This window comes from Xiphophorus maculatus, chromosome 10 (assembly GCF_002775205.1).
Source record: "Xiphophorus maculatus strain JP 163 A chromosome 10, X_maculatus-5.0-male, whole genome shotgun sequence".
Classification (NCBI taxonomy): Eukaryota; Metazoa; Chordata; class Actinopteri; order Cyprinodontiformes; family Poeciliidae; genus Xiphophorus; species Xiphophorus maculatus.
The window spans coordinates 155,920-226,270 of record NC_036452.1 but is presented as its reverse complement, the minus strand read 5'-3'; the positions used below and the strand labels follow the sequence as shown (position 1 = coordinate 226,270).

General features: G+C 39.3%; 2 protein-coding genes across 6 annotated transcripts; one reads left to right on the top strand and one right to left on the bottom strand.

Moving 5' to 3' along the window:
* Window positions 1-21,121: 21,121 nt before the first annotated feature.
* LOC102224275 (adhesion G protein-coupled receptor A1-like) lies at window positions 21,122-49,825 on the bottom strand. 5 transcript variants are annotated; one of them, XM_023340363.1, is made up of 7 exons: window positions 49,580-49,825; window positions 48,988-49,339; window positions 36,195-36,322; window positions 24,991-25,114; window positions 24,214-24,365; window positions 23,497-23,592; window positions 21,122-23,402 (listed from the first exon to the last, which is right to left on the bottom strand). In XM_023340363.1, the coding sequence occupies exons 2-7, from the start codon at window positions 48,988-48,990 to the stop codon at window positions 21,908-21,910; spliced, it is 1,998 nt and encodes a 665-aa protein (XP_023196131.1). In that variant the 5' UTR covers window positions 48,991-49,339; window positions 49,580-49,825; the 3' UTR covers window positions 21,122-21,907. The 5 variants fall into 5 exon arrangements, with proteins under 5 accessions (XP_023196131.1, XP_023196132.1, XP_005812707.1 ...); XM_023340364.1 differs by having other exon boundaries at window positions 48,988-49,322; XM_005812650.3 differs by having other exon boundaries at window positions 48,988-49,276.
* Window positions 49,826-50,212: 387 nt separating this feature from the next.
* On the top strand, window positions 50,213-66,796 carry cabcoco1 (ciliary associated calcium binding coiled-coil 1). The gene is made up of 9 exons (XM_023340367.1): window positions 50,213-50,239; window positions 50,330-50,418; window positions 52,726-52,895; window positions 53,029-53,173; window positions 59,574-59,646; window positions 59,719-59,795; window positions 66,130-66,266; window positions 66,374-66,479; window positions 66,576-66,796. The coding sequence occupies exons 1-7, from the start codon at window positions 50,225-50,227 to the stop codon at window positions 66,137-66,139; spliced, it is 579 nt and encodes a 192-aa protein (XP_023196135.1). The 5' UTR covers window positions 50,213-50,224; the 3' UTR covers window positions 66,140-66,266; window positions 66,374-66,479; window positions 66,576-66,796.
* The last annotated feature ends 3,555 nt before the right edge of the window (window positions 66,797-70,351 follow it).

Genomic DNA, 70,351 nt, shown 5'->3' with positions numbered 1-70,351 from the left:
TGACTCCATCTAAACTTAATATTTGCAAAAAATTAGCTAATTTAATTAATATTTATATTTATATTCATGTTTGTTGCATTTATTCTCTTTAATCAAGACATTGACATCCAAAAAAGATTTTTTCCATTCAATTTATGACAAAAGCTACCTATCGAAAACATCAAAGGCTTAAGATATTTGGAGTGGACTCATAAGCAACCATTTTAACTTGGGGTGGGGGAAAAACAATAACCCATTAAATAAATGTATCTTTTGAAAATATAAAGTGTTCAGAAAGGCCATAACTTGGTTTCTAAGGTTTCTTGTTTGCTTTACTCAATATCTAAAAACATTCTGAATCTCGAGTATACTCGGAGGGATGTTTCACAAAATAACGAGTTAAACTAGGATTTTTTAGACATCCTGGCTTAAATTAAGTCCTAATTTGGTTTCACAAAACTGGTAACACATAAGTTACCATGGAGATTTATTCTGTGCAGCTGGTCTGCTCCAGATCAGGCCAACAGCCAGACTTAGTTAATCATGGAGCCTTATCTGTTCAGGCAGTAGTCACACTGATCAGGAACCAATGAGTTTTGTCCGTAATTCCGTTTTCTTATCTCTCTATTTTGGTCTTTTTTATCACCCTCCATTAAAATACCACTAATTCATTTTGGCATTCAGACAAGTACTATTATTATTTTAACATTATAATATACAAAATCCATCCATCCATCCATTCTTTTCCGCTTATCCGGGTTCGGGTCGCAGCTTCAGAAGGGAGGCCCAGACTTCCCTCTCCCCGGCTACTTCTTCCAGCTCTTCTGGAGGAATCCCAAGGCGTTCCCAGGCCAGCCAAGAGACATAGTCCCTCCAGCGTGTCCTGGGTCTTCCCTGGGGCCTCCTCCCGGTGGGACGTGCCCGGAACACCTCACCAGGGAGGCATCCAGGAGGCACCAGATGCCCGAGCCACCTCAACTGGCTCCTCTCGATGTGAAGGAGCAGCGGCTCTACTCTGAGTCCTTCAGAGTAGTACCTGAATATTTATAAGGAGAATAAATACTTCTGGAAGACACAGGGACTTCACTCTGACAGGATTTCTATTGAAATGCCCTCGTGATAAAAACAAATACTAAAATCAGACTATAAATACACCATATACTCAATAAGAGCACACAATAAATTACTCCAGCTGCCATCATATAGACAGACATGAGTCAATAAGATTAGAGAGGCTGTGTGTCGCTCAATACGGCATAATAAAGGCTGGCAGGGAGAGCCCAGACACCCTGCGGAGAAAACCCATTTCGGCCGCTTGTACAAGATAATATAATAATAATATACAAAATACCATTGCTAAGTACTGTTTTTACGGACTCCTGCTTGATTGTGTTTCTGAGGACTGCTGTTCTAGTTTGACAGAATGGCCTTTAACAGACCATTGCAGTGTATCATGCATTGCATTAACGTGTTCTAGAGAGCTGTGCTCAGTTCTACCACATCCAAAGATGGACAGGTGACATAGCACAAGTCGACAGGGAGAAACACCAACAGATAAAGCCACTCTTTTATTATGAACAGCTCACAACTGAGAACAATGACATTTAAATTATTGGAAAACTTCAGGTTTGATTATTTTTTACTGCACAACAAAGTACTATATTTATTTTGTTAAACCAAATACTGAATTTGGTCAAAGGTTAAATTCAGTTTAAATTGGTGGGTAAAGATGAGATTAAAAAACTAATTTCTTGACAGTGTCTGAAAAAGCAGCTGAAAATACCCAGGAAGCAGCATCTAGGAATGAGAAAGACAAATTAAACCTTTGTGGGCTCACAAGTACAACAAATCAGTCATTCATGAATTGGGAACCTGTATTAAATCAGGTGGAACCCATGTCTTTGCAACCAAAGATGATGCCTGCTGAAACATTCCACAAGAGGGCAGCACAAGAAAACAAATCATTGCCTTAATACTTTAGTAAACTTAATAAAATGCGTAACTTAAATTTAGAATCTCAAATCCTTTTTATATAATACCATCAATCCTGGTGTTACTATAATTACATTCTTCAGATTCTCCAGATTCTTCCAAAAACCTTACATGAAATAATATGGTTACCTATTTAAAATTTAAATAATTCAACACAATTTTTTAAATGCCACATGACACTTACAGTTCTTTTAACTTATTTTATTTAACTTATATTGGTAAAAAAAAATAATGGGAAAACTACAAAGTGTGTAGTTTGATTGCAACTGGCATATTTAATAAAATAAAAATAAAATAATAAAATATTCAAATTTTAACATACATTTTCTAAGCAGTAAGGATTTTTGTATACTTTTACTGTATACTGTGTATACAGTATACACTGGAGTATTCCAGAGCTTTTACACCTTTGAAGTATTTTCTACAGCTTCATTTTATTGTGATACCAGAACTGTTTCACTTAAATAAAGCATTTAATTTCCTGAGATATAATCAATGACATGAGGCAGTGACATTCAAAATGTTTACATGTTCTATCAGTGACAAGCAGGTCACACGTGAATCTGGTCTCCTCACCCTCCTAAAACAAGCACACCCTCCCTACCCATTGATCCCATTTGGGAACAAACCAAAGCGATAAAAATTGGAATCTATAATCATCACCACTGCTTAAGGGGGAGCAGAGAGGGCTATGATGGGGGCAGGGCTTTTCAGGAGGGTATTAAGACTCTGCATGTTCCCCTCCCCTCCCCTCAGATGATTAGTAATGAGCAATTAATATATGGAGATAGTGCAGATAGATATGCACAAAATAATTAGCAAAGGATTGGATATAGAATAAAAATTTAGCATATGTAAATATGAATAACTGCAAAACAAGAAAAACAATAAATTAACACAAGATTATTTGATGGATAAAGAAATGATAACAAAAACAGACCAAGAGTAGTGATGTTTTTCTGATATGCAGGCAGGTGCAAGCGGGAGGCCATTCAAGCAAGAATACAGGATCTGCAGGCTTCTGTGGTGCTTTGAAATAGGTCATGTTCACATCAGGGACGTCTGCATAATTTTTCTGACTTCTCTGCAGCTGAAATGGTTCAGGCCAGTGGCCCATGGCTGTATGTGGGGGATGGGAAAGGAGAGCCTCTGCATTAAGACTTAACAAAATCAGAGATGCTGAGACACAAACATAGGAGTCAACTGGAGGCTTTAGCTAAAAAGGTACACTGCTGTGTTTTTTTTCTTTTTACATTTTTCTTTCTGAATCTTACAAACAATTCAGGATAAATTTTAAAGTGTTTGCTCATGACTCACCTTAAAGGGCCAGTTAAACCATCATCTGGCAGTTGATACATAAACCACAGACACCTTGGAGTGAATTGCTGTATCCAATCATGCATTGTTGGTTCACTAGTTTATTATTTTTGTCTTGTTTTTTTTTAATCTCAGTCAAGCACAGCTCATTTTCATTACAGCAGTCAGGGTCAAACGTCTACAGCAGGGTGGCCCAGTCCAGTTCTCAGAGTTATTATCCTGTAACTTTACACACTTGGATCAAATGAATGGCTCATTAGCAAGGTTCTGCAGAGCTGAGTTATTGCTAGAGAGGGAAGTAAACTTTTATTTACAATTAAAACATAGGCTGGCCTGCCAGCCTATATTTGTACTGCAATTGCATAAAAAATGTTGACTCTAGTATTTTTCACTAGGGGTGCACCAATTTATCGGCCAGCAATTTATTGGTGCCAATTTCCTTAATTTTAGGAGATTGTGATTGATTTTTAGACCTTTGCTGAGGTTGACAAGATCGACTTCACATGTAATTATCGGTCAACCACTGTCCTCTCTCTGGGAGGTCGGATTGACCCATCAGGTCAGGTCTGCATGTTTGCAGTTAACAATAGTGACCCCACTGTTGCCAACTCAGCAACTTTCTTGCTATTTTTTGCATCATTTGAGACAAAAAAAAAATCGGTATCTGCCAAAATTGGAATCGGCAGGTCAGGCTTTTTAAAGATCGGTAATCAGCAATTGGCCAAAACAAACCCTGTGTACTTAGGAATAAATCAAAGGATTACTTGTACAAACAAGTTGAACTCTCTTTTTGAGGACAACCTCAAAAAGAGAGTTCAACTTCCGGTTCTGCATATTGTAACTCTGAAATATTAAAAGACTGAAACAGAACTACTTATTCCTTAATTTTAAAAAAGATTGTTTCATCAGTGTTAGGTAAATTGTATTATTAGTAATTATCAAATATTTGTTGTATCATGTAGCTTTTGTAGTTACATTTAGATAATGTTTCTGTATGTTATTTAATTCTGATTCTTTCCTAAGGCTTCCTTGAGAGAGAGAGGTGATAGATATTCTCAGCAGGACTCCCTGGGAAATGGAGGTGTTAATTGCTCCCAGCAGAGTTTTACAAGCCTGACAATAAACTCTGCTCTGTGCTTCTTTGTGCTACAAAGCCGTTGCTTTGAAGCTATACAACGTGTCCGATTCAACGCCGTGCTTGGAGCAAAAGGGATCTAGAGTATAGATAACATGTGTCTAGATTAGTGAATGTCATTAGCGCTGCAACTATGTGCCCCTCCACCCTTTTAGAGTTGCAGCGCCCCGTGTGGCAGGGTTCCTAAAGAGGAACAGACAGATGTGTTTCAGAGCGGTTGAAGATTTGTAACTGAAAGCACATCTCTGTCTGCTCTCCTCGCGAGAAACAAAGAATCTAACTCTCTTGTCTTTCCTGTGTTTGTTTAATAGGTATTTAGACCTGACAATCAGTCCTAACCTTTTTTTTTTTTTCTCTGATCATGTCAGCCATCTCCTTCATTCTAGCCTTCCTATAAAGTGTCAGTGTCGTTTGTCCATTCGTTGCCTCCAGTTGCTACAGGTGCTGAGCCCTGGCTTTCTGCTCTGCTGTTCTGCCTGGTTGTTGGACTTTTTGTGGACTAATCTCTACAATAAACCTTCATTTTCATTTGAACCTGAGTCTACAGCGTTTGCCTCACCGCCTTCCACACCGCACTTCATGACAGCTTCGTTTCAATCTGAAGAGAGTCAGATGGAGAGAAACAGTGATTGAAATAGTTTATTGACATGAATGATTTAAAGTTATGAAGTTAAATTTGTTTCACAATTATTTAAGAAAAAAAATCTAAAAAAAATAATTGTAAAACCTTTTGAATTGGAACAAATTTTTTTGTTTCAAATAAAAACACTTACCTCAATTAAAAAAAACTGTGGTCAAAACCTTTTGAATTGTAATGATATTTTTACACAAAAAAAAATTTTGTTTACAAAAACTATTTTTTAAAACTAAAATCACTATTTTTTTGGAGACCTACAAGCTGAAACTTAAGGATGGGGTAGTTAAGGATAATAAAATGGTGATAAAAGAGGATGGCAGAATGGAAATTGAGAAGATCAGCTAATAGAATGATGTGAAGTGATAATAGTAGATGGAGGCCAGCTGTTGGGGATGATGCGGCGATGCGAAGCTGATAGGTGAAGGGAAAGGCTAGCTATTTGGGGATGTTGCGATGACGTGAAACAATGCAATGCTGGAAGTGAAAGGCTCGCTATGAGAGGGAGAACTGAGGTGTTAGAAGACTGCTGCTAAAGGGCAGCTGGTGGATGAAAGCCGGTTGATTAAGGCAGGAACTAATGGGGTAGATGGTTAAAGGATGAGGAGCGTGAGCAGAGGTCAATCTGCTCATGCTCCAGAAAAAAGGAAACATACAGTTTTTAGAAAAAGGCTTCACTCAGTGCCTACTTAGGCACTGAGTAAAGCTGCAAGCATGGAGAAGAGATCCGGATGAAAATATGAAGAGAATGTTGAAGAAGACCACCAACAAAGCTGTTGAAGTGACGCTGAGGGAATTCCCTGAATGACTATGGAAGTGGCAGGATATTCCTTCAGCTCATATCCTGAAGGAATGAGCTGAAAAATGTTGGGGCAGAATGGACCATCAATGATGGTGAATGTGCTTTCTGATTTAAATGCTTAAGAGATAAACTGTAGAAATCTAAAGGAAACTTAAGAGCTGAACTGCTAGGTTTCTGGATGGAAAAAGATTCCTTGCAGGCTAAAAGGTAAGGGGTGCTGGACAAAAGAACTTTGAAGCAGACTGAATAGACTGAGATGGAGAGCAGAGTGAAGCTAAAGGGAATGTGAAAGTTTTCATAAGGACGAACTGAATAAGGCAATATCTCTGATTCCTTTGCAAGGTGACTGAACGTGATCTGAAAAAGAGACTGCATGATTGATATCAAAATAGATATCAGATGGAACAGATTTCATAAAATGCTGAGGACTCGAGCTGCTGAAATGGAGGTTGACGCTGAACCAGCTGCCTTGGAGATCCACCAAAAAAGGGCCATGCCAATAGGTTGAATTAGCAGGGAAAATCAAAACAGGAGATGATGCCATCCTAGACTCCCAGTGTTGTGTTATTAAAAAGAGTGCGCTGAGTCAAACTGTATCATTGTTATTGGTTTATTCAGGATCACCAAACATCCAGCATGGGCTTCATTATAACAATCAGCGTCACCTGTTAGAAGAAGCGTCACAATCAGCGTCACCTGAGCCTGACGCTCTTTTATGATGTCATCACAGGTGGCCATTTGTAGTTTTTAACCATGCGTAACATTAACACCACACCCAGCAGTTAGATCAGGGGTGGGCACTCCTGGTCCTCGAGGGCCGGTGTCCTGCAACTTTTAGATGCATCTCTACTTCAACACACCTGAGTCAAATAATGAGGTCGTTAACAGGACTCTGGAGAACTTGACTGCACTTAGGAGGAGATTCAGCTGTTGGATTCAGGTGTGTTGGACCAGGGAGACATCTAAGAGTTGCAGGACACCGGCCCTCGAGGACCAGGAGTGCCCACCCCTGAGTTAGATGGTGCAGGCTCCAACCCCATATGGGAGTTGAGCAACCAGTATTAGGAGGTTGGCAGTAGTAAAACTTGATGCGTTAGATTTATTTTAACTTAGGGATTTTGAGTTTTTAATTATGTAAAGTGTAGCACTATTTGATGTTTATAATGTAGCAGTACTTAATGCACTGAAGGACTAGATAGCTTCTGACATCAGAAAACTAAATTCGTCTGCTGGAGCTGTCGTCAGAAATCAATAAAACAATACAAGAGAGTAACTGTTTTCAATACTATGTATTTTTTTAAAGAAGAAAATTAAACAAACACAAAACATACATGGAAACCAAAATACAATAAATATATACACAATACTGCAGTTGATGTTCTAATGTGCACAGAGTCCTTCACTTTTCCCCGCTTGGTCAACACAGTGTCTGACCGACACACATTTAAAAGTCCATAGTTTGTTTATCCAGAAACTTTAAGGGAAAATGTCCAAGCGCAATTCAGCTCTGATGGAAAGGGTGAATAATGGGTAGTGGGTCTGTGTAATGAGAAGGAGAGGAAAGTTCATGGACCATCAAACTCCTACCAGACCAGTATGGAGTGAAATTCAGTTCTCCTGGCTCCAGCCAGATCTTAGAAGCTCACCATCCTTTAACCCCAAAAAGGGGAAATCATCTGGCCTGTATTAAAATAAACAGGACCAGTCAATTACCGGCCTGCTAGTTAACTAGACTCGTTTCCGTTGTACACATAAATAAATGCAATTATACATAAATAAATGCAATTATATCTACAATCAATTATTTAAGACAAAGATATTTAACATTTATCAAATCATCTTAAACACATTTAAAAGTTAGATTGTGTGTTTGATGATCACACAATTTGGCTATCACCATCAATATGTCAAACAAACAAAACATTCATGTTCACTACTCACCAATTCCTTTTAAAGATCAGTGCATGGCAGCTTCATGGCTCCAAGCTCACTGGATATTCAGATCTACATGGTTTATATTGTGAGTTTTTTAAACAAAGTGCATACAAACAAAGAAAGAACTAGTGATGTGACGTGATGTGCCGAGGCTTCGAGGCGTGTGTCGAGTAATGGAGGGGGCGTTTCCGTAAAGCGCGTATCGAGGCTTGCTTCATTTAGGGGAGGAGCCGAAAACGATGACGTCCGAAGCCTCGCTGCCTGGCTGTATCACGTGACTGCTTCGGGAAGTGGCTCAGATGTTGGCGCGGGGTTTGACAGCTTTAGAAACCCCACAGGCTCCATTCAAAATGTGGGTTGTTGTAGGCGAGTTGCGGTCAGTTGAGAGAGTGGATAGAGTTTTGATAGTTTGGATAGCAGCGTTTGGATAATGGTTATTTAGTTTGAGACAGTTAGTTTGGTGTGTTTGGAGAGTTTAGGATAGATAGATAGATAGATAGATAGATAGATAGATAGATAGATAGATAGATAGATAGATAGATAGATAGATAGATAGATAGATAGATAGATAGATAGATAGATAGATAGATAGATAGATAGATAGATAGATAGATAGATAGATAGATAGATAGATAGATAGATAGATAGATAGATAGATAGATAGATAGATAGATAGGAGATTTAGGAGCACGAGGACAGGATAGGAGAAGGATGGAGCCGGCGAGAAAGAGGAGGATTTCCCCTCCTCTTTCGATTTCGAATTGATAAGCCCTAACAAGGTAAGGTGAACTGAACATTTGCAGATGCATTACGTTTGCTTATGAGGAACTGTATTTTTCACTGTTTCTTATTTTCTGTAAAGGTGAGGTGTTTATTGTGCTCCAAGGAGTTGGGGTACAATAATAACACCTCATCCATGTAGTGTCAAAAAAGAGAAATCGTTTGAAACCAAAAACTGTGGAGAAATTGTTGTTTCTTAATAAAAATGCATGAAATCATCCAAGTTACACAAGCATTAGCCTATTCACCACCCCCTCCCTAGTTCCACAAGCACTTTCACTGTCCTCTGCCTGATTAAGTCCATGCCATTTTTCTAGAGTCACAGAAAAACTTTATTACACAACATGCCATATCACATGACACTACTATTTTGGGAATAATTACACACAGAGGATACATTCAAACAATATTTTATTATACACATATGTGTATACATAATTTATGTAGACAAATGATTTCGTCCTACACCTTTTGTGAAGTCATTCCCAAGAGCCATAATAGACAAAAATTCAATGCATCACACGTGTTAAGATACAGCTGGCTGTGATTATACACCTGGCCAGTAGGTGGTTTCGTGTGCACATGAAGCCTCAAGAAATGAACCCTTTCTCGAACCATTTGGCTCAAGTGGTTCAATGCCTCATGAGGCTTCATCTCACCATCACTAGAAAGAACCAATTGTTTGACAGCACAAACCTGCAGCTCCTTTGTCTCCAGCTCTCCCTCTCACAGCTGATTGGGAAAGCTGGAGCAGGCCTGAAAAACCTACTTCAGGTGCAGTGATTGGCTGATTGCACTGTGTGACTGACTGTCACTCTAACTAAGTAGCTAAGTAGCAAAGGTGGGACTAAGGCAGTTTTTACCCTGGGTTACAAAAGCTTTTTAAACTTGTTGCTGAAACGTGTCACACAAACAAACTTGACATGGACCCAGGTAATGATGTGGAGGTTTAGTTCTCCAAATGAGGGCTGTGTGCTTCAGGACAGATTGCAAGTGCTAATTGTTTGTTGAGGACAAACCCACAGGAATGACTAGTAGGTGCCTTATGACAATTGGCCCAGAAGGACTGGAACAAACACCTTTAATCATGGGACCTGGTTTAGCAAGAGAATCAACCTAGAAATGGTTGATTTTTGCATAAATTTTTGAAATTTGCATAATAAGAATGCAAATTTCAGTTTGCTTGTTGGCAGAGAATCAAGTAAAGCTTCTGAGACCAAGAAAATACTCAAAAGCTTGACTTAGATCTTTACCTAAGAAAAAGTGAACACTTTGTTAAAGATCTGACGAAACAGCACCTGCCAAACCACCGAGGTCGTCTGGCTTGCTCTGTACTGCATCTCCAGAATAAAACATAAAGCATTAATCAGTCTCGACATACTATGCATCATGAATCTGGAAAAATTCCTATAAGTGAAACGCCAAAACACGTACTCTTTTAAATTTAAGTTTAACCACCTTCTGCCTTTGATTAGTGGTGAACAGAACACTGATCAACAAATTTAATTTGTATCAATGATTGGATGATGGCCTCTTGACAAAATGAGAATTTATCACTTGTTTAACAATTGGTGAAAGCACTTGAACTGACTTGTTACCAAGATGTGCGACAGAGGGATTATCAGTCGACTTCAAGTTCCATCTCAGCCACTCTATGCGCTTGTCGCCTTCAAAACAGAGACAAGAATACGTTATTCTATTTATGATGAAATAATTTAAGACTCGTAGTCAGCGCAGAACACCTCTCTTCAGCCGTTGATCTGACTATCAGTGCTACCTCGTCAGATTTTCCTACCGTACACGGATAGATAGCTCTGTGGATTTCAGAGATCCAGACGCAAACACAGTTTAATCTGAAGATTTTGGAGGATGTGTGAATAGGTCTGTCACGATGAAAAATTTTACTGTATGATAAATTGTTCCAGAAGTTCTCAACAAACGATAGTATTGTTCTTTTGAGACCATTTTTTAAGTAATATAATGGTAATGACAAAATAATAATGCAAGAACACATTCTCAAAGGTCATTAAACTTTAAATTCTAATTAACATTTAAGACTAGAACTGGAAGACATTTTTAATCTATAAAAAAGTAAAGAAAACTAATAAAATGAATTTTGAAGTCTGTAAACAAAATTGCCTTTCAAAATAAGGGCTAGTTAAAATCAAAGTACCAAACTGAAGACTTTTATCATTCAGAAAGAGAGAAAAAAAAGAGATAAACGATAAATCAGGCCAATGGAAATGATTGAATTTGTTTTCATTTATCATCCCATTAATTGATTTATTGATTATTGTGATAGGCCTATGTGTGAACATTAGACTCACACTGTGCTGAGTGTGACACTAAAAATACACGGACTTAGCTACGAACAGCTAAAGTAGCATAGCTCACATAAACATTAGCTCCCGCTAACAGAAAAATATGAGGAGGGCAGAATATCAAAATACCAGACATAAAAAACGTAATCTGAAATTATTTATAATCGGAGAGCAAAGCCTGCATTAGCTTCTACTTACTTCAGAGGGCAGACCACCGGGACGCTCCGTCTTGCTTTTTGGTTTCCCTGCCTATTTTTCCGGCCAGCAAACCATTCCGCCACCCACTGGTCATTTATCAGATGACGTAGTCTCCTGTACCACTCAAAATAGCACAATATGTCTATAAATAATTTTGGGATATTATAAGGAAGTACCATTTTCCACCGAACTAATATATTTGCCACTTCAGCACAAGCACAGTGGTACACGTTTAGAGGATAAAAACACTAGACTCAGAGCAAAAACAGATGACCCAGCTTTCTACTAGCATGTAAACGCACCATCTACACATAAATCTGGGAGCTCCCAAAGCATGAAATGAGTCTGAAAAATACGTGTGCACTCGTAACAGGATCTGTGCGTAAATGTAGTTGTGTGTGTGTGTATCTGGCGACTCGTGCATACTTTTTCAATATTTGTAGGCATATGAGAAGGAGTTTTTTTTTTTTACGGTTTACAAATCATGTTTCAGACACAACTATCCAAAGTTACACACAAAGATGCTTACACGAGTCACAAATCCAGTATTGCACACCCACAGATATTTTTACACATGCACAAATACTTTTACACACGCACAGATATTTTGAGACTATTTTCACTCCATACATCTGAAGTTGTATTTGTCTTGGAAAGCAGTAGCCGTGAAATTAATCCATTGCAGGAGTCCAACATATTTCAGACTCCAAAACGAGTAAATATCTCTTCCTGGAGCATAGTGATGAGCTTCTGTGTCTTGCTGTCTGTTACAGGCAGTGTTGTATAAAGTACTGAAATCTCAGAGTCAAGTAAAAGTATAAGTACCTCTCCAAAATATGACTTTGGTAAAAGTCCAAGTCACTGACTGAAATGTTACTTGAGTTAAAGTCTTAAAGTATCTGAAACTTCTTGTACTTAAGTATGGAAATTACTGTAAAAATGGATGTACTCAAGTAATGTAATGAAAAGTACAAGTAAAAAGTAAAACAAAGCAAATGCAGTTTGAATGACATTTTTTATATTTTGGTAAACTTGTCAAATACACTTAAAATAATGTACACAACCAAGTGCAGGCAAAATTAAACCTGCTAATAGATATACCTGCAGGCATCATTTAGTTAAGAAAGTTAGGTGCTTTACCTATAGCACAAGGTTAACTTAACCTGCTTTACAACTGAACCAGCTTCTTAGTATACCCTCCAGGACAGAAAATACAAAGTTTTTGTAAGCCTTAAGTTTTCCCTTCAAGTAAGGTCAGTGCTGAAAATGAGAAAAATAAATAGTACAGAAAATGCGGCCAACATGAAGAAAAAGAGCTGTTACGATTACTTCACAAATCAGTGAATCAGTCAATGCTACAGTCAGTAGGTGGTGCACACAACTGGTCATTATGCAAAAGAGAAAAAGAATTGGGAGGGAAATGCAGCTTATTGGCATCTGTAAACCTGGTTTTGAACTTGCATGCCTTTCCTATATTCGTTAAATTCAGTCTAAATTGCTATTGCTATGGCTTCTGTCCCTTGAACAGAGGAGTCTAGGTAGCCTGCTTCAACATTAAGCCTCAGCTAAATACACCACGTGTGGAACTGAAACAATGCCAAACAAAGTTCATTTATGGTCAACGTTTCACAATACAGTAGTGTCTAGTGACCAAGCTATAGTTACTGAAACAGGAGGATTATAACCATTTCATAAGACGTTACCTCGATGTGTTTCTTCAAGTTGGACGGGGAGTTTTTGTAAGATAGAATTTCCACATCTTCGGGCAGGAATAACATAAACTGCATGCGGTACGACGAATCTTTAACACCCACGAAAGAGTATATTGTGTTTAAATAAGGCCATGGGCTCTCATCACCAGCTGGTAGTTCCCCTGGAGCCGTGTCTGACGTAGTTGAAGTCGTTGTGGTCTCCGTCTCCTCCTCCATGTGGCTGCTGCTGATTGCGAGACTTGCTTTGTGTTTAATGGGAGAAGCGAAACAGGTGTATCCTATTGGTGGTGATGAACAAGCCCAGGCAAGTAGGCTACCGACTTTGTTCGGTAGCCTGCTTGCTACTTGCTAATCAGTAGGTGGGGTCAAAACACTTGCGTTTCTCTCTCTCGCTTTTTTGTAACGAGTAACTAAACCACACATTGAAAATGTATCGGAGTAAAAGTACGCAATTAAGTTCGGAAATATAGTGAAGTAAAAGTGAAAGTCATCAAAAATTTTCATACTCGAGGAAAGTATGAAGTACTCCAAAATATACTTAAGTAAAATAGTGAAGTATTTTTACTTCGTTACTATACAACACTGGTTACAGGTAACATTTCCACCCACTTTGTGAAGTAGTCGATCACCACAAAAAGGAAGACATTTCCTTTTTTTACTGCGCGGAAAAGGTCAAGTCCACCCCAAGTTTTGCCCAGGGTTCAGTCAGAGGTGCTGGTTGCAGAAAACCAGCTGGAGCTTGATTGTCTGGTTTGTAATTCTGACAAACTGCACAGTTCTTTACATGAGTCCACACATCCTTACGGACTGACAGCCACCATGCTACCTCCAACAGCTTGAGGAGTGTCTTTAGCCTGCCCAGATGTCCACTCAATGGAAGTACTGGAGAAATTGAGGAACTAAAGACTTGGGAACCACTAGCTGATATTTCATGCCATCTTTTAGTGGGGTTTTTCTATACCAGAGATTGTGAACATTGATCCTGTCAGGTCTCTGGTATCTCAGATTCTGAACCATCTCCATTAGGTCTGAGTCTTTTTCCTGAGCTTCCTTGATTTCTGCTAATGATAGTGGTAAGCCTAACAAGGCTTTAGCAGAATTCAGGGCTACATGTGCTGGTCCAGCCGGGTCAGTAGGCATCGCTTGGGACAGCGCATCAGGCACTACATTGTGCATTCTTATTCTATATTGTACTTCAAAATTGAAATCTTGCAACCTCAGCACCCAGCGTGTTAACCTAGAACTGGTTCTGGGGCAATTGAATGCCCACGTTAGGGCAGCATGGTCGGTGTAAATGGCAAACTTTGTGCCCTGTACAAAGTGTCTCCACTTTTCTACTGCCCAAACAACTGCCAAGCATTCCTTCTCAGAGGTGGAGCAGTTCTGCTCTGCTGCCTTCAATGATTTTGAAGCAAAAGCAATAACTTTTTCTCCATCAGGGGTTGGTTGGACCAGGACGGCCCCCAGACCAACGTTACTGGCATTTGTATGAATTTCGAAAGGTAACTCGAAATCTGGCTGTCCCAGTATGGGTGATTCCACCAAAGCTTTCTTCAGTGTCATGAAAGCACGTTGGCAGTCCACTGTCCACTCTCACCTTGCATCTTTTTTGAGCAGTTGATAAAGAAGTGTAGCTATTTCTGCTAAATGTGAGATGAACTTGTGGTACCAGCCAACTATCCCAAGGAATCTCTGAAGAGTTTTCTGGTTAGTTGGAGGTGGGTAAACTGTAATGGCATGGGTTTTTTCTGGATCCACTTGAACACCTTCTGGGATACAATGTGTCCCAGAAACTTGCCATCTGCCAATATCCAGACTTCAAATCCAAGGTGCTGAAAATGTTTGAGTCAATGACTCCAACAACTCATGGATGATGGGCATGGGATAAGCATCCTGAAGAGTTTTGGTGTTCAAAGTTTTGTAGTCCACACAAAATCGAAAAGATTTGTCTGGCTTAGGAACAAGGACAACCAGAGAAACCCCATGAAGACTGTGCTGGCTCTATAATATAATCTTTGAGCATTGCATTAATCTGTTCTTTTATTATTTGCCACTTGAAAGGAGACACCCGGTAAGCTCTTCAGCAAATGGGTATTTCTTTTAAGACAGCTGTTAAAGCTCCCAATAATTCAGCATCAGACAGGGGCCTTACTGTTAGAAATGTCTCACACTGATCAATGAAATTTAAGACATCAGAATCTTCTCCTGCACCCTCAAATGTCAGGGACTCCATGTGCACAGGGAGCTTGGAATAAACTACAGGTGTTCTGCTTGACGAAGGAACTGTCAGGTGGGAGGTTGATGCCCGGAGGCCTACTGTCCCACTGTTTGTTGATGGCATGTCTAGAACCATTCCTGGAGGGATGTAGGCAGTAGTTTGTTCCATCCTTTGAGGTTGTGAAGGTTCAAGGCTTCCTTGTGGTACTCCTTGTACAGGCAGGGCTAAAAGTGGAGATGATGTTTCAGGGAAAGTATGCCTCATGGTAGAAGAGAGATGATCAGATGGCACGGGGAGACTTGGTCTGACACTATCAAAGGAATGAATAGCTGTAGAGAGTCTAGTGCGCTTCAACCTCTCTATTTCAGCCTTCCACTTCTCATCTCGTCGCAGCAAACAGTCCACTACCTTAGCTTCAAATTCCTTAAAGGCTGTGTTCATGCATTGCTCCAGGGCCTCAACATTTCTATCAATATATGTTGTTTTGCTCCCTATTCAAAGCACTGTCTACAGACGCCCGGAAATCTTCTTCCAATGAGGTAATCCTAACCCCCATTTTAGTTAAATCATTCCTAATACCATAATGTCTTCCTCGTCATCCTCTATTTCTTCAACTTCATTATCCAATACATAAAGGGAGCTAATCAGAGAAGTTATTTCACCTACAGGATTTCTCCTTGTAACCCAGACTTCTCCCCCTCTGTTGCTAATTGCCTCTCCCTGATCTACAAGAAGACCTGCTCCACTTTCTTCCTCATTCTGATCAGTATCTCTTTCATCAGTGATCAGTATCACAAGCATGTTGTGATTGAGAAGTTATGTTATCCATCTTGAAAAGAAAAAAACACTCAAAACAAATAAATTCCAATCTACAACAGGATTCTCTTTAACTGTATCATCTAATGTAGCACAATACCTGAAATTATATTATCCTAGTTCCCATACTGGCCACCATTTTGTAAAATTTAGCTTGACTTAAAGTGGAACTCACAATATACTCAAGGGGGATCTGTCATAGGAATCAAGTAAAATATATTACACCATTAATTTGATAAGAAAATAAATATCCAACCACTCAATAAAAAATGTGTTGATTTTTAGCAACAATGATTTATTTTTTAAAAATCACAATACTAAGAAATAATAATAGTTATTCTGATAAATAGATCAATAACCAAAAATACCTCAAAAAATAATTATAGATTAAATTTAAATCACTCAGTTTATATCAGCAAAAAACCTAAATAATTAAATGTCCAACATTTCCCGGTCTTTCTTAAAGAGAATAATGTCCGCAAAGGAGTTCCATATCTTCAAAAAACAAAACAAAGTCCTGGAAGTATTTCTCTCCGTTTTAATCCAAAGTCCCGATCCAAAATGAAAAATCCAAAACGTCAACCCCCGCCCCTCAAAAATAAAAAGTAAAGTCCTGATCTCACCGGGAGGATCTTTCTTCCCCCTTAGTGGCGTCCTCTTGCACCTACAGGGTGCAAGCTCCAAACTTTGATTGTTTGGTCGCTTTTCTTTGATTTTTAACTTGTTTTAACCATTCAATCAAGTCAAATCTCCCGCTGCACAGATCTGACAGTGTGAGTCTTCCTCTCCGGTTGCGCCGCGCGCGCGCCGACGCACACACTCTGTTGTGTATGATATACTAGGTCAAATAAAATACTGTTCAAGCAGATAACTGGAAGTAGCACATGGCAACGTTTATTCAAACCGGAGGACTTCTTCTTCTTCTTCTTTCCAGGTTGTTTCAGCTCACCTCTCTTGTGCACAGCAAGAGCGCCACCAATGGCGAATTGTTAACATAACCAGACCAAAAGTGTCTAACAATTGTAATCCTGGAGGTTCCATCATTTCCTTGTCTGGAACACCACACACCCCTTTTTATTCACTAATTTCAACCACACCTAAAACCAGCATGATTCTGCCCAAAATCAATTTTAAACAGTGGAGATTTGGAATAATTTTAACAATGAAATAACAGCAACTGTTCCAAAAAACAGTTTGATACATTTACTCTTAAATGTATTTATTCAGGGAAAAAAAACAAACATAGTGGTTATGTTACATACGATCAGATCTACAGCCAGCCGCAGATCGGTGGCTTTATGACTTGCATCGATCTGGTACAAGTATTTAAAAGGAAAAACATATTTTCCTTTTAAATATATTCATATATAAACATTTATGTCACTTTATACTATAGTTTCTGTCCTCCACTGAACTAAAAGTTACACAGTTTAACACAGCAGACATCTTATTTAGAAGGTGGCTGACATACAGCTAACCTTAATTTCATTTTAAAACATTCAAACAGAAGAACAATAAAATAAAGGCACCAAACACTTACGGAACAATTCCAGCAATCAACAACTGTTACATCCTTCATTCATCTGTGTGATTTAACATTGTAAATCAGCTTATCCCTATAATCGCGTAAGCTATTAAACATGCTAACAACTAGCCATAACCGTTTGGCTTTAGACACTAAACTATCTCATTTGATTTACTCACCTTTTGTTCTTCCATTAGTGCAATGGAAGCCTCGGGGACTCTGGCACGTAAAAAGTCACTTAAATCAGACATCTTAAATCAGTACATTAGCTGTCCGCCACAACTGGCATCTGTGGTTCTGAAGCTGTTTGCTTGCTGGCACCCATCAGCCAGAATTCTGACTTTTTCCCTCTGATTTCAGAGATTTTTTTTTTCTGGGGCACTGAAAAAAAAATTCTGACGTTTTTCTGAGAAAATGTGAGAATTATTTTTTCAGTGGCCCTACTCTTCTTCAGTAAAACAGGGCCTAAGTTGCCATATGTTCTGAAAAGAAGGGGAGAACAGCCTTGTGCAGTATGTCACAGTAAATATTTATTTTTAGTGCAGACAACATAGTGCTCAAATAGCTATTCCCTTTATTTTTAAGGATGTAGATCTTGTACTTTTAAAAATTCATAACAGAGTTTAAAAAAAACAAACAAAAGCAAATCCATATGAATATGGTTTCATATTCAGTCACAACCTGTCAGATGACTTCTGAGCATTGTCTAGGAAGACATGTTATACTTTTGGAACACTGGGACTAAACATTACATGTACACAGTCATCAACATCACTGCTCACTGTGATTTAATGACTACAACTATGATGACATCACACTAGATGGGTGAAAATGTTTAACCTAAAATATTTCACAGTGTTATAACAGTATTATAGTGTGTGTAGGCATTAGCTATAGAAACTTGTAAGGATGACAAATTGATTCAGAACAAAAAGTATGTGATTTTGCTTTCTATACAAGGTGCCACTCAACATTATTTTCTTTCAGAAGCTTTTTCATATCTGTTGCATTTAATCAGATGATCTAAGACCAGAAAACATGCAGGGCAGTGAACTCCAAGGACTTAAATTTAATAAATAATGTTTTGGTCAAATTCACTTTGACAGACAGGTTAATATTTTTGTGCTTTAAATAATGCCAACTTCATACTAGATTTCTTTTCTTGTAATTCTCAATAAAAAAATGTTATCAAATATTTCCAGCACTGGTCACATGTATGTTGACCTGTAATACCACACAAATTTAAGTCCATGAAAACAGTGCTTGGCAGAACGCCACAACTTCTAGTTGGTTAAATGAGAATAAGGATGAGACAGATTCACAGAAACACGCTTAACTTAATTATGCATAGCTTTAGAAAACATGCATCTTGAAGAGCTCTTTAAAGTGTTGCTGATGATATTCTAAAACCTGAGTAAAAGTTTGCATTATGCTACAAACTGCAGTTTCTCAATGAGAATATGTTTTGTGTAGTTTGTCATCACAGTGAAAACTGGCACATCATTTTGGCACTATAAAAACATTGTGCTTATAGCACATTGCACTTTTTAAATATCTCACCAGGGTCCTATAGTGCACACTAGTGCAATAATTATCAAACTCTAAATTCAGTTTAACTTAACTTGGTAGCATAAATAAAGTATCACTGAAGAAAAAATATGTATAAACTTCATAAATACAACTTTATCAATAAACTTAAAAACATCTGTTAGGGTGTCTCCAGAGTAATAAGCACATGTTACACAAACACACCACATCTGTGTCTAATAATTCATGCACTGTTGCACACATAAACCTCACACATAGTCTATCATATATTTCAATATATGTTGTATATGAGTCATCAATAATTTTTTAAATAATTGTGTTATAGTCAGATGAAATCCCAAAAGAACAGATACAGTCTTGAAATGTTTAAATGTCAGAATTTAAAGGTGTAAACTTTAGAGATGCTGGATCCTGAAAATCAAGATCATCAGGTTCTTTGAAATCTTTTCGGAATCTGAAAGGGCACACTCAAAAGCTGTCAAAACTTTTAATTATTAGCAATATAATGGGTTTAATATTGTGCGTTTTGAAATCTATTTATTTATCTATTTTTTAAAAAAGTTTTAAAATACTAATACATTTATCATTTTGTTTCTATTACCCATTTAGAAGACGAATATGTGCCCTTGCTTTTACTTCCTGGCTGATTTCTTTAGATGTTGATTCAGTATTTCCACATAAGGTTCTCTCCTCATGATGTCATCTATTTCATGAAGTGCACCAGTTCCACCCGCAGCACAATAGCCCAATACCATGATGATGCCACCCCCAAACTTCAAAGGTAAAATGGTACAAGTACCCCTGTTCTTCCTCCAAATGTAACAACGGGCATTATGGACAAACAGCTTAACTTTAGTTTCACCAGGCTCTAGTCATATTTTGTACCTAGGACATGTGTCCAGAAATGATGATTGTTGTCTCTGTGTGCATCTGCAAACAAATCTGACTTTTTATGTTTGTTTTGATGTAAAAGCTGCTTCTTTGCTGAATGGTCAGAACAGGGCATGTTTCACTGGGGATAATGACCGTTTGAAAAGATACAGCAGCATCTTTAGCTTTTACTCTGGGGTCTCTCTGCACATTTATATATTTATCTCTGGGACACAGAACCCGTTATCTTCCTGTACAATGTGATGGTTGCACATTCCCAACATGTCTATACATCCGTATAATTATTTGAACAGATGAATGCTGCACTTAAGCACCTTTATAGTGCCCACAATCAAGTGGGGTGGGCAACATGTACTAAGAATTTTATGACAATATTTTGTAGTACTACGATGATAACGATAAAAATAATGGTTAAAAACTACTCATCACTTCTGTTTTAGGTGACTGCATGGCACAACATTCATAACACCACAAACATAAATGCTACTCTAGAAAAACATTCCTGTTTGAAATAAATTTCTTAAAGAAGTGTGATTTGTATCACTAAACTGCATTTAGAGACTTAGTATAATCATTTTCAAAGTTATTGATAGTTATTGATATTGTTGTGGAAAAACAAGAGGTAAAATGTTAAAAATAACATTTAATAATTTCTTTTTAATGTTTACTGAAATTTATGGTGACGATAAATCAAAATTCTTAAAATGACAAAAACAAATTTACAATAAATGATAAATGATACGATGAATGACCACACCCCACAATCAAGTAACTGTTACCTTCAGTTGTTATAAAAGTGCTGTATGTATGCAACATGACTTGAAATTTGAATTCATAACTTAGCTTCTTGAAATTGGGCCTCTGTCTCATTGAGAAACTCCCGCTCTTTCTGATACCCCGCCGTCATCACAACAATGGTTCTATATTATGCCGTTAACAAACGTTCTTAGGAGCATAGGACTGAGATGTAGTTTATAATAAGCTCAGCAGATTCACAGTTCCACCTGGTGTTCACTAATTGCTACTGCCGCTAGTCTGGAGGAGCTGAATGGGGGAGGCTAGGAGGAGAGGTGCTCAGTGAGGTGGAAGTTCAGCTGGAGACTGCAGTTCCAAGGAAGAGCTTTATGGAAAAAGGTGGTGTTTGGCTAGAGCAGGCATTTAGACACCACAGAATGGTTGCCACAGTTGTCAAATATGTTTCAAATATACATGAAAGAATTAAAGCAGCACTCCAGGTTTGTTTATCATAATATAATGACATGATATCCATCCATCCATTATCCAACACATTTATTCCCAGTGCGGTCGCCAGGGGTGTTGGTGTCCATCTCCCACGATCAACGGGCGAGAGGTGGGGCCACCCTGGACAGGTCACCAGTCCATCACAGGAATAACATGATACAAAGCTAAAACGAGACAATTTTACATAATACATTGTCATTTCTACAGAGCCAAAGGCAGGAAAGAAAATTTTCAAAATTCTTTTGCATTAGCACCCATACCCAGAGTATGTATCTTAGACACTGAGCAGTTCGAGGGAGATCCCTGCTATTCTGGTTGGGAGGGGTTTGATTCTTTGAGACAATTGTATCTAAAAAGAGTTATTGGAAGCTTTTTCATGCATATGAAGTCAAGAGGCCAAGTCCTCTTTTCAAGAAAATCAGGGGCTCTAGTCATATTTTGTACCTGGTCTGTGTTCCTATGCCAAGTTCAGTGAGTGCTGGTATCTTAATTTTTCTAGATACAAACATTTTAGATTAATATAAAACAATTTATAGAAATTAACATGAAACATCTAAGTAGAATTGATGTGGTTTAAACTCTTGGCCCCTTTCTTTTCACTCACATTTCTAATTAAAGAACCACTATGCCCGTGAATATTCATGAAATATTCCTTGCAGATTTAAAGCATTATGTGGATTCACCTGTAGTTAAACTAAGTTGATAATCAAATATAACTAAAAAATATTTATTTCACAACTTAATGTAGTCCTAAATTATGTAAGGACTCATTGAGGTTATTTTAGGGTACAGCATAAAAACCAAACCACATACAAGTCATCTATAAAGACAGAGTTATTGGAAGGCTAAACTGACATCCCATCTAAACTGTGGTTTCATTCTTCCAAGGGCCAGTCCGAATATTTCCTGTAGCATCTGAGCCAAACAGGCCATCTTCTTGCAAACTTCTGTTTCGACCAATGACTCCTCGGCGGCTAACTTTGGAATGCTGTCGAGGCAGAGTATTCCTTGGAAAGCCTCTCTGCTCTATGTCCAAAGAATGGATCTCTGTGTCTTCATCTTCTGTCTTTAATGTGCAGCTGTATGTTTTGGGGTCTTGCTCACATTGCAAGGCAAATGAATCAAGTTTTTCACAGCAGGTTGCATTAGCAGAGGGAGTAGCTGAACCATACATATGCCACTGGCAAGAATGGACCCCTTGAGAAGGCAGGAGGAGGCTGTGATAGGAAGTTATGCTGTCATGCATGTTGTGAACATGGCCGTGACAGGAAGTCACTGGGTCTTGTATACTCTGGCAGGAGATTTGGCGTTGAAAGGTGTGGCAGGGAGCCATCTGCTTATCCAAGTGGGGACTAGGACAAAGAAGCTGATGATCTGGAAGTGGGCTGTTGGAAACTAACGGTGTTCCTTCTAGATGCTGTGCAGGCTGAGAGCTGTCCCTGTGGGAGCTGTGCACACTTCCATCCATACTCAGTGAAGCCATATTTGAGCGGTAGTCTTGGAGGCATGGTCGTGGGCGGTTGAAGGAGCGTGACTTTGCTCTCTCAGTAAGGCATCTCTGTAGGGGAAGAGTTGGCCGAGGGAGCTCATCTGGAAGTGAATGAGGACGTGGTGAGAACTCTGGCTCAATGAGAGATGGGATAGGGGATGCTGGACTCATTACAGCCACACAACATGGACCTGTGTTACTTGGAGTTGGGCTTTGAGGAGGAGGTGGTGTCATTTTGTCTGAAGAACCCTGTAAGAGGTGCGATGAAAGCAGTGGTTGCTTGCCTGAACACGGAGAGCTCAAGTGGCAGTGTGGTTGATGGAGTTGTTGCATCTGACTCTGTCCATCAGTATTTACATTTTCTATCTTTGATTTAGATGGGCAACAAACCCACCAACGATTCCACACATCATCCCGTTTGGCACAATGCTGGATGAGAAGGAAGAGGCCCAGAGTGACACAAAAAGCCCCATAGAGGCAGCTGAAAATCATATCCAGAAAATGTCCCTGTGATACGGCCAATGCTCCTAAAGCCCAGGTTGCCAGGAACAAAAACAGTGTGAAGATGGTGGCGCGTAGTTGGGATTTAAAAGAGTGTTCATTAGCCAGTACAGATGCACCAGTAGAAAATGGCAGACAGTCTCCAGCAGACACTGAAGCTCCACCACTGCCACTTTGAGAATGATGGTTTGACTCACTGGACGACAACATCTGCTGATCCTCTCTTAGAAGGCGCAGTTCATACTTTCTCTCTGGGTGGCGCTTCAGCTGGATGTAGGTAATCAACAAGTACAAAGACATGACTAAGACCAGAAGACCTACTGGTGCATAAAAGCCTCCCAGACTAGGTTCCCATGCCATCCAGCAGCTGAAAATGATAAACGGTTACTTAAAACTATTTGTTAACCTCGCAAAGAGAAACGTAAAAATGAATGAAATGAATATATTGAATCTATACTTACTATAATGCTCCGTCTCTGCTGCCATAGTTATCCATGCCAAACACAGCCGTAATGACTACAACTATCAGAGGTACTCCATCGCTCACAAGATAAAATCTGAGAAAAAAAGTGAAAAAGTTATTAAATAAGTGTGTTGATGCAGGGCAGTCAGCATATAGACCTGGTCTTTTTGACACTTACTGGATGAAAACGCTTAGGAAGCTACTTAGGAAAAGCTTAAGAAACAGTAATCATTGTTCCTCCTGATTCACAATAATGATACCACCATTGTGGTACCAATATTGTGAAATTTATTTTGTCCTGTTTTAGATACAACTGTAACTAGGGCTGTTCAAATATAATATGAACTTGACCAATATTAGAGGTCCTTTGTCAACTGAAAAAAAATTACAGTTAAACCACATAAAGTGCTGAGAAATTAATTATGTTCAAAAAAATTTAAATTACACCAAATTGAGAGTTGGACTAACTTGACAAAAATGAATGACTGTGATCCTATAAAGAAACATGTTGATTCACCACAAAAATAGGCTTTTCTGATCTACCTTGAGTTCCTCTCACATTCTCATGCCACAGTGAGATTAGCTAGTTTTTGATTAAGTATATAGAAACATATGGATCTGGTGAAAGATTCAGAGGCTTTAAGACAATAGTCACCATCCTTTGAAACCCTCTCAAGAGTTGTCAGTCTTTTATTATTTGAAAATAAAATTCTACCTCAGGATGTTTGGTTTGGAACCTTTCTGGACTGGACCACTCCTGCCCTGGGCGTGAAGTGGCTCTTTGCACACATCTTTACAAATGTTTCTTGCAGTAAATGCCAGCCACATCATGGTGGATAATGAAGCATAATGGAGTACAATGCCGACCTATCACACCAAAGAAGGAAAAATTACATATTATAGTAATAATCTCATTCACAGGAGACATTTGCTCTCATTGAGAAGTGACAATGCTTTTCTGGAGATGAAACTTGGAACTCTAGTCCAGCCTTGATTGTCACATTTTCAGTTGGTTTAAATCATTTTAAGGACTGCCCAGACTGTAGATACAAACAAGTTTAGGTAAGTAGATATTTTCTTGTAGTAATTTTCTGACATGTCACTTTTACTGCATACATTCCCTTCACTTTTTCAAAGTGAAAATGGTAAAGGAAAAGGGGCCCGGATCATCATGGATTTCTAATTAAAAATCTCTTGACACCCTGATCAACTTAAAGGAATCAAGGAGGGTGCTGTACTGCACATCTAATACTAACAATCTACGATTAGTATTAGACTTGAAAACATTGCTTTTCTTAACAGTTAGTTGACAGTTAAAAATTTGACTTTTTCTTTTTTCAGAGGGATCTCTATAATGGTGCTTGTTGTTTAATTAACGACCGGCTCCAAGCTGCCAAGCAATGTACAGAAAGGGTCATAATTACTGTGCACCACAAAAATATATAATTGAAAAATATTAGCTCCGCAAAAGAGCAGAAGATGGCACACTTACAATCTGACAAACCAAAGGAAAGTGGATCTGATTGATGCCTCCAGCAAACACCCCAAATGTCAGGCCTGTGTGAAAGAGGAAATTGAGGAGGGTGTGCCAGCCCTTCCTGCTGATGCGGATGACACTGGAAACAGTGAATAGAGAAAGTAAATATGTAGTTAGACTGCAGTCTACATACCTATAATCTACATCTGATTTAACAGCAGAGGCGTTTAGACCCGAGCACAGTAATTTGGTTGAATTGTAGCTGCAATTTATCATCTGATTTTTACTATTACTAATTCTAAAGAGGCTGAACAAAACATGTATGCAGCTGATACTTCAGATATTGAACATGTCAACATTTTTCTCAGTAGATTTATTTCTAGAAATTCTATTGACAACTAATTTACCCCAGATGTAAGAAACAACTTATGTAATGCACACATACAAAGAAATCCAAGTAGTAAAGCAGTCCACAAAAGTTTGTGTGTAATGAAGTAACATACAAGCATTGAACATCAAGAAACCATTTGAAATGGGTCAGTATTTGGAGAGAATCCACATTTGCAGCAAGGACCAATATCAGCTAATTTAACTATACCTGAAAAAAGAGTGGGCATTCTCTCTGGAGATGAACAACTCTCCAAATACAGCACCATCTTTATTGTGGGAAACAGGAAAAGCAGTATCGAGAGGTAAAATAATAGCATATTAATCACACAAGAAAAAAAACAACAAATAGAAATTTAGAAAAACAAATAACTTATTTAACTAACTCTTACAATACAAGTCCAGATGATCAAATTAAGGAGGAACTAACTCATTTAAAACATCAATGGGAAAAAAATTATCCATAAAAAACATTTGCTATTCAACAACTAAAATATAAGTATACACAGCAAATTCAAGAGTGTTACTTTTTCAAAGTTTGAATATGTAGAGTTGTTTTTTTTTACACTGTAGAGTTCATTAGCAATTAGAAATATGCCCGGGTCCCTCTTGAAAATGAGATCTAGATCTCAATGGGGTTTACCTGGTTAAATAAAGGAAAGAAAGAAAAAACAGTTCCGGTGTTGGGACAGCATCACCTATTGGTGTCAGTTATTTTGGCAGTGTTGGTGCAGAGTTTTATAGTAAACTCACCAACTCTCACAGTATGTATTTGTGATTGAGTCCTCACGGTTCGCATTTTACGTAGCGTGCGTAAGCACGTCGGGTGTGTCTGTTGCGACGTACTATGAATGCGCATGCTTCAAACAAGCAGACAGCAGGGAAGACGAGGAGTCAACTTCGGAGGACTTTGAGTGGCGCAGGAAAAAACAAAACATAGAAATATGTCGGATTTGGAAAAGGCGGATTTGGGCATAAACTGGTATGTGAATGGTTCGGTTGGAAATGGAGATAGAAAATGAGGAAGACATGGATTTTGAAGGGTTTACGCCAGTGGGGAGAGGAAGAGGGAGAGGACGTGGAAGAAATAAGATAGATGAAGGAAAGGAAATTGGTGATATTCAAGGTAGTAAACGAGAACTAGAAGAAAGTAGTTCAGAAGAAGAAAGGATAGTTAGGAGGAAAGTTGTGATGGAGGAATTTAAAATAATATTAAAACTGAAGAACGACGAAGAACAGGATAACATCAGCCCCATTGTGGTGTCAAGAGAAATAATAAAGAAAATTGGAGATGTTGAAATGGTAACGATTTTGAGGGAAACCTATTGGTAGTTTGTAAAAATGAAGAACAAAAGAATACAGCTTTAAATGTGGATAATATCTGTAAAAAAAATTGTGTTGAAGAAAAAAAATCATGGGAGAAAATAAAAAAAATTAGAGGAGTAATTTATGGGATCCCTCTAGATGAGGATCTTGATAAAATTAGAAGTATTATAGGTGCAAAAGTGAATAACTTGAAAAGATTGTCAAAAACAATAAATGGTGAAAAGGTAGGAAGTTTGTCAATCCTCATTGAATTTGAAGGAAAAAAGTTGCCACAAAACATCAAAATAGGTTATCTCAATTTTAAGGTCAGACCTAATATCCCTCCACCACTTTGTTGTTTTAAATGTCAAAGGTCACAAAGGACACATAGCAGCAGTTTGTAAAGGGAAGCAGAGATGTATAAAATGTGGTGAGGATCACAGATTAGAAGAATGTAAAGAAGAAGTAAAAGAAAAATATTGTAACTGTGGAGGGCAACATAGAGTTACGTATGGAGGATGTGAAGTAAGGAAGAAGGCCAAAGAAATCATACAGATTAAAATGCCTAAAAACATAAGCTATGCAGAAGGAGTTAAAAATGTGAAGGAACAGAAAACAAGACAGATTGAACAAACAGCGAGTCAAATTCCACAGCAAAGCAAAGTACAGTCAGAAGAAAATGTTATAATATCAGTAGAAAAACTAGGATTATTGGTAGCATATGTTATCAATTGCACTGACCAAGTCAAGCATAAAACTGAGAAGATTAAAATAATAGTGAGAGGAGCTGAAAAGGTTTTGGGGTTTAAAGAGAGATCATGGGAGAACATAAACAAAAAGGTGGGAGACCAGGACCATCAGGTGAAAGTAGTTCATGTTAATATTACAATGGAATGCAAAAAGTTTAATTGCTAACGGACAGGAACTTCAAGGTTATATTGATAGTCTTGAAGAACAAACAGAAATTATTTGTGTTCAGGAAACATGGTTAAAAACATTAGATTTTGTGATCAAATGATATGATGGTGTAAGAAGAGATCGACAGGAAGGAGGTGGAGGAGGACGTGGAATATTTATAAAACAAGGGATACAATATCAGATATTAGGGGACGGGAAAGAACTTGAATATATAGTAATTGAGATATGGGAACAAGAAGGTAAATTTAAAATAATAAATTTTTATAATCAATGTAAAAGTAGGATTAAATTTAAATAATAATAATATAAAAGTCAATAGAAAACTGAATTTTAATAAGGCAGACTGGATTAAATTTAGATACTTGAGTCAAATAAACTTAGGAAAAGTAGATATGAGAATGGATATAAGTGATGTAAATTTAAAGATTTGTAAGGTAATCATGGAAGTAGCAGATAATTCTATAAAGAAAGCAGGGTGTAAAAATTATAAGAAAATGGTACAATGGTGGACAAATGAATGTAAAGAATCAATAAAGTTAAGAATAAAGCACTTAAGGTATTAAAAGGTAATCCAATTTATAAGAATTTAATTGAACTGTAAAAGAAAGCAAGCAATGGTAAGGAGAATTATTAAGAATGCAAAAAGAGAATATTGGAGAAATTTCTGTAGCACAATAGGGAAAGAAACAAAAATAGAAAAAATTTGGAAAATAGTTAAAAGAATGAATGGCATAAAGAGAGAGCTTGAATATCCTATATTAAAAGTAGATAATACAAATATAATAAGAGATGAAGATAAAGTTGAAATATTGGCAAGAACATTTAGTAAAATTCACAGTTCAAATAATATTAGTGAAGAGGGAAGAAAAGGAAGAGAAAATACAAAACTTAATTAAAGCTGCAAGCAGCCTCGGGCGGCCCTCGCAGCAAGCGCCGCTCCGGCCTATTGGCCACCGCGGGGGTTCCAGCCACCGCAGAAGCTCTCGCACGTTTTCCAGAGCCGCAGCCCGCTCGCCACCGCAGAATCTCTGCCGCAGTTTCCAGCACCGCCGCCCGCCAGCCACCGCAGAAGCTGTCGCGCATTTTCCCCGTCCGTCCACCGGGCGACACGCGTGAATGCGTTCGGCGGCGCTCCCAGACGACTGTCAAAAAATCTGGTGCAGATCGGTCGATGCATCGAGGAGACAGAGCCGATGTATTAATTTAGGGGGCGCAGTGGAGTCAAATTACATCTCAAACCCGCTGGGCTCTTTAGAGGTGAACAAAGGTCATACATATCCAGTTTGGTGCCAATCGGATGATCCATGTGTGAATTAGAGCCAAACGTATGAATATGGCGAGGGACTGATATTCGCCATTTGGCCACACCCGCACGGTTCAGCCAGCAGCGAGCATTGACAGAGTTTATCATCCGAATCATCTTGATTAGGTCTAAAGAGCCATAAACAGAGCTTTCCAAGCCCCCTGTTCTGAGGGGGCGGGGCTTAGATGACGTCATAATATGATGACGTATGATCGACGGGCATCCCACCAGGATCACTCAGGCCAAGTTTGATGCAGCTCGGTCAAAATATGTGGAATGTAGAGGCAAACGTATACGAATGGCGTTGCCGTCATTGAAAACTCTTGGCACTTTAAAGCAAGCGAGACCAACTTCCTATCTGTCATCCAACACAGAATCACCTTGATTAGGTCAAGAGAGCCATAAATGGAGCTTTCCAAGGAAAAAAACGGCACTTCCTGTTCTGAGGGAGCGGGGCTTAGATGACGTCATAATATGATGACGTAGGATCGACGGGCATCCCACCAGTATCACTCAGGCCAAGTTTGGTGCAGCTCGGTCGAAACGTGGAATCTAGAAGCAAACGTATGGCATCGGCGTTACAAGTCACTTTGCCACGCCGCCACACCCAGCTGCTTCATCACAGCCGGTCAGGGCTTGAATCCACAACACACCAACATGTCTTCTGTCTCTGGACACAGTTTCATGTTGATTAGGTCAAAGGGCTAAGATAGCGACCGTTCACAGTAAAACATGACACTTCCTGTTCTCAGGGGGCGTGGCCTAAGCGATGTCATAATTTCACCACAGGGTCTTTTAGGACAGTGGTTCTCAAACTTTTTTCAGTGATGTACCCCCTTAAAAATATATTTTTAGTCAAGTACCCCCTGACACGGGCAAAACATTTTTGGAATAAAAAAGAGGTACAGTGCCTTCTTTTTCACTTTATCTGTACTTTCAGCAGCATTGCTGCTACGCTTTAGCCACGTCTCCATAGTTACAGTGTAATCATGATAACGACAGGTCATTGACGAGTGCCCTGGGTCCATGGGTCAAACTAACTTGGTGGGGGGGGGTCCGTTTTATTTTAAAGGATATTGAAACTAAATACTGAATATAAAATTCAGTGTATGAACACACATTTATATTTTATCGAACTTTTTACAAAATAATTTTTCCCAAGACTTATTATGAGGAGCCTACTGATTTTTTAAAGATATTTTGAAAAGCTTCACGTACCCCCTGCAGTACCTCCACGTACCCCCAGGGGTACGCGTACCCCCATTTGAGAACCACTGTTTTAGGACACCTAATGATGATCAATAACTGAAGGTTTGGTGTCTCTGTGAGTTTCTGTGCAGGATATATAAGAGTTTCGTGTTTCATGGCGAGTAGGTGAACTTTGACCCCTGGTAACCCCCTTCAGCAAGCTCATACAGTCACCAATTTGATAACTTTAAATCAGACATGCCTTATGATCAGACTGACCGAGTTTGAAGCCGATCAATCGAAATTCCTAGGAGGAGTTCGATCAAATGCAAAGGCTGTAAACGTCAAAATCGAGGTCCAAAATGGACCTTCAATACAAAATGGCCGACTTCCTGTTGGGTTTCGACCATGGCTCTAATAGACTTTTTTGTACGTCCTGACAAGATACACATATGTACCAAGTTTCGTAATTCTAGGATAAAGCATGGCTTGGGGCTGTTCATTTAATATACTCTAGGGGGCCCTATAGAGAAATTAGGCCACGCCCACCAAATTTTGTTATGAATTCCTGTCGGTGGGTGGATAAGGATCCATCCTAGTGAGTTTGGAGCAGCTGGGCCTGAAATTGTGAAATTCAGAGCCAAACATATGGCAACGGCGTTACAGGTCACTTCGCCGCGCCGCCACACCCACCTGCTATGTCAAAGCAGGTCGGGGTTGGAATACTCAACACACCAACATGTCTCCTGTCTCTGGACACAGTTTCATGTTGATTAGGTCAAAGGGCTAAGATAGCGACCGTTCACAGTAAAACATTACACTTCCTGTTCTCAGGGGGCGTGGCCTAAGTGATGTCATCATTTGACCATTGTGTATTGTAGGCCACCTGATGACGATCAAACACTGAAAGTTTGGTCCCTCTATGTGTTTTTGTATAGGAAATATAAGAGTTTCGTGTTTCATGGCGAGTAGGTGAACTTTGACCCCTGCTAACCCCCCTTCAACATGCTCCAAAACTCACCAATTTGATAACTTTAAATCAAACATGCCTTATGATCAGACTGACCAAGTTTGAAGCTGATCAATCGAAATCCCTAGGAGGAGTTCGATCAAATACGAAGGCTGTAAACGTCAAAATCGAGGTCAAAAATGGACTTTCAATACAAAATGGCCGACTTCCTGTGATAGTTGGCTTATAACATTAAATGTAAGTTCTGAGTCTTTTGGTGAGCTCTACAAGTGTACCAAATTTCATGTCTCTACGATAAAGTACGTTCATACCATTGTGTCAACAGAAAATTGCTAGTTGCCGGCGTTGAGCAATTTTTTTTGCGATTTTTGCAACAACCTTAAAATTCTAAATTTTTAAATTTTCTAGTCGCGACCGCCAAGTTTGGTGAGTTTTTGAATATGATAAAGTCCCCAAAAAGGCGCCTCTTTGGGGGGGCAGAATCGTAATAAGAAACAGTACAGATACAATAGGCCTTCGCAGCGCTTTGCTGCTCGGGCCTAAATATAAAGAGATATTAGAGAGTGTTGAAGAAACAAATAATTTGCTAGATGTTGAGTTTACAAAAGCTGAATTGAATTATGCACTCAGGAAGACAAAAAATACAACACCAGGTAAAGATCAAATTTGGTATAGAATGATAAAACAACTTACCATTCTATACCAAAGTGAAAAATAGAAAGACATAATATTGCAATTATATAATCAAATTTGGGAGGAGGGAAAATCACCTTTGAACTGGAAGGAATCAATTATAGTACCAATAGCTAAACCAGGAAAAGACAACTCAAACCCAGAAAACTACAGACTATTGCCAAACAGGTGATCAACTCAAAACCACTTGTACCTTTTTACTCTCTCTCTCTGTAGTTTAAGCACACCTGTTACCGTGGCAATCGCCTGCGCCTCGGAAGACGAGCAAATATTACGTTTAAAAACATAGCATTCAGTCCATTACGATATCAAGTTTCCAGGCGTGATATTTATTTCTCGATTATTAATCAGCGCTTCCCTGAACACAGCGATGGTTGATTGACTAGCTGTACTTGGTGCTAGAGTGGCTAACATGAGTAACAGTTTAGTCCAAAGCCTTTTCTGCTCAAATAAAATTTTTAGTGTATGTCAGATACAGTACACATTGCATATTGATCTGTTTAGCTAACGTAAGACTGTGTAGCAGACAGGCTTCAAGGTGTAGAAGTTGTATCAGTTCTGCCATTATGCTGTACTTAGCTAACGGGAAGCATATGTTTGTGAGATGGCCACACACGTGACCACGTAGAATGGGCATCAGTTAATCAAAAGCGGCCCCTATGGTAGGCTAAGGTCCGTTGTAACGCAACGACACCTTAAGAGTGCCAGTCATAGTCAATATAATGCAATGAAAGCCTTTATCCATTTCAATGTAGACATAAATGCAGAAAATTTTAATGGAGGCTGCCTTTCAGGTTTTATTAGGGATGGGCAAACATGGCATAGCTGCAGCCCCACCACCTCACCCAGAGACTGTTAAAACCCTTAACGTTTTTTTTCTTGCTTTTTCGGAGGTGACAATGCTCTAAGCATAACCAGCTCATTGTTTAAGTAATGTTTAACTTTTTTTTCCCAGATATTTGTGATGGTGCTCTCTAAAGTCCAATATGCATTGATCAATATGCTACATCAAGATCAATGGAGCCTCATGTTCAACATTTCTGAGACAAGGTAATGTTTTTTGGTTCATTCAATTTGACTTGCTGTATTACTATGTATTTAAGCATTTTAATCATTTTCAAAAATGTATGTATGTTTACAGCCAAAGAGAAGCTTAACATCTCTGAAGAACAAATGTATATCTTGTGAATGAAACTGGGTTGGAGGTTGAAGACATCAGTGACATTCTGGAGGAGAAAACCAACTTTGTCTGGAACTTCACAAATGCTTTTTCTTGCAAAGGTGATAGTAGGAACATAAAATTAGGTTCATAATATTTAATATAGCTACAACTTTTGAGGCACAGAAAGTTCAAAAGTTGTTTTTCTTTTTTATGCTTCAATAACATCATAGACAAAATTATTCTGTTATTGTAGGCACAAATTATTTAATGGTGGTCCACTGCCTCTTTGTATTGCGAGTTTCTCCTTAGAATCTGCAAGAGTCTTCATGCGCAGACACTTTCTCATCACGTACATGAATAACAGTGAGCTGTTATTCATGTCCTCTAAATGGTGATGACACCTTGATGACGTCCCCAAGAAGAGATTCAAGTGATAACATTTTCTTGCAGTCCAAAGAGGTGATATTTTCACTATATTTATGTAAAATTACTTTTACATGCAATTATGTGGGAATAGTTTCTGAATGAAGTTTGGTCATTCAACTTGTAGTTTAATAAAGATTTTTTTTGGATTACTGTTGCTGTTTGTGTACCTCCTGGCTCCACCACCCAGTGGGAAGAAGAGCATTGTGAAGATCTGTTTGAGAAACTCTGAGCCATGTTGTTTCACAAAGTAAGTCGACCCAACCTTTAGTAAAGTGGTATTACTGTGAAGTTGAAAAGCTATTATCTGATTTAATTTTGTTCCACTGAAAAATTTCTTTGTCATGCCGCAGCCTTCAAGAGATGACGAGCTCAGTCCAGGGGAGGCAGCCCTACTACGTTTTAGCGGTTGGAGTATCACGCCATCAATAACTACTACATAGCTGTGGATTGTCAACTCATTCCCTGCAAGGCTAAGTCTTAAATTTCAGCTTATGACAAACTCTTCATAGAACAGTATGTGCACTAATGCCCCCAAAACAGATTGCCATGACATACCACTGGGAGTTGAGTTTTAACTGCATTGATTATGGAAATGTAAAGACGTGAGAAAGTGAGTAAACAAATGAGGACATTGTGGCAGAAAACATGCACGCTGACATGAATTGTGACATTGATGTGGTATCTTGGGTTGCATGTGATGGCATAGCATATTTTCCTGGTCTCATTGTGGGTTCCAAGTTTGAAGATGGAATGTTAATATTTTGTCAAATAGGTGACATTATTGTTTTTGCTGGGAATTATTTTCTTGGTATCAAACAGTTTGAAACTCTTGGATTTGGCTAACATTTTCACTCCTACTATGTGGTGAAGGAAAATTAGTTTGATGGTTCTATGCTGAGTGTTGACCAGTTGCATTTTTCTAACCTTTTGACCTTAAGACAACATACAGTTTTGAGAGGAATAACGTGTAATACTGCTGAAGTGTACCATTTTGAAGCGTCTTTTTTACATTTTCACATTTTGTTAATTGGGGTTGTCTTTGTTTATAATTGCTAATGACCATGGTGCAGCCCAGTGCTAGAAGTTTAGACAATTCTGATATTTAAAATGGGATGTTTATATTAAGGATGTCCTTTAATTTGCTTCAGTTACTGTTACTTATAATGCTGCAAACTAAAATAAAGTATACTTGGATTTTCTGTTTGCTCATTCATATGTAATTATTTTTAATGTAAGAGTTAATGTATCTTTGTAAGAGAGCATTTAGAGCTATAATACACAATGATACAAGTGTCAAAAATCAACTCTTTAATGCTAGAATTAACTCTGTTTTGGTGATGGATAAATTCTCTTTTCCATGGCACATTGTGATCCGTATAGTTTAAACTCTGACACAGTTTATTTTTTGCTCTATCAGTCTTGAAAGAGTCTAATTGTATTGGTAAAAGAGTTCATTTATACTCCTAAATTGTTAGAATTGCACATTATTCTGGTGTTATTTTTTTACTCCAATGTCCAGTGTTCTTTCAACACTGGGGATTTGGATCCAAATGATCACCAAGTTTGGTGTAAACTTTACTCTTAAAGTGTAACATATACACTTCATAATTAGCTGTGTAGTAATAAGGTTGGTCAATACTTAGCAAATCAGCTTAAGCATAAGAGAGAAAAATCCACCATTCCAGCCATTTTAAATTGAGCAAGACCCTCAAGAAATTAATAATGTATTTTAATCTTTTTATATTCGGTTATATACACCAGATAATAATCCAAAAGATAATCAAATAGAATCCTTCTTAAAAGAGATGGGTCTTCCTCATTTATTTAATGATTAATACACTAGAGCTTAAACTCTCACCAGCTGAACTTCAAAACACACTTCTTAAAATGCCCAACAACAAATCACCTGGACCTGATGGATTTCCTGCTGAGTTCTACAAACAATTCTGGTCCATGTTATCACCACTTTTCTATAAGGTAATAAATGAAATGAAATCTAATTCTTCCATACCACCAGTTATGAACACAGCTGGCATAACATTACTCTTGAAACCCAATAAGGAACCGATGTACCCTTCAAGCTTCTTACTTAAAGAAATCCGTGTTTCTTTCAGTAATAGATTTAAAAATTATCACTAAAGCACTTGCATCAAGAACAGAAAAAATCATCCCAACATTAATTCATCCAAATCCAAACTGGCTTTATCAAAAACAGAAACCTAATTGATAGTACCCGCAGATTATCTAACTTTAATACCTCCCACCAAAATAAAGCAAAAACTGTGAGTTTCTTTGGATGCAGAGAAAGCTTTTGATAAAGTCAACTGGAAATTCTTGCTCAAGGTATTGGAAAAATTTGGATTTGGAGAGTTGTTCATTGGGTGGATAAAAACACTGTACACTGCACCAAGAGGTTGCTGCACATTTGTACCTGTCGGCCACTGTACTAATCAGTCCATTTGTCATCTTAACTCCTTCTGTTTATCTACCTTCCTGACTCATTACTGTTCACTGGTTGCTTCCATTGACTCAGTTTTACTCTGTTCTGCTCTTTTCTTGTTCCTGGTTTCAAGTATTGTACTTTTTGCCTTTTGTTCAATATATAGTGGCTCATAAGACTATTCCATTCTCCTGTTTGCATTTTGGTCTTATTCTGAACACACCAAACATGAAAGTTTGAACTTGTTGATTGTTATAAAGTCTCCTCCTGGGAGGAAGGACCTACAGTAATGCACCCAACTAAATGGAAATAATTCTTAACTTTGAGATGGGATTTAACATGCAGTTTGAAGGTTCAAATTAAGCTAATGTTTCTGATAATGCAAACAGCTCATTTGGGTAAAAAAAAGTCCTAGACAGACTCTTACCTGTGGTGTACAATGTAAGTCACGATGGAGACAAGTAAACACAGCAGCATGACGGCAGTACAGGCATACACCACAGGATGTAGATATTCCCTAGGGTATGGAGGGAAGGACAGCACTCTCTTTAGATCCTGGTAAATATACAAAAAAAAATCACACTTGAAATTAGTTAATTATTTTCAAAATGTTTGGAGGACAGGCGCACATAAGAGATCTGTTTATGTTAAATTTAAAGTTCTAGTTACTAACATCTAACTCTGAAATAAACAGTTTGAAAAGTTATAACCAGTTAAACAACGATACTGCACTGATGTGTATATCAAGGGGTTTCTTCTAATTTATTTACATTAGAACTTAACAGGCCTTATTATAACAACAACCTAACAGTGGCAGCATAGTTGACCTAAGACATACTACTCATTACGCAAATGTCGAATCAAGTAATCACACGGCAGCAACTCAGTGCATTTAGGCACGTAGACATGGCCAAGACCATCTGCTGCAGTTCAAACTGAGCATCAGAATGAGGAAGAAAGGTGATTTAAGTGACTTTAAATGTGGCCTGGTTGTTGGTACCAGATGGACTGGTCTGAGTATTTCAGAAAGTGCTGATCTACTGGGATTTTCACACACAACCATCTATAGGGTTTAACAGAGAATGGATGGAAAAAGAGAAAATATCAAGTGAGCGGCAGTTCTGTGGTCGCAAATGCCTTTTTGATGCCAGAGGTCAGAGGAGAATGACCTGATTAGATCTTTTAAAACAGCAACAGTAATTCAAATAACCACTTGTTACAACTGAGGTATGCAGAAGAGCATCTCTGAATGCACAACACGTGAAACCTTGAGGCGGATGGGCTACAGCAGCAGAAGACCACACCGGGTACCACTCCTGTCAGCTAAGAACAGGAAACTGAGGCTACAATTCACACAGGCTCACCAAAATTAGACAATAGATGATTGGTAAAACGTTGCCTAGTCTGATACCTCTCGATTTCTGCTGCGACTTTCCGATGGTAGAGTCAGAATTTGGCGTCAACAACATGAAAGCATGGATCCATCCTGTCTTGTATCAACAGTTCAGGCTGGTGGTGGTGGTGCAATGGTGTGGGGGATTTTTTCCTGGTACACTTTGGGCCAGGAAAGTGTGCCAGGAAACTTTCCTGGCCCAAAGTATCAATTGAGCATTGTGTCAACGCCACAGCCTGCCTTGGTATTGTTGCTGACCATATCATCCCTTTATGACCACAGTGTGCCCATCTTCTGATGGCTACTTCCAGTTATAAAGCGTAAATTATCTCAGACTTGTTTCTTGAACACGAGAATGAGTTCACTGAACTCAAATGGCCTCTACAGTCCCCAGATCTCAATCCAATAGAGCACCTTTGGAATGTGGTGGAACATAGATGTGCAACTGACAAATCTCCAGCAAGTGCATAATTCTGTCATGTCAATATGGACCAGACTTTCTGAGAAATGTTTCCAGTACCTTGTTGAATCTATGCCATGGAGAATTAAGGCAGTTTTGAAGGCAAAAGGGGACCAACCGTGTACTAGCAAGGTGTAAAATGGCCGGTGAGTGTATGAAACAAATTTGTGGCATGTAGAAATATCCTCTTCAACATTGTGATCTACATATGTACATGTTGGTCCTTACCAATTGCATCCTATCCCTATTCATAAATATTATAATAATATAATATTATATATTGATAAAGGTTATCCACGAACATTTAGTGTAAACAACTCCTGGCTGTAGGAAAAGGCAGTGCTTTGCAATCCTCATGCCAGTACAAAAAGGAAGCAACCAGAGCAAAGTACCTTTTGTGTTGTCACAAAGTGGTCAATTTTGGCTAACAAAGTTAACCAAGCTTATTGACTTAGTTATGGAGACGGAGGTTTCAAGAAACAGACTCCTTCACATTATCAGGTTCCAGCAGCTGTGCTCTCTTATTCCTTCAGACTTTTTCCACAGTTTGTGTGATCTGGCTCAGGCAGCAGCAGTTCTGTTCCGCTGCAAGTGTTTCCACACACCTGCAGCTTGTTGCCACCTCATCTACCTAAGGACTACCTTAGGACCTGGAAGCTAGCACGTCGGCCCCTGAGTGTTAACCAGTGTTGGTAAAACTCCACCCCCTCTGATTTCTAAGTGTCTCCTAAGTCTCTCGCCTTTTTTTCACCCGTGTTATTTCCTCGTGCATGTTATTTGAACTGATCCTTGTATCCGGATGTCCCCTTAATCCATTCAGATCCATTCCACTCCTATTCTGGTCAAGACTCTACGGCTGACCTTCTCCAGTCCACCTACTGCTGCATATCCTACCCGCCCTTCCACTAGTGATGGCCAAATGAAGCATCATGAAGCAATGAAGTTTTCAAGCCCTTTGCTTTGCCCAAAGGTTTATTAATTGATGCTTCATTCATTACTCGCTAGTGGCATCTGCTGCTGAAACTGCAACAACCTTGTCACTCAGAACCTACTTCAAAAGATTTGTATATGCAATATTGTCATAATGCTTTGTCAAACCCATGTTTAGTAACAGGAGAGTCAAATTAATCCTATTTAACTGTCATCTATTTTTAGTTATTAAAATGATTTGTAGCCAAACTAATCCTGGTATATGTTGACTGTCAGTAGTGTTTCCGTTTGTTGTAGACTGATTTGATAACAAAGACATTTGCTGTTTTAGTGTCTTAGGAGTACAGTGCTTGTTGGGACAGACAGTATTATTTGTGTTTTGATTTGCTTCCTGAAAAACTAAAATTCTTCAAGATTTTCTTTTTCTCAGATGTCTGGTTGGCTCTGATCACTCATATTTAGTTCCGTGCAGAATTTTACTCTTCCAACAGCTTTAAGCCTGTTTCTGCTGTGCAAGACTAATAATATAATATATTAATAGTGGAAATTTCCAGAGGGTGAGTATTTGTGGAGGTTAGAGGGGTCAATTGTTTTTAAGAAACTTCTTGTGAGCGGTCATCTCAAAGTATTCCCAAATATCAGAGTTTTTACTCCTGCTGACTTCATTTCAATCAAGTTTATTTTTATGACACATTTCAGCAACAATGCAGTTCAAAGTGCTTTATATCATAAAAACACAGAAATATAGTCTAAAAATACCATGCAGTCAACAGCTGAGGAAAAAGGTAACAAACGTTACATTTTGATACCATCATCAAAATTATCAAAACATATAAAATATGTCTGTAAATGTACCTTTTTTTCAGCCACTGCTGCTCAACCCAATTACCTACAACAACCCATGAAGCAGCACGGCTCATCGTGCTTTTATTTTGAAAACCGACACACAAATTGAAACAGTCATGTGTCCCATGTAATGTGATCAGGGCCGCCCAAGACTCCATGGGGCCCTAAACAGAGTTTGGTTTTGGGGTCCTCTAGTTCTGCTAATAATGTGGACTGGATGCAATCCACATTATTTGATCATAGCTGCACACCTGCTAAAATGATTGCATCTCTGACAGTGATGTTTACATTATATCCTTTATGCCCGTACAATATAGGATACATTTATTGGCCCATTTTTGGGCACTAATTTCCTTAACTTTGAGGGATTGGTGATCGGCCAACACTTGCATGTGAAACCAATCGTATCCACCAATCTTATCTACCTCAGAAAAGGTTTAAAAAGTAGCCACTGTCCTCTTCTGCTCTGCTGTGAGAGAGGTTTGACTGATAGACCGGACCACCAGCTCAGGTCTTCATGTTTGCAGTTAACAATAGTGGCTCCACTGTTGCAAACTCAGCGACTTTTTTGCTATATTTAGCAACATTTCAGACAAAAATTGGTGTCAGCCAAAATCAAAATTGGCATGTCAGGCTTTTAAAACATTGGTAATAGGCGATCAGCCAGAAAACTGCAATCGATGCACCCCAACTTAAGATGCAATACATACATACAAAGTTAAATTTCTCTTAGGTGTAATTACAATAGTTAAAAATTATATTTATACCAGGCGTCTTTCTCACCTCAGAATGTGGACCAGTAGTGGGCTAAGTCTATGCCTTCAAACAATTTTAATTTGAGAAGTTTCACATAGCTTATAAGTTGTTGTAAAAATAATGTTTGTTTTAGATACATAAATTATCATGCTCAGCAGCAAACTAATACTTATCACCAACTATAGCTTAGAGCAGCTCATTGATATATTAATGCAGTAGCCATGTAGCCTGATGTAAAAACATTTTGCTAGACATTATCAAACATTGAGAAGTTTTAATTATTGTTATCAAACGTTATCAAACACGCCAACCAGGAGAATGGACTCATTTAAAGTTAAGACTCAGTTTCACACAAATACAAACATTGTAGCATAAATGTTTAGTTGTTGAACTGGACTATGGAGGACCAAAACTGACATAATAAAAATAAAAATAAAAGCATAAATATATAGTTTTTCCTTGTCCTTAAATGGTCCTCCATACTGGACAAGGTCGCTATCAAGATAAGTTTCTATTAGCAGCTCCACACATCTTTCTGATAAATATCACGCTACCAAGACACATTAAAACATACCTTGATCTTGGCTTTTTTTTTCCTATTCTTCCTCTTTCTTTTCTCTCTCCCTGAAAGGTTCAGTCCTTTTTTGCAATATTGTTTTTATAACTTATCTTAAACTGGTGCTTTCACGGTTTGAATGCACATTGCAGGGCAGCTCATATTACCGTGCAGTGAGGTACCTACCGCGGCCACTAAAATCAATTAATTTTTTTTATTTTTTCCTTTTTGTCTATATAACACATACATTGTCAGATGTATATTATTGTAAAAAAAAAAATCACAACTTGTAATGAAGCTGTGTGTTTGTGTTAATATAATGCCATGGAAATCATTACTAAAAAAAAAAAGTAGTGGAACTTTTTTTTTCCTCTTATGGGCCAGGGCCATAAGCAGCCGCTTAGTTTGCTTATGCATTGAGCTGGCCCTGAATGCGAGGCATTGTTTGTTGTCAGCCACGTGGTTTTCAGCAAGACACAAGCATTGAAGCGGGGCTTCATCTGACACACCCCCTTTTTTACTTGGTACACGCCTCGAAGACTGGCTTCAGATGGCCCATCTCTACCTCCCACAACACCATCACACGGCTGATCATACCGGTTCCCGCCTAGAGGCCAGGAGGATTCCTGGACTGAATCCTCCACCCCATCATAAACATTCACTCCGTTCATCTCAACTGTAAGAACATCATATCCTAAGGCTTTCTCGTTATCACGATCACCGCTTGCCTGTCTCCCTCTGCTTTCCAGAACTGCCACTTGTCCTCTGCTGAACCAGTGGACCACCCCCCTCCCTGAGAGCTCTGCTGAGCCATTTCCACCACTGAGCGCATCTCTTTGTAATTCTCAATTTATTAAAGATCCTTAAATTCTGCTTCTTCTAATAGTGTTTTGCATGTGAGTCCAACATATCCTCAAAACCAACATGACACACAAAGTGATGTGCATGTCCAGAAAAGGTGTAGCTTTCCCTCAGTGGGAAAAAGACAATAATGCTTGCTCAAAGGATAGTTGTATGCTGGTGGCATTGTCTTAATCGTGTCAACTCACTTTTCCTCTGTGTTCCAAGCCTGAGTGTTTTATAGATCCTATTATCTCTCCCTTTCATCCACATCTTTGAATGAAAATGGGGCCTCTCATCTTGCTCCACTGAATAAACCATCAATTAGGCTAAGCATGACTGCTTAAATGCTTCTCAGATTCCATAAAATGCAGCATACACACTCATACATACATATACTAAAGCAAGGAGTTGACACACATAATAGCAGAGATCTGAGGGAGGAACTTAATTTTCCTCAGCTGACTGACCTGTATGGAGTAACTTTGTAAGACAATCCAATTAAACGTATGGCTGATACCTGTGCTGTGACGAATAAACCCAGCTTTTAGAAAATTAAGGCCTTCCACCAACTGAAACTCAAGCTCTATGAAATTTTTCCTGACAGTAGGAGACATTTCAGAGAAATTTCCCTCTTTTTATATTGCTGGGATATAAACACCTAACATTCAGAGTTCTGCTGTTAAGGTTTTAGGAACCATTTAATTCAAGTCTAGTTGATGAAGAATTGCAAGCTTGTCATTTGTAAATTGGATTTCTATTCTACATTAAAACAATGGAAGATGAAACAAAAGTGTACAATGTGGGTTTCAGAGAAATTTCAATTAAAAAAACAGATATTTAAAATAAAAAATTTAATTCACACAGTCCACCTTTTACTTAAAATTATTTTATTATGTTTGCCTTTTGTAAGACTATTTAGTTAGTGTTAAGTATTGTCAATGATGTCATCCAACAACATCAACACATAATAGCCTAGACATGTTTTCAAATTTTCTGTCAAATACAAAAACACAATGGAACACCTATTGTTCCCTAACAACACTTCATAGAACAACACAAGGCTTTTAAAACAGTTATGCTAATTAAATGAAGTGTGTTAAAGTTCAGGAACATCAGAGCAGGTGGTCCAGGTTGAAGCTAAGGTCATTCCCAGGCTGGAGAAAGGCAGTGTTCTAACATTTACATCCTTAAAACTCTTTCTTTCTTTCTGTCTTTCTTTCTGAGTCAGAATTCTATGAGTTGGCCAGTCATCTACTATAGTCCGGTCCAGCTGGTCCTGATTTTTTAAATAAATCCAGTCTGCTCAGGGAATATATGAAGATTCATCTTTTCAAGCCTTGTGGACAACATTTTGTAAGTGATTTTGAGATCTTAACTAGAACTGCAAGCAGTTATAATGGGTTTCTTGCCCAACCCAGGAGGTCCTCCCTATGCACCGCCCCACCCACCACGGGTTTTAATATGTGTTTTAATCTGGAATCAAACCTGCAGCCTTCCAATTCAGAGTCCATCACATTACCCAGCAAGCTATGTCACTGTGCTTACTCATGTTGGCAGTGAAACCAAATTCAAAATGAATTAATTGATCCCACAAGAATATGAAGTGAAACACATGGCTCAACCCAGAATTGAACATGGAGCTTTCCAATTCAGAGTCCATTGCATTCATCAATGAGCTATATTGTTTAATGCACTCACATACACAGTCAAACAGAAATAGGGGATTGGCTGGCATTTGATTTAGTGATGAGGAAAAAGTGAGTGGCACTTCACTCCTGCCGGCAGTACCCAGTCGTGCAAGGCATAGGCTTTGGAGATCAAATCCACAACCCAGTATGCAAGTCGCTGCTTAGAAAGTGCCTGACCTTTCCGTGAACCAGCATAGCAAACAAAAAGGGTATACACGGAAGGATGCCGTGACATTGATATATGCCTCAAAGGCACAAACAGGGCACAGTGGTTCAGAGGAGCATCCGGTGTCAAACAGGGCAAGACGGAGCGGCTGGGTACTGCCAGTGACACCTTAGGAATAAATGCTACATCAGGCCACAGTGTAACACCTGAAACATAAGGATTCCACCGGCAGCAGGGCTCAGCTATCGAGAGAGCCTGCAATTCCCCCACACGCTTTGTGGAAACCATCGCCAAAAGGAACGCCGTCTTCAGTGAGAGCCATTTGAGGTCCGCCAATGCCAGGGGTTCAAATGGGAGGGACTGAAGTGCCTCAAGCACCAGAGAAAGTTCCCACACCGGTGCCACAGTGCAGTTGGGTGGGTGCAAATGCCAAGCACCTCTCAAAAACAGTACAATGTCTTTGTCTCGGCCACTGAACAACCATTCAGCCCAACTTGCCAACAGGAAATGGCAGCCACATAAACTTTTAAGGTAGATGGAGACCGTCCCCAATTCAGTAATGCCTGCAGGAAGGTCAGTATGTCAGAGATTGAACACTGCACCGGGTCCTGCCCTTTATTATGGCACCAGATCGCAAAGACCGCCCACTTGTTATCATAGACAGCTTGCGAGGACGGCGCCCGTGCATTAGCCATTGTATGCCCTACTGACCCAGTGTATCTTGAAAAAGTGTACCCCGGCCTTTCAGGGGCCAAATCCAGAGCTGGAGCCAGTCCGGTTTGGGGTGCAAAATCCAACCCCCCATCTGGGAAAGAAGATCCCTCCTGGAGGGGAAGATGCATTGGCGAGCCGGAAGGGGGTCACCAGCAGAACCCTGTGCCCCTCCTGACAAACCCTCAGGAGAGGCTGAAAACGTAGGCTGAATGGTGGAAAGGCATAAAGGAGGGTCCGGGGCCAGTCGTGTGCCAACGCATCGTGGCCCAGAGGGTTGCTGCCGTCCAAGGAGAACCAAAGGAGACAGTGAAATGCATCCCTTGAGGCAAAGAGGTCCACGTCCGCCCTGCCAAAGACCTTCCAGATGCACTCCACTACCTCTTGGTGAAGCTTCCACTCTCCAGGAAGCAGCTTCTGACGAGATAGAAAATCTGATGGCATGCTCTGTGGCCCCGGGATGCAGGCTGCTCTGAGGCTGTCCAAGTATGGAGCTTCCAGGTCAGAAGCCATTGAGTCAAGAACAAAAGTTTCCTTGACCTGGTCCCCCCCTGGTGGTTGATGTGAAAAACCACAGTGGTGTTGTCTGACCTCACCAGCACATGCTTCCAATTCAAGTCAGGAATAAAGCTCCAAAGAGTCAGAAGCACAGCCTGTAATTCCAGGACATTGATGTGTTCCCTGCTCTGTCGCTGGGACCATGTCCACTGTGTCATTTGACCCCGCCAGGTTGCACCCTATCCCATGGAGGATGCATCTGTAAATACAACTTCCCAACGACATGGGAGGGAACTGAGCGGGACCCTTGTTGTCATAAACAACCTCACCCTCCATTCAGACAGAGACTGAAAACACTGCACCCCCACAGCAAAAGTCCAAACGGGAGGAACCTGAGCTGGAAGTGCTTCCCCTAAAAAAGCAAAATGAAGAAACCACCAATCGGGTGGAGCGATTGAAACATGAAAATAAGCATCCCTGACATCTATGGAAGTGAACCAATCGCCCGGGGAAATCGCCTGCAACACTTCCTTGGTGGTCAGCATACAAAAAGGCATGGCCTTCAAGTACACATTCAGGCCCCTGACGTCCAAGACTGGACGTAGACCCCCGGTCTTCTTCGGAACCAGAAAATATATGGAATTAAAGCCCCCTGGATCCAGCAGGGGGTCCACAGGCACTATATCTCCCTTGGCCAGCAAGGTGCAGATTTCTTGGTTCAGTGCCTGTGCCTTCACCGGGTCGTGGATCACAGTCATCCTGACCAGGCCAGGGACGGGTGGCCGGCGGCAGAATTGAAGACAGTATCCCCGGGACAGGGTGGACAACACCCACAAGTCCAGGGTGTGGGCAGCCCAGAAACCGAGCTGTCCCGGGGTAAAATAACCGACCGCCGGCCGTAAGGCATCATCTGCTGGCCCCCCGGCCCTTTGAAGGCCTGGGAGGACGCTGGCCAGACTGTGCAGCTCGAAAGGGGTGAGATGACCTCACCCCAGCTTGGTCTCAAGCCCGGTTTCCCTGATCTGGAGCAGGTCTTTGGACCGATTTCTGACCTGGCACCAGACCCTGGGGCTCAATGAAAGAATGAGATGGGCACAAGGACCTCCGTGAAGGACCCGCAGCTGCCCAAGAGCCGACTGGTTGGCGATCACGTCTGTGAAGCCCTGCCAGCTGCCTCCTTGTTTGAGAGGCCTGAGCTGTACGATCCAAGGTATCCAGCCAAAAAGTCCCCCCGGAACTACAGGCAGGGCCCTTAGGGTTCTTCTACAAGGCTCAGTAAGTGGCGACTGCACCAACCAGTCCTGGTGACGAGCATGAACCAGTGTGGAGAGTGTGCGTCCAAGCTCCTTCGTCATGAGAACAAAAGTCTGCAGAGATGCATCAACCTTGTGTGGTGTGGTCCAGTGGAACAGATTCCAAAGAAGAAGACAGGGCCAGCATAAGATAGGAGAGAGAGTTCCCAATCCGGCCCATGCGGGCCCCAGAGTCATATGCCTTGCAGAGAAGTAATACGGCACTGAGGCCGCAGACAATGGTAATTGGGCCGCAAAGCCTCATCAGGTGGGATAATAAGAGAGGCAATGCCCAGTTCCACCGCTGGCATCTTCCCCAAGCCAACCCTGGGTGCCTCCTGCATGGCTGCCAAGACCCTGCCATCCATTGTCAGATGGGAAAGCGTCTTGGTGTCTGACCAGCAAGCAAGTAGTTCCCGTATATACTCCTCCAAGGGAGGAACCACAAAGGCAGTCTCTGATCTACTGCGCCTAAAAAAGGTGCTGGAAGCTGATGAAATTTTGTGAACTAAAAGCTTAATTTTAGTATACTGTAAAGATTTCATGGACCTGATAAGCTACAATATGGCCTCCTTCAGAATAACATCATATAAATTGAGGTAGTTTGGCATTTTGTCAACTCCATCAGTTTTTAACTGACAGTGTGACTCTTCCAGTGATAGTGTTGACAAATCTCACTTAAGTGCGTAGTTAATTCATTTTAATGTATTTTACATAAATGGCATTACTTCACATGTATCAAGTATTTCCTTTTACTCACTAGTTTGTCATCATCTTCAGTTCTGTGTCTACTCCCTCATGCACTGTTAACTCTGTCAGATGGACTTTATGTTGTTTTTTGTTTTAAATAATATTTCTTTTGTTTCTTGGGAAGCATTTGTCTGTAAAACTGAGTAAAAATATCACTAATAGGGTCATTAAAAATAATTTGACATTTATTTTTGTCAGATGGTGATGACAAAGTTCTAGGTGAGGTCCATTAAAAATGTAATTTTCAAAAAAATGTTGCAACTGGAAGCCTGCACCTTAGCATCTTTACATTTCCAAAACATTATTTGTCAAATTTGTATACATAAGGAATAATTTTAAAAAAAAAATTGGGAAAATTTAAACCCATTTTGTCCCACTTCTCAATAATCACTGAGTAACGTCTCAGTTCACTCTTAATGCTGGAGCACACCGATGATCAGACATCTTATTGTCACGTGCAGGAAATGGCCGCCCTGCTCCGCACATACAGGTTCGCTGAACCATCCGTTTCAGAAATACACCATGTTATTAAAATACTGACTGCTTATCACATAAATGAGAATGTACCGACATATTTCAACGAGTGATGTATATATTTACCAATTTTCTGCCAAAACTATCTCCCGCAGATAAAACATGTACAGTTCACATCCAAGTTCAGCACGTAGCATAGCAACACAGGAAGAAAACAAGATGCATTTTCTGCCCCTTGGGAAACAGTAATCACCTTGAAACACTGCTCTCTGGTGGTCAAAATGTGCAGCACCCGAGACCAACTATACCTGTACATATTTAAATGTGAAAAACAAATAAAATTACATAACGGAACCAAAATAACTCAATAGCATTGCTACCATAAGATAAAAGAAAACCAACAATTTGAAACAGTACAATTATTCACCCAAAATTTACCACCCGGCTACATTATAAAGAATTGTTACAAAGAATCGCTAAACACAAAGAATGAACAACAACAGAGCTAACCCAAGCTACTAAGAAAAGACTGATCAAAAGTTAAGGCTGAAATGAAAGCAGGTGACAGAAAAACATGAAAGTGACAAAAACCTAAACAACCCAGGATCATGACAAAATTGGGCATTGAAAATATTTCCATTTGAATTTTAACAGCGTTGTAATATGCATTTGTAAACTGCATTGTGACCAATTTAATGTGAGAATTTGATATTTAGGTACAAGAAATGCTACAAATAAGGAAGTTGTAGTGAAACAATTTGCCATGTCAAGTGTATGTGATATTCAACAATAAAGATATTCAGTTTTATGTCTCCATATTTATTAGGTTGCCATGTGTTTCCTTTTCTTGTTCTTTTTAGATTCCTGCTCTACATTCTTTACCCTTTCAACTCAGACATTTTGTTTGTGTGACTTGGGATATCCAGGAATATAGCTAAATGTTAATGCACTCTGTTTTCAGTCCCAGAATGAACACAGTAACTCTTTTGATTGATTATGAAAAACTGTCACATAAAGTTATTGTGAGAGTCACCGAATTTATTACAGTCAGATCACTTGAGAAAATGTTGTGACTGTTTATGTGTATTACTGGTCACAATTTGTTTTGTTTATTATAATAAGTTAATTTTTCTTTGTAATTTGTTAGTTGTTTCAGAACCTAGTTTTATATGTCTATCGCCTGTCTTAATTCATAGCACTGATATTTCCGAGATGTAATTGAATGTATCTCTTTACCTGTGTTCCTTGAAGGTACCTTTTTGCCAAAGGACCGAGAAGGACCTCGCTGCAGCAAACAGAAAGGGGCAGGGACGGACCACTGTCATTCTCATACCTTATTTGGAAATATTTCTTATCCACGGTCTCCCGTGTTTATTGTTTATTTTTAAACCTTTTAAACCTTCATCTTTAGGAAGGATTTCTTTTATTTACTTCAGCGCAGCTCACAGTTTTTAACAAATTCCGTAGCTTTCTGTGTACTTCTAAATCTGGTTCTTAGTCGCATCTTTTCGGGTCTGCTACTGCCTCTAGTGGCGTGGGGGTGGTAACACAACTAATATAATTACATTACTAAAACAGAATACCAGAAAGTCTTTATTATTTATTATTAATTCTGGCATTACTGGCAACGTAAAAGATAAATTATCTTCTAAAACACCATATTTTTCCATTTTTTTCGGGATATAGAGCTAGTTAGGTTATATAAACGATACCATCATACATTAAATGACTCATTAAGACACTGGTCTGATGCTCTGCCTATGTTCGGAATGGATCTTCTACTTCTTATGATATGTGAAGGAAATGGATCAAAATATTAGATTAATTTGAACTTGTTAGGAAAGACTAGATACTTACCATCAGCTTTATCAAAGTTGCACTTGAGCTGTGAACTGAGAACCACTGCGCCACGCCCTTCCCTAACCTGCGTGTACCAGATCCATGGAATAGGAGAGTCTCAGCAGGGAGTTGGTCCCCTGTCTCCGGCAGTGAGGAAGATGATGAAGATGAAACCCAGGGTTCTCGGATCACTGAAGTCTACCGCTGTTCGTCCAGCGCAGCGGCTCCGCTTCAGCCTTGTTCTCCTGACTCCATCCGGACGTGGTCAAGGCAGAACATCCATGCCTGCTTTATCTTCTATCGAGCTCTGCGTGACACATGAGCGTGGGCGGATAGTTGGGCAGACGTTCACGCTAAGAATACAGGGATGCTTTAAAAACAAAGTGAAATCTGTCTGATAAACTACTGAAAGCAGGAAAATAAGCACGCATGCATGAATGATGTTTGCTGCGTTTTGCTTTTCTTATTTCCATTTAGGTTAAGATACCTAAAATATTGCTAGTTGACTTAATATGCCAATTATCTGCAAAAGGAGCAGGTCTGTTGCCACAGGCTCAGATGCTACTTTTAAAGATGCTGCCTTATAACGGTAAGCAGAGGCGGAATTTACCTGCGGTCGTGTCTTCTCCGCTCAGCTGAGCGTTCCGTAATCCAGGTCAGAATAGAAGTGGTTCCGCTCGGTTTCTGTGAGGATGCGCCGCATGTGACGCAGAACAGAGAGGGGCGGCTTGGGAGGTGTGTGGCGATTTATTTCAAAGCAAGCCTTCCTGGCGACCTGCGCGGTCAAACCACTTGTAAACTATTTTGCATTTCATAAACATACAAAATGTTGCATTTATGTAGGAAGACGGAACCTTTTAGACCGAGAGGTAAGGGCTCCACATCTCCAAACATCTTCCTACGTCTGAAATCATCCGGTATTTGTGCCGTTTGGTTTCTGATGATTTTAAAAAAAGAAGAAATTACTTAAGATTTATTTACTCATTTAAACATTTTTGCTTTGTTATTCTCATTTACATATATGGTACTGTTTCATTTTTTTATCTTCTGTGACTAATTGTTTGTTATAACACACTTTTACAAGATAACACATCTGCTTTTTAATAATAATATTAAATAAATATAATGTATTTATTTTTTTAAATAATTTATTGCTAAATAACCAACAATCACAGATTGTTAATTAAACGGACTTCCCCTTTAAATAAGGAAGAACAGTTTAACGGCCCGTTGCCATGACCACCGCAATGCTAACATGTCCGGAGAAGAGGTATGAATAGTCATGAAGATTAATGTTTGTAGCAGTGCTGAATCGCTGATGTATTTTACTTATGATACAAAAAGTGCGTCTATTTGACAGGAACAAGCAGCAGAGTTCCTGCAGTGGGACGCCTTGCCAGTGCAATTAATAGAGGAGCTGCAAGAACACAGCGCCGAGGAGCTTCTGCAGTAAGTAACCCGGTTAACCTGGAAACAGAAAGTAAACAAGAAAATGTGCCAGTAAATGGCTTAATTAATTAGAGGGACTTTATGTAATGCAGTCCTCGAGGACTGACCAAAGTCGGTCCTCGAGGCCCGGCATCCTGCATGTTTTAGTTCTCTCCCTGGTGGCACCAACAACCTTTTCAGCATGTCAGCGTTCTTCTTAGGCCTTCTAACGAGCCATCATTTGATCCAGGTGCGCTAAATCAGGGGATAGCACCACCCACATTTGGAGGCCTTGAGTCCTTGACACGGCCGTCGCGGGTTCGATTCCCCCCACCCCCCTCTCCTTCTCCCTTTCCTGTCAGCCTACTTTCATATAAGGGACACTAGAACCCACAAAAGACCCCCTGGAGGGGACAAAAAAAAGTTTTATGTCAAAGGAAACTCAGCCGATTGGATGGAGTCATTGACTTGCAGCATTCACTCGTCTTGGACCAGTGTGCAGCGACAGTAGAAAGCTCCCTTTTAACAGGAAGAAACCTTCAACAAAACCAGGACCTAACTCACTACAAGTGGCCATCTGCCACGACTGACTGGGAATTTGAGACCGAACAGTATGCACAAAAAAGATACAGAAAATCTAATATATAAGTCCTTTCTATGTTACGAAAAGTGACATGTTAATAGCAGGAAACGATTAGGTGATGGGAGCATTGTCTCAGCCGATGTCCTCCTCCAGGAAGGAACCACAACCAAACAGAATGAAACATCAGGTGTAGCTTCTGTGGAGAAAAAAAGTTACATAAAATAATAGCAAATAATGTAAGTTGGAGAGTAGCAAAAGAAGAAAATGAGGAAAATGGTCAGTTTGTCCTCCAGCAGCCCAAAAGCATGTGGCAGCATAACTATAGAAATAGCTCAGGATAACCGAAGTAACAAATGCAGGGACTAGTTTTCAGCATCACTCCTGAAGAATATTTCTAATTTTAGCTATATTAATTTTTAAACCAGCCTATTGTGTTTCCCTTGATACCGACATGTTAAAGCTCATGATAATATAACTTTACATCATAGACATGCCTGCAACAGAGGAGCTTACAAACTTCGGCACCACAGAGAGCGACTATGTCATTCTGAAATCCATCAAACAGACATGAAGTATAACAAATCAAGAGAACAGAAACATCAGGCTATGTGGTCACTAATGATGAAACAACACAAATTCAAAGCAGTTCAGAAGCATCATTTTGACATTTTATCAATTTAAAGCCTGGAGCAGCTAGCAACTGCTGAAGCTAGGTTTATTATTGACATGTTGAACCAGGTACACAGCAGCGAGCGTTGAAGCCGACCCCGCCGCAAAATATTCTATATAAAAGTTACATAATGCAACTTTAATATACTTTTACTGGTATGGTGGTGCTGCTGCCTGACTCATCTGTTCTTAAGTGTGATAAAAGGTACAGGGGCAAGTTAAATATATGAATATTTTTTCCCCACTTTGCTGCTTCCATAAAGCTCCACTCATGTTAACTTAGTCTGTAAAAATGCTTTACCTAGTTTGCCATCTGTAGCCAAGTGACTGATGATGACGTTGGTGGACAGCCAGTGTCGAATTTTACAAAAAATACACTTGGAGACAATATGGACGATCCACTTGTAATTTTGCGTGTCATAAAGTTAAATGTAAGAGTGAAAATAAAGCCAGTCATGTAGCACACCATTTTATTCAATATTTTACAGTACAATCAGTCAGTCTTGTAAAGTTTTTAGCAACCATGAGTCAACTTGGATCCTTGAAATCCTATTCATTCAGGGCCCCTTTATGCCCGGGCCGGGGGCCCACCGCCCTCCCAGCCCCCCTGAAGGTCCGCCCCTGGTTTTAAGAGAATATTGTGGTTGACTGTTTCAAAAGCAGCGCTGAAATCTAGCAAAACCAGAACAGACATAAGTCCATTATCTGAAGCCAAGAGAATATCATTTGTAACATTCAACAGTTCTGTTTCAGTGCTATGATGAGCCCTGAAGCCTGACTGAAACTCTTCAAACTGATTTTTACCTTTTGATAGAGACCAGGGTCTACCACACCAAACTAGATTCAAGCTGGAAGCAGGAAGCTCTCAGGCAAAAAATGCACAGTCTACCATGAGCAATAACCTGGAACAGTGAACAGAAACATCTGTGCTGAGTGTGGTACAAATGTCCCTGTAAGATGGGTTCTGTTTTTGTAAGATTCTTTTATGTTAGCACACCAACATTCTGCTTTAGCAGTGTTATCACTGACTGTTTACCATGACTACAGTGTAATCTAAATCCATTCTCTGTTTGTAGTAAAATGGAGAACATTCTAGGTTTCACAAACCACCGGACCTGTATCAGAGAGGCTGTCCTCCTTCAGTACTATTTGTCTGGATTCTGGTGGGCTAAAGATACCAAGTTTAGCCCCACACAGATCTCTTTCACCATGGCTGTACTCCATGTACTGCTGGAAAATCTAAGAGGTGGGAAATGCAGAATGTTGGTTCTTCAAGTACCAACATTGTGTTGTATCCACACTTCTAACATTGACTTTTTTTTGGTAAGAAAAAAAAGGTCTAGTAGACTAACAGTTTGTGCTTTGCCTTCCACCCCCAGAAAAACAGATGAGTTCAGTGGATAATATGGTGGTGTTCATGAAAGCCATGACTGCTGCCTGCCACTGTGCTCCTTCTGAAGAAGATGACTCTTCACTTTTGAACAATAATGAAGCCAAAGCACTGATATGCTATGTTACAAAAAGGTAAGCCTGACCAAGCCAGCCAAATTCAAATAAAAGAATACTTTATTGAGGAAATTAAATAATTCAACTGATCACCAAACTTTAAAAAAACTTGGGACTCTAACCACATCACCACCATATTTATGATTTCTAGTAATAGTCACAACAGTTTCAGAACTTTAACATAAACTATTTCTGTAGAGCAGTGATGCCCAGGGAGGTTAGAGAGGGTTCGGCCCCACCCCAATCTTGGAGAAGTGTAGAATTGTCCCCCCCCCAAAAAATCCTACAAATAATAATTGTATTTAAACAATATCAATATAAAAAGGCGAAAGAAACAAATAACAATATAAATCTGCCATTCATCAAAGAAAAAAATACACTTTTACGTCCACCCCTGCCATTGTTAGAATCAGTCCAAAATTGTAGGAGAATCAACAGCAGAGGCTCACAGAGCTGCTGAAGAGAGGAACTAGCTGTGGCTCTGCAGCATTAACCCAAAAATGCCCCCAGTAAGAAAATACTTAAAGCAAAATACATGTAACACCTTTTATTTACGTTCACTGCTCAAAAGGAAGAAACACATTAACAATTAAAATCAGACCACAGTTTGTTATTTCATTACTTTGGCTGAATCAGGATGAAGTGCCTTCTTATGCCTTGGAAATCAAAATTATCTAAACTGGCTGCATTGGTTTGATAGACTTTTGTTGAAGGTAGCAAGTATCTCAATTATATTTTGCTCTTTAACTCTTACATTAATGAGAAGAATTTGAAACAGGAGAGGCTAAGTGCTACAACTAGCTGACAGCTCAGTGTGTGGGAGCCAAGAGCAGAGAGAGACAGAGGAGATAGAAAAACAGAAAAAGGTGTCTTGATTTCTTATCATCTTCAACATAGAGCCTCCAAAACCACACACACAAAATCTGAATATTTTTCTATAAAAACCCTGGTGCTTTGAGCATTCAATTTAAGATATATTTCCCAGATATGCATTATTTCTACTGTTTTTACTTATATATTAAGTAAGTATAAATCACAATAATTATATATATATATATATATATATATATAATTATTGAGCTATAGCTGTAGCTGGCTGGATAGCTCAATAGATAAGGCATCGGTATATCACCCGAGAGGGCAGGGTTCGAATCCAGTCTGGGTCCTTAGGCAAGACCCTTCAAGCTACTGCCTACCTCATACCATGAGAGACACAAAAATGCATAACATGCCGGCTCAGAAGGTCTGCGTCAGGTGTTGGGGAACCAGAGCACCTTGATGACAAATGGGCTACTGGAACAAGATGGAAATGGGCGAGAGATGAAAATGTGGATCTGCTGGAATGATACTACTCAAGTAACCCTAATCAGAGAGGTTACATGCAAAGACTGGTGAAGGAATGGTTACTTCGACATCCCCAGTCAACACTAAGCGCTAAACAACTAGTAGCTCAGTGTTCCAACATCCGCAAACGGCAACTGCTATCACAACTTGAGATTGACGAGATACAACACAAATGCTACGGCAAAAAGGAGGAACCTGGATGTCAGAACTGTGGGGACTTAACTACAAGTCCCCACCCAGTCAGGGGATACACGGCCCCATTGAGCGAATCAGAGAGACGAGACGGCTGCTGACCTGAGAGAGAAAATCACGAATGACAACCAGACCTCCTCGGCTGAGTCACATTGAGAATGTGAATGCAGCATTGAGAACAATCCCTACCAACACTTGATCCTTGATCCTTGAGACACTTGGCTATAAGAGCAGCCATGAGACCCAATACCCACCATGGAAAAGACGGTTAGAGGCTAAAATCAAGGTATCAAGGAGGGAAGCGAGCCAACTGTCAGAGCTCCACAAGGGTTAGAACCCAAGAACAAAATCCGTGCAATAAACAGCTATCCCCTGCCAGTAATCAGATACCCTGCTGGAATAATTAGGAGATAAAAGCCACTGATATTAAGACTAGAAAACTACTAACAATGCATGGAGGGTTCCATCCCAAATCCAGCACCCTGAGACTGTACACGAGCCGCAAGGAAGGAGGCAGAGGACTAGTGAGTGTGAGAACCACAGTCCAGGACGAAACAACTAAGATCCATAAATACATCAGGGACAAAGCCTCAACAGACAATGTGCTCAGTGAATATCTCAGACAACAGGGTGCCAGAGATACCATCATGGCAGGACAAGCCCCTACATGGGATGTACCACCAGCAAATAACCCAAGTGGCTGATATCAGTAAATCCTACCAATGGCTGGAAAAAGCTGGACTCAAGGACAGCACAGAGGCCCTCATCCTGGCCGCCCTAAACACCAGAGCAGTGCAGAGCAGAGCAGAGCAGAGGCCCAGATCTACCAACAGTGTGCAAACTAACTTGTGCAAGGAGGCCCCTGAGACAGTCCAGCACATAACAGCAGGGTGCAAGATACTGGCAGGGAAAGCATACATGGAACGACATAACCAAGTTGCAGGCATAGTGTACAGAAACATCTGTGCAGAATATGGACTGGAAACCCCGAGATCAAAGTGGGAAACACCCCCAAAGGTGGCGGAGAACGCCAGAGCTAAGATCCTGTGGGACTTCCAGATCCAGACAGACAAAATGGTAATGGCAAACCAACCAGACATTGTCGTAGTGGATAAACAACAGAGGAAAGCCAGATAGATGTAGCAATACCAAGCGACTGCAACATCAGGAAAAAGGAGCACGAGAAACTAGAGAAATACCAGGGCCTCAGGGAGGAACTGGAGAGGGCCTGGAAGGTGAAGACCTTCCAGGCCCAGAGGTCATCGGGGCCCTTGGGGCAGTCACCCCCAAACTGGACCAATGGCTACAACAGATCCCAGGAACAACATCAGACATCTCAGTCCAGAAATGTGCAGTCCTTGGCACAGCCAAGATACTGCGCAGAACCCTCAAGCTCCCAGGCCTCTGGTAGAGGACCCGAGCTCAGAGGATAAGAACCACCCGCGGTGGGTGAGAAGGGAATTTTATTATACAGTGGTTGGACAATGAAATTGAAACACCTCTCATTTTAATCATGAAACCTCCCACACTAAAATGAGAGGTGTTTCAGTTTCATTGTCCAACCCCTGTATATACTGTATATATAATAAATAAACAAACAGAGGTAACAGAAAGTAAATAACGTATAAATGAGACAGAAAACAACTAAAACGGGGCACCTAGAGGGCTTAATGTATTCTGTGCTACTAAAATTGTTATAAGACTTAGATAAAGAGTTTATGCCATTACAACTGGGGAGCACCACTCATGGGGTCACATTAAGTGTCAAAGACATAACATGGTCCAAAAACGGTGACCAGATTCTTGAAAATGTGATTTCAGAGCCTTTGAGCGTATGCCTAATTTTTTCCAGTTTCATGAACAAACGGGCATCTTTTATCCAATAAGAATGTGTGGGTGGGAGAGGATTCTTCCAATGCATCAGTATAATACGTCTAGCCTAGCTAGTGTGAGGAAGGTCAGCATGATGTGGTGACAGCAACTGCTTTTTGGGGAGGACCCCAAATAAAGCAGTGAGTGGAGAAGGCTGTAGTGGTGGTCGAGGTGATTACAGAGAGTCAAAAACAGATTTCCAAAATTGCAGTAGAGAGGGGACAGTTCCAAAACATATGTCTGAGAGTGGCTGGGAATAAAACCACACTTCACACAGCTTGAATCCACGTCTGGAAAGATTTCAGCCAGTTAGCTTTTGGACCAATGTACTCTATGGACGACTTTACACTGAACAATTCTATGTCGGGCACAAATTGATGAGGTGTGAATGCGTTCAGATTAGTTTGCCACATTTCATTATCAATCTCTATGTTAAGATCATCAAACCAAGTAGCTTGAAGATGGCCAAGCCCACGAGTAAAATTGTACATTAAGAAGTTGTATATCTTTTATATTGTACCCTTTGGAGTGGGACTAATTTCTAGCAGTTGATCAACCAATCAATTGCTAGAAATTAGCAAGAAATATGGTTATATTGGAGGCAGGAATTATTGGAAAACCTGGAAAGTGATGTCAAATAACGTCTCTAACTTGTAGAAATCTAAAAAAAAGTTCACAGCCGGTAAGTTAAAATGTTAAGATAATTGATCAAATGAGGCAAAAGTACCATCTAAGTATAGATCTTTCACAGAAAAAAAGCCAATTTCTTTTCCACACTGAAAAAAAATCTTATTAATGAGTGAAGCTGGAAATAGAGGATTAGAATTTAGTGGCAATATTCTTTGGATCTCAAAATGTTGCATAATCTGAGCCCATATTCTAAGACATTTCTTAATTATTATTTTGTCAGTGCAAGTTATAGGAGATGTTGCAAGAGAGTACAAGGAAGCAGAGCTACTTGAGGCCTCCACTAATGGTAACCATTTGAGAGCCTCACAGTTTGCATTGCACCAGAATAACATTGTGCGAATTTTAACAGACCAATAATCCATCCATCCATTTTCTAACACCTTTGTCCCTAGTGGGGTCAGGAGGGGTGCTGGTGCCTATCTCCAGCTAACATTCCGGGCGAGAGGCTGGGTCACCCTGGACAGGTCGCCAGTCTGTCGCAGGGCAACACAGAGACAGACACACAACCATGCACACACACACACACTCATACCTAGGGAGAATTTAGAGAGACCAATTAACCTAACTGTCATGTTTTTGGACTGTGGGAGGAAGCCGGAGAACCCAGAGAGAACCCACACATGCACAGGGAGAACATGCAAACTCCATGCAGAAAGACCCCAGGCCAGGAATCAAACCCAGGACCTTCTTGCTGCATGGCAACAGCTCTACCAACTGCGCCACTGCACAACCCCAGACCAATAATAGCATAAGAAATATGGTGTCGCAAGCCCTCCCATTTCCTTACTTTTCTGTATAACACTCTTTCATATTCTAGGAGGTTTCTTGTTCCATATGAACTGAAAAACTGAGGCATCGAATGTCCTAAAAAAATTTTTTTGGGATAAATACTGGTAAACACTGAAAAAGGTACAACAATTTTGGCAAAACATTCATCTTGATAAGCTGATCCTGCCTGCTAAAGAAAGTGGCAGCATGGACCAGCGCTGTAAGTCCTGAGTCAGCTGGTCGAGTAAGGGAGTAGAATTGATTTTAAAAAGTTGTGAGTGATTCTTAGTTACATGGATTCCCAGTCACTTAAATCCTTGCAGAGAGATCTTGAATGGTAAACTAGGGAGTAGGTAGACTGTAGCTGCATCATTAATTGGAAATAATTAACTATTGTTAAAGTTCAGTTTATATCCAGATATTTGTCCAAACTTTTCAAGCAGATCTAATACAGGGGGCATGGAGGTCTCTGGGTCTGAAAGAAAGAGTAACAGGTCATCAGCATATAAGGAGACTTTTTGGTCTAGACTCTAGACCACATCTTGTGATGCCATGCATGGGACTGGATCTAAGGGCTGCAGCTAAAGGTTCTATAGCAATAGCAAACAAAAGAGGGGAAAGTGGGCAACCCTGGCGGGTCCCACGACCTAGGTGAAAATATTCTGAGTAGTCATTATTTGTGCGAACACTGGCTAATGGAGAAGCATATAACAGTCAGTCTGCAGTTAACTCACACATTGTGAATGAATAATGTTAAGAGTTGCTACCTGTAACTATCTAGGTGTTCTATCAGATCATCGTATGCTGTCAGAATAGCATACATGCTGTGAGTACCCATGCCTGCCTATGCGCATTAAGAACTCCGACTGTCAGAGGAGCTGTCAGTTCAGATATGCGACAAGTTACGACAAAAATAAGTCAATAAATTGTTTTTAATAACTAGAAAGACATACATGCATTGTGGTGGTTTCAAAGTGTATTTAAAGCAGGGTCTAGCTAAAGCTGCAGTCAACTACAACACACGCCTGTGAAAAACCTGCCACAGTGTTGCTTTATGATGGTCTGACTAGTTAAACGCCAAGTCAGGATGTCATACAGCTGTTAATAACAAAGTGTATGACAATCTACGTCATGATTCTATGTTGTTGATTAAATAAAATCATATGGTAATGACAAGAGTATACTTGTCTGACAGATATAGCCATCAGTGCCATCAGTTTGTGCTCAGCTTATGACAATCTGACAGAACACCGGATCCCTGGCTGGGCTGGCAGTTTTGGTGGGCCTGAATTGCTGCCAACAAAAAAGTCCGGTTCATCTCCAAAACGACAAACAAAATATGCATCCAGTTTTTGACTTTTCCTAGCTCTATTTTTTCCATCCTTTTCACTTTGCCGCTCCCTGGAGCTCCACTCATGTTGGCATAGTCGGTAAAAGTGCTCCATCTAGTTTCCCCCCCATATGTAGAATAAATAGGGGATACAATTGCTGTTTTACAGCCAGTGCATTGTGTTATACTACTCAAACTGATTCTGTAAACATTTTTCTCCAGTCTTATTCTGAAATACAAACTATATGAACTTCTCTTCATGAAATCCACAGAGGAGCGTCTGACAGGGATGGAGGTGAGACTGCTTCTGGTGTCTGTATCTACTGTCTGTCCCCTTCTATTGACATGTCAACACGTTCTGTTTCAGAGGACCATTCAGAGATTCGGCTGTCAAGATGCTCATACCTCACTGGAGGAAAGTATTTCCACCTACTTCTACTTTAAGTAAATAAATTTAAAATTTCATATAACATAAATAAATACCTTGTATGACTTTGGGTTTTTAAAGCACAAAACTGACTAAATATGGTCAGATGTCTTTTTACAGTAAAATATAATAAAACAGTATCATTTCCAAAGCTTCATGTGTACCTGAGTGAAAAAAATACTTTGGTATATTTCAAACATACGTATATTTGTGTAAGTACATTTTAATTATACTAAGTATTAAGTGTACTACACATAAATATATACAAAGTACACTAACAGCATGATTGTACTAATTTTGACATAACTTTAAACACACTTAAATATAATTGTACTAAAATACACTTTTAAGAAATATTAAATAAAAGAATACCTTAAGTGAACAAAATATGTTGCTCAAGTGTAAAAATGAAACAATATGTTTTTAAAGATATTTTGTGTATATTTTAAAACATGTGCTCAAAATAAAATTATTTAAAATTCACTTAAAGCTTAGTAAAAGTAAACTATTAAATATACTGAAATTTCAGTATTTTTAAATTGCATCTCAGTGTATACTTTAGGCTAGTGAGGTATGCCATTTTAGGTGCCTTCTACTATTTTGTTAAAATGGCAAAGAATTAAAAAAAACCCAATCCTTATAGTGGAACGTGATGTAATGTTTAACAAATAATGTTAAATAATGTAACAAATAATATAAAGTAAATAATGTGTTCATGCCTCAAAACACCAACACCACCTGGGCATCTAACACTGACGCTGTGTGCAGGAAGGGGATGAGCAGACTCTATTTTTTAAAGAAGCTGAGATCCTTCAATGTGTGCAGCAAGATGCTGGAGACCTTTTATCACAGTGTTGTTGCCGGTGCCATCTTCTTTGCTGCTGTGTGTTGGGGAAGCAGCATCAGAGCCAGCGACTCTAATAGACTAGACAAAATCATCAGGAAAGCTGGCTCTGTACTGGGACTAAGGCTGGAGTCCCTGGAAACTGTGGTGGAGAGGAGGACATTGAAGAAGGTTCTGTCTATTATGGACAATAAACAGCACCCTCTCCACCACATAGTGGACAGACAGCGGAGCACCTTCTCACATAGACTGCTCCAGCTCCACTGTCGTAGGGACAGATACAGGAAATCCTTCCTGCCACATGCCATCTCACTGTACAATAAAAGCTAAATCATTGTTCTGCACAAATCAGTCCAATTTCGCACAACTGCACTGTGGCACACTTGCTGTACATATATTTACATATACATACTGTTTCTGCATTTTTGAATCTTTGCAAGGACTGCTCTAAGCTGCTTTTTATATTGACAGCATGTTATATTTTATTTTATCTTGTCTACAATTGCTACTCAGTGGTGGTTGGTGTGTGTCTTGTCTCTATGCTGTAACTGCAAAATAATTTCCCTGCTGGGATGAATAAAGTAATTCTATTCTATTCTATTCTATTCTATTCAAACATTGACAGTTTAACAGAGGTTCTACAACAAAAACAATACTTTTCCTTAATGTAAGAACCGTGGATCTCCAGATACTGTGATTCTTTGTAGAATAATCCACAGACACAATTGAGCTCTTTCTCAGTGTCGAACATTTAGTTTCTTTTTAAGCCTCTCAACCAGCCGTCACTGAACTCTCCAAAACTTCTTATCAATCCTTTTTATTCATCCCCGGGGGAACCTTTCACAGTAAAACATCACCTTTCAAAATAAAACGTTTTACATTTTCATTACTCCAATTTTCACTCTTACATCATCACTAAATGTAGCTGGTGTCTTCAGTCTTACTTCTCTCCGAATATGATCTGTTTTTAGTTTTTTAACTAAAACACAGAAGTTGTTGTAATAGGTGACCCACAAGAAAGGTTCATTTAAATTCACCTGAAAATAATAAATGGCAGATAAATTAATTTACTTCAATGACTAATTGTAATTGTAATTCTATACAATTACAAAAAAAGTTGGGCCGGATCAGAAGAATCTAAATTCTAGGGAGCCTGGTTGTGAGTAACAACAGAGAGTACACAGTGTTTATAAGAAAGAATAGAATTTAATATAATAACAATTGTGGATCCAAATTTATAAACAAATCAAAATTGCGCGCTTTTTAAAGAGAAAATAAAATAAAATAAATAACAGTCTTTTCCAATGTGTCTGTCAATTCAATGTTTCACAGCTAGTGACCAGTCGGGTCACTGTCTACCGGTTCTCTTGATTCTCTGGGCTGGAGCTCGCCATCCAAGTTCAGATGAGGATGATCATCAGGTCTCTGGTCACCACAGGCCAAAGATTGCACCATAACATGGCAAAAATAAAAACCTGACCTGGAACAAGGCCAAAGTAAAACATCTTAGAATATAAAATGAAATGCCAATATCAATAAAGCTTAAGCTATAGTTAAAGAGATCGTGCATACTTTCTCAAGTTTTTTTCCCCATCATGTTGTACAACAATATCCAAGTCTTCAGAATACAATGTTACCAACACATTAGCAAACTAAAGAAATTAGTTTATATGTGGTAAAGGAAAATAATAATAATAATAACAAATCAAAGGTGCCAAAGAAGAACATCTACAACATTAGAAGTTCCCTGCAATACCAACGGAAAAGCACTTAACTGAAATAGCACAGTTGAAATACCAGAACATGTACTAATAAAAAAAGACAAGTACCGTATTTTTCGCACTATAAGGCGCACCTAAAAATCTCCAATTTTCTCAAAAGCCGAGACTGCGTCTTATAATCCGGTGCGCCTTATATATGGACCAATATTGAGCCACAACAGGTCTCGCAACTACGGTAACTAGCCGCCGACTTCATAGAAGAAGAAGACCCCGTAGAAGAAGAAGCACGCGGTGCACGCTGGGCTTTGTGTAAAGAACCTAAAATGGCTCCTATTAAGAGACACGCTTATGACCCAGAGTTTAAGCTCAAGGCGATCAGTCACACAGTAGAACACGGGAATAGAGCAGCAGCGAGAGAATTTAACATGAATGAGTCAATGGTGCGGAAGTGGATATATATTGTGATTGCATGATTGATTTACCGTAACAGTATCAAACTGTTTTTTTTGTGTTATTGAATCGAGGAAAAGTTCCCCTCCACTATATGTTATACCTTGCTGTTGTTAAAACATAAACTGTCACGAAAATACCACGTCACTTACTTTACCTCAGGAAAATAATAAAACAGCTGTTTATTCATTTTGGGAATGAATGGAGTTGTCAGAACGCTGGTTTGTAATCTATTAATAAAGTTTGACTGACCTATCTGACCTGAGTGAAGTTGGCCCCCCCACCTTCTTCAAATTAGACAAAATTGGTGTCAATCAACTCGGCTACGTTTGTGCTGGTTTGTGCAGCAAAAATTTTCGTTTGTGCCGTTATCATTTTAAAGATATAAAGAAATGTTTTTAGAGGTCATCAAAGGTCAACCAGCCCCCCACCTTCTTCAAATCAGACGAAATGGGTGTCAATCAACTCGGCTACGTTTGTGCTCGTTTGTGCAGCAAAGATTTTTGTTTGTGCTGCTTCGGTTTTGAAGATATTAAGGAAAGGGTAAAGGTCAAAAGGTCAACCAGCCCCCCCACCTTCTTCAAATCAGACGAAATGGGTGTCAATCAACTCGGCTACATTTGTGCTGGTTTGTGCAGCAAAGATTTTCATTTGTGCAGCTATCATTTTAAAGATATTAAGAGGGCTGGTTGACCTTTGATGACCTCTAAAACATTTCTTTATATCTTTAAAATGATAGCGGCACAAACGAAAATTTTTGCTGCACAAACCAGCACAAACGTAGCCGAGTTGATTGACACCAATTTTGTCTAATTTGAAGAAGGTGGGGGGGCCAACTTCACTCAGGTACCTATCTGACTATTTTGTTGACATTCCCTTTAGCGCAGTTCCATCTAATGGATGCATAACGTAACCCAAGCCTCTACTGTAGCGTCTATTCTATGCGCCTTATATATGAAAAAAGTTTTAAAATGGGCCATTCATTGAAGGTGCGCCTTATAATGTGGTGCTCCTTACAGTGCAGAAAATACAGTACAACTACACAGAGAAAGGAAAAAAAATACAACACCCACAATAATAATAATGCAAAATCTTACAGTAAAAAATTTTTTTTATTAAATTTGATCAGATATTACATATTTTAGCCAATTTTCAACAAATTTACTGAGCCAACTGCCCAGCGCCTGCGGTCCCTCACCGATGCTCTGAGGGATTTTTTCCGCCTTCAGCCGCTCACAAGTGAAACTTTCCGAGATTCAATAAAAACAAATTTACTATTTTGAATTATATATTTTGCGAATTTATCTTAATATTGTTTTTCTTACCGATTTCCAGACTCATCAAATTTCGACAAGCTCTTCACGGAAGCAACCGTCAACTGTGAGCTCTCAAGCGTGTCTGACGCGTTCTGAGCAAAATGTCAGCACAGCAGTTGAAAGGGGCGGGACAATCAACCTTATTGGCTGATGTGAAATCAGACGGTACCAGCTATTGCTCCGGTACCAGCAGTTGTTTAGTGCGTCACTAACAGTAATCACTAAAGGCATATTTCACAGTTTTTAAAGATTTTTAACACTTTTAACCTATATTTATGGACATATTTATTAACTTATTTTTTAACTTTGCTACTTTTTAACTCTTAATTTTTACTTGTGTTTTTAACACTGGGTTACACTGTCTTTACCTTATCCATTTTCAGATGTATGACGTAAGATCTTTCTATTAGTGAAAGGCAGCTGCTGGATTTCCTCACAGACAGACCCTAGTTTGTGAGGGTTGGTAAAAAAGCTTCAAGGGCCATCTCCCTCAGCACTGGCTCCGCCCAGGGCTGTGTACTGAGCCCACTGTTCTTGAGTGTTTACCCTCACCCTCATGCTGAGGGTGGACCCCTTCCATCCTCAGCATGGTTAGTTCTCCCTGCTGCCTTCTGGGAAAAGGTTTAGCAGCTTCAAATGCAGAACAACCAGATTCCATAACATCTTCATCCCTCATGCCATAAGACTACTAAATTGCCATTAGTTTACTGTTCTATTATATATATTTACATCAATACTTTTGTTATTACTTATTTATTATTATTGGATCCTTGCAACAACATTTCTTTCAATTTGTATGTTTTTAAAAGTACAATTGAATGACTACGTCTATGTCTATTAGCTCCAGTTCACACTCCAGACCAGATGGTGGCGGTAATGCACGCTTTCAGTTTTTTGAAACGCGCCATATAAAGAACAACATCACCCTGAAATCAGGGAGGATAAGAGATGTTCTTCCAATTTGCTATTTTTACTTGCATAATATTGCCTTAAAAGTAGAGAGAGCCTTGATAATAGTTAGTTTTGGTAAATTCAAGCTAACTCCTAGTCTGAGTTAGACGGTAACACAACTGGACAAGAACTGGATGGAAATGAAATGTGGATTGCAAAGGAGCCCAAAGGGGCGTGTTGCTAGCTGGCAGTAAGTTTGCTTCAAAATGCTAATTATCTTCATTTAATTATAAACAGTGCAGTACATATATAAACAAACTTACGTTGGTTTCAGAAATAGTAATTTTATAAATTTTATTGTGATTATTATTATTATTATTATTATTCAACATTATACATTCAACTTCATGTTATAACTGCATGGAGGCCATTTGTTGCGACTTAATATAGTTTCCTTCACAATCTTAACGTGGCTACATTTTTAACAACAGCAAAAACAGGTGTGTTTCCAACATGGACTTAATAAACATGATTTGATTTAAAAATAATTGGACAGAATTTATCCCCTTGTTACGACCCGTCTGGGAGGGGCAGATCATAACATGAAGGATCCATCCTCTTCAGATCCCAAGCAGCCAACACACACGAAATTGAACATGTTATGTTATTTATTTTAAAAAGATGTATTTTTGATTAAGATGTTACAAGTGGAGCATATGGCTTCAGAGTGAGCTATAATGCAGAAAACAACAAACAAAAGGAAACTATCTGAATATTAACAGAAACTTACCTAATTGAAAGTAAATAAACTAAATGACAAAAACTTACCTCCCTAATTAAGAAAACCTGAGAAAACTAAGCAAACATAAACAGCAGCTTACTCCTACAAACTCCAGAACTTTTACAAGATGTTAGACAAACAATGTGGCCGTTGAGATGGCAGGAAGTCCGTCAGCAGCTTTTATATCCATCACCTCCCGGAGGCCACCAATTGGATGTCTCCGTCGTCTTCTGGGAACCAATCAGAGACAGGCACCTGCACATGCATATTTGCATAATTAAGTTGATGACGCCAGTCGTAATACCCTTGTTAATTCTTTCATACATTTTATCTGTTGTTGGCTTTCAGGGCCCTGTGATGGACTGGTGACCTGTCCAGGGCAACCCCGCCTCTTATCTAATGACAACTGGAGATGGCCACCACCAGCCCCCCTCACCACCCTGCAAGGATCAGTGTGTTTAGATCATGGATGGAAAGCGTGTAAGGTAGTTTGTCTCTCTTAAGTCCACACTTAAAACAACTTCATAGTTAATGCCAGCATCAACTGATTCTATGATATTGCTGACTATTTTTTCTACTTCTACATAAACAGGCAAAGAAAACACCCAGAAATGTTTTTTCACTCCAGGCATCCGGTACCAATCATCATCAGTTCTGATGATGTCACATACATAGCGAGTCCGCAGTGTCTTAAAATTGTAAGTCTTACTTTTTTCTTTGCTGTTTTTCTGTACTCTTTCAAATACAAGTGCTTTCTCTGTTTACTTGCTCTATTGTTTTATTCTTTTTTGTAGGTTTCTGTAAAGTTCAGTGAATGGTTTTGTCGTTGATCCTCACTGTTCTTAGGAAGGAGAAATGTCAGTTTGTCTGCAGTAATACTGGAATACTGTGACATTGTATTAAAGCAATAGTCTTTGCAATACTCCATGTCTTCTCTCGTTCATTGGCAAAATATTTTTCACATTTTCTCTCAAGTGTACGTATTGTTTTATTGTGCTAATTTTCATAAGCATGTTGCCTGTAAAACTGTAATATATTCACGGTTTGTAAAATTTTCTGATAATATATGAAAAAATATGGATATATTGAGTACACAATGTAATTTTTTTCAGTGTGTTGTAATTGATCCTTCTGTGTTCTGGTAGCCTGATATGTTTGCAGTACTGTAGTGTGTTTAAAGCATGTAATGTACAAAGTGGCAAAGCAGAATAATAGAAGACATTGATAAGTAACTAAAGTGTACTTCATTAGCAATTACAGTACACCAAAAGTGTAATTGGAGCATACTGTGATCACACTACTAATATATAAAATATGTAATGCTGATATACTTACAATACATTCCAAATATATTTTAAATGTAATTTGATCACAAAATAGTACACTTAAGATACACTAATCAAGCATGTTTATATTAAATAAAAAGCTGTATACTTAAAGTATGCAAAGTATACTTTTAGTTGTTCCAAAAAACGTATGTGATATTGTAACCTGGTTGTATTTATCTTATCTTATAATTACACAAAATGCCCTTTTTTTGTTATTTGTATTGTTCCTTACCTGACTGAAACACCTCTAAAGAACTCTGTCATTGTTTTAACCGTGTTACTTTAAAATTAGAAGCCCCTCCTTTTTATTTCTTCTTCTGTGGTAGTGTCTTTAAATTGTTTGTGCCCCTTAGATCCTCCCTTTTTGTCATGTTGTCCTGCGGAAGAGATGTGTGCTGTTTATTTTTCATCTAAATACATCCAGTTTATTTATAGATTTATTAAGTAAATTTCTATGTACTTTTGTTTTGTGTAGGACTTGGAGCAGGCAGTCTATAACATGGTAGTTTTCTGTTTGTTCTTGTCAGAATAAATTGAGAAACCATCCTTTTTTAAAGACAAACCATGTCACAGCCTGATCACTTAATAAAACCAATACAACGCAGAAAGTTTCCTGTTACAATAGTACACTTAGTACATTTTAAATTGTGATTTTCTACAATTTAATTACTATTAAAATACACCCAGTACAAAATTAGTTGCTCCAAAATAACATACTTCAAGTTAATAATCCTCAACAAACTTCAGGTTTACTGATCATTAGTCTGGCTTCAAGTATGCTGAATATGCTAAAATTTAACATACTTAGTATATTTATTTTTCACCAGGGTAATACTGGAGATCAGTCTTTAACAGTCAAAACAGTTCTACATTACATCATTTATATGTGTTGTCAGGTTCTTCCCCAAACTTCTGAGATAATAGCACTCGACTGAGAAATAGAGTATAGATATAAAGTGTGTTGAGACGTTTACTCCAGACACGCACCATACATGCACGCACACACATCTACGGACACGAAGATTCTGCACAAAAGCCTTTTGTTTCATACGGACACTTTCTGTAGAAACGAAACTTAACTTTAGCTCATCGTCTGACCACTAGGTAGTGACGTAACACACCAGCAGACCAGGAGGCGGACTTTAGGATATAAGCAAGGTGTCTTCCGTGTTTGAGCAGGTGCTATATAGATTCGGGCCTTTACACTTGACATCCACATAAGCCTGTAAGGGTAAGCGTCTCTTTCTTTTTAGCGCTAAAAAGAATAAAATAAGTAAACTCTGATTGTTCTGTGTTGGCTGATTCCCTGTTCGTGTGCTCACACGTTTTGGGTCCGTCGAGTTTAAATCACAACAAGTGTTTTCTCACTTCCTGATAAATTAAACAACTTGTTTATTTAAATTAGATATAAAACCTCCAGATGTAAATCTTTCAGTGCCTTTCAATTGCAATTTTTTTTAGTCACGATTCAATTTAAAATCGATCTTCTATTCCGAAACCAGTTTTTCTAAACGGCCTACAGATCAAGTAATCGAAACAAGTGTAAACAAACTGAACATTTATTTAAAATGCAACATTTATCATTTATTTTAAATAACTATTTTAAACAGTCCTTGACTGAGGGAGAACCCAAACACAACATGCCTGCAAGATGCAAGATTTATTCTTTATTTAAGTGAATTGGATGGACTGAGGCAAGCAGATAGACAGACAGACAGAAACTTTATTAATCCCTAAAGTTAGGATTTTCTCTCAGGAACAGTTCCTGTCTCCCACATAGCACCCATACAGAGGTCACGTTAACGGAATATTTTCCGAATTTGACCGTTTTGGGGGTTTTTAACGACTGGGAAATTTGAAGCCTGTCTGTCATTTGACGGATTATAATTAACACCCTTGACTGGTGCCCATGGGCAGACATTATAGTCTTTACGCAAAGAGTTCATCGCAGAGGCAACTAAAATCAATCAGTACAAAATCTTTTCTGAACATCATCTCATGGACGCTGAACTAAATGCGTCTTTCTGACCAGATCTGGCAGCGTGTTGAAGAGTTCTGGACTGGACGCTTTGAAGCGTCCGGTTAGGAAGAACATTAAAAAGCTTTGGTTGAAAAATGGTGCGTTTAATTCAAGTCTCTAGTGGATACAGAGCAGAGAAAACTAAAGAGAATGCAACGTTGAGCTAATCCATTTAGAGTTTAAACAGAGGAGCCGGCAGTTTATCTTGAAGAAGTAAATAAAGATGCAGAAGTTAATTAGACTGTAACATGCGCAGTGTGCTGCACAACCAATGCGGAGCGGCTCCACCACTTAGAAGAAATAAACTTAACTCATTCTGCAGTTTTAACAAATGGAGCTGGAAGACATTACCCTCTGCGCTCAGGAGGAGCCTAGCAGATGAAACATCTGTCCATTTGGAAAAGCCAAATCACACAAAAAAATCCTCGTAAAGCGCACGCCCAGACCGCGCACAGGATAAAAAACTTGCAGAGTTTAATTGATCGTTTTGATCAGACAGATCCAACTGAACCAGCGCAGATTTCTCTGTAGATGCGACCAGTAGGAATTTGTGAAACTGTGTGTTCAGACCCCAGCGGCGGAAGTGCTGGTAATTTAAGTGTTCATTTATTATAAGTTATTGGGGCCACAGTGAGTGGTTTTTGTCACTACGGAGAAAAAGTTAGATGCTTTCATCTGCTTTATGTGTGATGGGATCTGGATTCACGGTTCAACTAGGTGAATATTAACTAAACCGCACAAAAATGCCGCCAAAAAGCCTGTTAATATAATTATAATCTGACGGGTAAAAATAGAACATGACCGATTTTTTTAATGCTGTCAAGATTACAGATAACAAAAAAAGTCTAGCGCGGCCTCTGCACCAATACATCTAATACTTAAATTAATGTTTGTCTGTTTTTTAAGTATATTAACAGCCCGATACTATAGTCCCTCTGTTTCTGTTACACTCCTGTAAGCCCTCCCTTCCAACCTTCAGTGAGGAGTTGAAGAGTTTAATTGCACGAGGGACAAAGGAAGTCTTTTGGTCCTGCACTTTGGCAGAAGTAGTCCCCTACTAAACCTGATTTCTTTTCTGCTGGTGGCAGTGTGCAGAGGGTTTTAGTATTGTCCATAACAGCCTTGAATTTCTGCAATGTTCTTCTCTCTGCCACTGTTGCCAGAAAGTCCACTCTTCCCAGCAGTGTTCAGAGATTCTTCCATCTCAGCACACCACAGCGTA

Coding starts and splice junctions, on each gene's coding strand:
- LOC102224275 (XM_023340363.1), bottom strand. Junction 25,115..36,194: donor ACTTACATTGTACACCACAG/GTAAGAGTCTGT, acceptor CACTGTTTCCAG/TGTCATCCGCATCAGCAGGA. Junction 24,366..24,990: donor TTCCTTTGGTTTGTCAGATT/GTAAGTGTGCCA, acceptor TTGGTGTGATAG/GTCGGCATTGTACTCCATTA.
- cabcoco1 (XM_023340367.1), top strand. Junction 50,419..52,725: donor AGCGCCGAGGAGCTTCTGCA/GTAAGTAACCCG, acceptor CTCTGTTTGTAG/TAAAATGGAGAACATTCTAG. Junction 53,174..59,573: donor ATATGCTATGTTACAAAAAG/GTAAGCCTGACC, acceptor ATTTTTCTCCAG/TCTTATTCTGAAATACAAAC.